Source organism: Triticum aestivum, chromosome 7D (assembly GCF_018294505.1).
Source record: "Triticum aestivum cultivar Chinese Spring chromosome 7D, IWGSC CS RefSeq v2.1, whole genome shotgun sequence".
Taxonomy (NCBI): Eukaryota; Viridiplantae; Streptophyta; class Magnoliopsida; order Poales; family Poaceae; genus Triticum; species Triticum aestivum.
The window spans coordinates 583512695-583584783 of NC_057814.1; the positions used below are offsets into that span (position 1 = coordinate 583512695).

General features: G+C 46.2%; 1 protein-coding gene across 1 annotated transcript; it reads left to right on the forward strand.

Annotated features, from left to right (window-relative positions):
• Positions 1-42997: 42997 nt before the first annotated feature.
• Positions 42998-44900, forward strand: LOC123170150 (F-box protein At5g07610-like). Its single transcript, XM_044587988.1, has 2 exons — positions 42998-43139; positions 43234-44900. Exons 1-2 carry the CDS (start codon positions 43090-43092, stop codon positions 44357-44359), a joined length of 1176 nt encoding a protein of 391 aa, XP_044443923.1. The 5' UTR covers positions 42998-43089; the 3' UTR covers positions 44360-44900.
• Positions 44901-72089: the final 27189 nt, after the last annotated feature.

The window sequence follows — 72089 nt, forward strand, 5'->3', positions numbered from 1 at the left end:
GCACGGCGACACTATGCCTGCGATACTATACTTGCTCTATGCTAGCAGCGGAACAACTCGTAGCAGCGGAATACTTCTAGCAGCGGAACAACGATGAAGGTGGTAACTCCACTCCGCAGGGACTCTGGCTGGGACACGATCTAGCTCGCACGAACAGAAACCACGACAAGCAATCAAGCAATCACGGCATCACCTGCAATCTGGCATGACACGCCTGGTCAGTACATTGAATGTACTTGCAAGCTCACAACAACCATAAGCATCTAGGCAAGACAATAACATAGCATCAATCAGGTTAATTAAAGTAATGGCTACCATGATGAAGCAACTACTAAGCATGGTATGAAACTGATACAATACTAATAAATAACCATCTCAGATCTTCATAACCATCTCCCTCTTGGCTAACAGGCCAAGCAATATACCATCTCGATCACCTCGTGATCAAAACCAAATGGTGATCTTTCCGGCGATCACTACCATGACCAACACTTGGCCTCAAACATCATCATCAACATCCTGCCAATCTGTACTGCTCAAAATATATACATATCACCTATAAGTCATTCCGTCATGTGAGTGTTGATCGAACGGTGGGACCTAGTACGAACCCATGCCCATGACCGAGGACGCGGCTATCGATAGATTTAATTACACACTCTGCAGAGGTAGCGCACTTTACCCACACCACAGAACCCATGGCCTCGTACTCCCATTCGGGTGGACCAACGACATTCCGACAAAACCGATCTACTGCCATGACACTCTCCCGGCCACTCCGACTCACTCCCCTTAGGGCTAGTCCTGGGTGGCCCCGTGTCTACCAAAGACACAACGACCACCGTCGTGGTCAAAACATAAACGTCCCAAACGGGGACAAAAAGGCGCCTAACAACTACGGGCACACAAGGTTATGTCCACCTACCTGATCAGGGTAGCGCGCACCCATAACCTACCCTCGTTGGAGGCACCGGGGAGAGGCACGGCAATAGACCGCATTAGGGCCTTCCCGTAAAGGCAAATGTGGTTGCACTGGAAAAGCCCGGTTCGGTGGCACCTGACCAACTTAATGACGGAAGTTATCCCCAAAAATATAACTATGATAACTGATACTCCGATATCAACTACCAAGCTATAATCCAAGTCATAGCAATATCCAACAAATAATCCAAGCATAATATCATCATCTCAAAATACTCCATGGGTAGCACAACACTACTGTCATGATGAATCCGAAACAATAATCCTACTACTCCAATAACAAGAATAAAACTATTCGGCTAAGATCCACATGTAAACATCATCCCCGAAAATAATACTCCAAGCAACAGAACATCAACTAGCATCATGAAAATAATCATACTAACCACTAATAATCCAAAGGCAGCATGATATCCAAAGTAATACTCCAGAATATAATAACAGATACCATCATGAAAATAATCATAATATCCATTAAGAATCCAAAGGCACATGTCATTCACATACTCATAAAAAATATAATCCTAGAACTCCAAGCAACATCATGGCAATATGAAGATCAAATCAATACTCCGGGAAATGCCATGAACAGATCACACATAGCTAAAGAAATATTTTAAACAAGTTCAAATAAACCATGTCACTGCATTGCAATCATGCAAATGAAGGGTGTGGCTTGCCTGGGGTGGAAGAAATCACCGGGAGAAAGTGCGAGAAACTCGCGGAAAGGATCGTCGGAAAACAGATCTCTCTCGGAGGGGGCTGATTAACGGCAAGGAAAAAATGGTCATTTTCAGAATGTTAACACATGGTGAAAATGATACCAACAGAACGGGCTCAATGAAACGAAGAAGTGGGCTTTGGAATCACCTCATTTGGAGTTAGGATCAAAAAGATACGATAGTTTTTCTGCCAGGGACCCATTTGTAAAAAAAACATCATAAACAGGCCCTCAGCTGGAAAAACAGAACGCGCAATCCAGAGAATACGCTTTCATTAAGTGAAAATGCATTTCTGACCGCAGAACACAAGGGTACGCTTTCATTGCAAGAAAACGTATTTCCTGAGTACCGCTTCCACTTATCCTCCTCAGCGGTGGTGGGGTCAGCGGGGGGTGCGGCTGACGGCTGGGACCGCGAGGCCCACCGGCCAGCTGGCAGCGAGGGTCGGGGCCTTCTTCTCCTTCCCGACGCCGCCCGCGATGCAGAGAGAGGAGCTCGACGCCGGCGATGGCCCGGGCAGCTCCGGCAGTCCCCGGCCAAGCCGAGGCCACCGACGGGCGCGGGAGGACCGGCCGCACCCGTTCCCAAGGTCAGCCGGCACCGGGGAGGGGCGGGACGACCGCGAGGAGAGGGGAACAGAGGCAGCTCCGGCGGCGGTTGAACTTGAAGACGGAGTCTTCTGCTACTCCGGCGAGGGGGTGAGGGGTGGAGGAGGTGCACCGAGGAGTGGGGAAGAGGATGGGGGAGGTGACCACGGCGGTGATGGGCAGCGAAGAGAGCTCTTTGAGCTCGGGAGAGTGATTGGGGATGGAGCTGGAGATGAGGTGAGGTCGATTGTGAGCTCGAGAGGCCTCGGGGGTGGCTTATATAGCCGAGGGGAGGGGGAGCCGTGCTTGTTGACGCATGCCTCGTGACCTGGTCACCCACGTCCTCTCTCTCACGTTCCCACGTTCTGCCACCACTGCATGCTCAACTGCTCGCACGAGTCTCTGCCACTATGGTGTGCACGATTGTACATGTAAAACTATATAAGCTGATCAATACGATGCCAAGCACTCAAGGTGCATTGCTCAATCTGTCTTCATGGTATCAGACGCTCATCGTTCCTGAGCCTCTCCAGTTCTTCCGCTGCCCCGCTCTGGTGAGCACGATGGCCACTCCTCCCCCAGGCTATGTTCGTGACCCGCCGGAGCCTTTGACCAGGCCGGTGCGCCTACCGCGGGTGCCGCTCCCGGCGTCAGCATCACCCCTGCTGCCCCCGTACCTGCCGCGCCTCCTGCACCTCCTGCGGCACCGGCGCCACCAGTGCCGGCCTCGACCGCGCTCTTCATCCCCCCTGCGCCTGTCTTCCCCTTTGCGACTGCCCCGGCTGCTCCCGTCCCTGCTCCATCGCCACTCAGCGCCGTCTACATCAACCAGCATGTGCCGGTCGTGCTCAGCCTCAACCCGTCGAACTACTCGCCGTGGCGCACCATGTTCGAGTTGGCCTTTGCCAAATTCGGCGTTCTGGATCACATCCTCGGCGCGCCGCGTCCCACTGACGCGCAGTGGGTGCAGGACGACGCGTTCATCACTTCATGGCTGCTGAACCGCGTGTCGCCGGAGATCCTCTCCCTCGTCCACCAGCGCCACCCCACTGCGGCGCACATTTGGAGCGCCATCGCGACGCTCTTCCTCGACAATGCGGAGACCCAGGCGGTGTTCATCGGCACCGACTTCCGTCGCCTGGAGCAAGGCGACATGACCATGCTGCGCTACTTCGCCCGGCTCAAGGAGTACGCCGATCAGCTGGCTGACCTCGGCTTCCCCGTTGACGACAAGGCGCAGGTGATGAACATGTTCCGTGGCCTCAACCCACGGTACTTCTACGCCATCCCGATCCTCACGATGCAGGTCCCCTTCCCATCGTTTCTGCGCTGCCGCGCGTTCCTGATCCTGGAGGAATCGCGCCTGAACATGGCGTCGCTCGCGCCAACTGACATGGCTCTGCATGCTGGCCGTGCACCCGCTGCTGCTGCACCGGCGCCGGCACCGGCGCCCCCAACCAACTCCACTCGCAACGGCAACCGGAACCGGAACAAGGGCAAGGGCAAGGCGGTCCAGCCGCCCGGCGACGCCGGCGGCTCATCCAGCGGCTCCTCGTCAACTAGCGGCCTGCCAGCAGGGCGCCTCGTCCAGCTTCCTGCACCCGCCACGAACCCATGGACGGGCATGGTTCACGCCTGGCCCATGCCGTGGCGTGCTCACGCTCCAGGAGCTGGCGTCCTCGGCCCGCGCCCTGGCGCTCCATCACCGTTCGCCGGACACGCCGCCCACTACGCGCCGCCGCCACCGCCCCCGGCTGCACCCACCTACCAAGGTGCGGCCTGGGACCAATCAGCGCTGGTTCAGGCCCTCAGCAACCTGTCGCTCCAACAGCAGCAGGCGCCGCCGCCGCCATCGAGTGAGTGGTACCTCGACACCGGCGCCACGTCGCACATGTCGTCCTCGTCAGGTATGCTCTCCGATCTCAGTCCCTCTTCTTCCCGTATAGTTTTTGGCAACGGCAACACGCTGCCAGCCCTGCACTCCGGCCACCTCGCAATACCAACATCTACCACACCCATCCACTTACACAACGTTCTTGTCTCTCCCTCATTAATCAAAAACCTCATATCTGTTAAAACTCTCTGTCGTGATAATCCTGTTAATGTCGAGTTTGATGATTTCGGTTTTTCTGTCAAGGACCGACGAACCCGGAGGGTGATCCTCCGATGTAACTCCACCGGCGACCTGTACCGCGTCAGCGTGCCCCCGCTCCACTGCAGCCTTCACGCCCACGCCTCCATCTCTGCCGATGTCTGGCACCGGCGACTCGGCCACCCAGGACGCACCACGCTTGCTCGGGCGCTTCGATCCATCGCCCCCGGCGCTCATGATGCACCAGCTCATACTTGTCATGCATGTCAATTAGGAAAAAATGTTAGATTTCCCTTTCCAGATTCACAGCATGTTTCCTATTTTCCATTTCAACTTGTACATTGCGATGTCTGGACATCGCCTATCTTAAGTGCATCAGGTTTCCGTTATTACTTGTTGCTTCTCGATGACTACAGCCACTTCTCCTGGACATTTCCCTTGCACTACAAATCAGATGCCTTTGCTGCTATCCAACGTTTTCGTGCGCTAGTTCAGACACACTTCAACCTGCCGATCCTTACTCTACAAGCTGACAACGGACGAGAATTCGACAGCCATGCCGCCCGCGCCTTCTTCGATACCTATGGCATCGCGTTTCGCATGTCTTGCCCTTACACGTCTGCGCAAAACAGGCGTGCCGAGCGCATGCTCCGCACCCTAAACGAGACTGTTCGTGCCCTGCTCACCCAAGCGTCCATGCCGCCCATGTTCTGGGCCGAAGCTCTCGCCACGGCCACCTTCCTTCACAATCGTCGCCCGTGCCGTGTTCGCCAGTACCTTACTCCTTTTGAGCTTTTGTACTGCGCCTCTCCCGATTACAGTGGCATCCGCGTCTTCGGATGCCTCTGCTACCCGAACACCAGCGCCACTACCGCCCACAAGCTTGCGCCGCGCTCTGTTGCCTGCGTATTCCTCGGCTACTCGTCGGAGCACAAGGGCTACCGGTGCCTCAACCGCGCCACCGGCCGCGTGCTCATCTCCCGCCATGTTTACTTCGACGAGGAACAATTCCCCTTCGCCTCCATTGACGCCACACCTCTGCCTACTTCGGTCGTCGAGGACTTCCAGCCCCCGCCCTCGCCTCCGCCTACCGGGACACCAAGTGTGCCCTCCACATGCCACCAGCAGCCTGCCGCAGCAGCGTCCATTCCCTGCCGCCACAGCACCCCCGTGCCAAGCGCGCCTACTCCTACACCTCCCTCAGCTCGGCCACCGTCACCGGCACGTCCTCCCTCCCCCCTTCCTCCTGCACCACGCCATCCTGCGCCTATGCCCACGCACACCATGGTTACGCGCGCACAGCGTGGTACCTTCAAGCCAAACCCAAAATACGCCCACCTCGCCACTGACGTATCACCCATCTCACCCATCCCAAAATCCGTAAGGGCTGCACTGCGTGATTCGTCGTGGCTAACAGCTATGCAGGAGGAGTACAGGGCACTGATGAGCAACCGAACGTGGGAGCTAGTTCCGCGGCCGCCCGGCGCGAACATCGTCAGCGGCAAATGGTTGTTTCGGCACAAGCTCCGCGCCGACGGCAGTCTAGAGCGCTACAAAGCGCGCTGGGTCGTGCGTGGCTTCTCGCAACGCCCCGGCGTCGACTTCTCGGAGACCTTCAGCCCGGTGGTGAAGTCCGCCACGGTGCGCGCCGTCCTCGCCATCGCCGCCTCCCGCGATTGGCCCGTACATCAAATGGACGTCAACAACGCCTTCTTGCAAGGGCACTTGCGCGAGCGTGTCTACTGCCAGCAGCCTGTGGGTTTCGTCGACGACAGCCGCCCCGAGCATGTCTGCCTGCTCGACAAATCCTTGTACGGCCTCAAGCAGGCGCCGCGTGCCTGGTACGAGCGGTTCGCGGAGTTTCTTCGGCGCATCGGGTTCACCTCTAGCAAATCCGACACCTCGTTGTTCATACTACGGCGGGGCAACGACATCGCCTACCTGCTACTATATGTCGACGACGTTGTCCTGACGGCCTCTTCCACGACACTACTCCGCCACTTGATCGACCAGCTGCTGAGTGAGTTCTCCATGAAGGATCTTGGGGCGCTCCACTTCTTCCTCGGTATCTGCGTCACGCGTACTGCCTCCGGGTTCTTCCTGTCACAGCAGAAGTATGCTGAGGAGCTCCTCGACCGTGCCAACATGGTGGACTGCCGTCCCGTGTCCACGCCAGTCGACACACATTCCAAACTCTCCGCCGACGCCGGCGGTCCAGTAGCTGATGCTTCCGAGTATCGCAGCCTCGTCGGCGGCCTTCAGTACCTGACCATGACGCGTCCCGACCTCAGCTATGCAGTACAACAGGCGTGCCTGCACATGCACGACCCGCGCGTGCACCATCTCGCCATGGTGAAGCGCGTCCTGCGCTACATCCGCGGTACCGACGACCACGGCCTCCACATCCATCGCTCACCGGCCTTGGACCTTGTTGGCTACTCTGACGCTGACTGGGCTGGCTGCCCGGACACGCGTCGCTCGACGTCCGGCTACGCGGTCTTCCTCGGCGACTCGCTGGTGTGCTGGTCGTCCAAGCGCCAGCCCACCGTCTCCCGGTCCAGTGCGGAGGCCGAGTACCGCGCCGTCGCCAATGTGGTTGCTGAGTGCTGCTGGCTCCGCCAGCTTCTCGGCGAGCTCCACGTGATCATCCCCAAGGCGACGGTGGTCTACTGCGACAACATCTCGGCCGTCTACATGGCGGCTAACCCGGTGCATCACCGCCGCACCAAACACATCGAGCTCGACATTCACTTCGTTCGTGAGAAGGTCGCGCTCGGACAGCTTCGCGTGCTACATGTACCTACTACACAGCAATTCGCTGACGTGATGACGAAAGGCCTGCCCACGGCAGCATTCCAGGAGTTCAGGTCCAGCTTGTGTGTCCGGCCTCCGGACACAGCAGCTGCGGCGGGGTGTTGACGCATGCCTCCTGACCTGGTCACCCACGTCCTCTCTCTCACGTTCCCACGTTCTGCCACCACTGCATGCTCAACTGCTCGCACGAGTCTCTGCCACTATGGTGTGCACGATTGTACATGTAAAACTATATAAGCTGATCAATACGATGCCAAGCACTCAAGGTGCATTGCTCAATCTGTCTTCAGTGCTGGCGCCGCCGCGGACGCGTGTCCGGCGCCGCGGACGCGTGTGCACGCGCATGAGCTCGGGGTTAGGCGACGAGGAGGAGCAGTGGAGGCTCTCACGGGGCAGAGGAGGCCAAGGGGGCGCAGGGAGGAAGAAGACGGCGACGAACCGAGCCAAAACGCCACTGTGCTCTCGTGGGCGTTCAGCGGTGAGCGTCGGTGAGGGGTTTTACTGAGAGGGAGAGAGGTCCAGGAGGACGGAGACGACACGGTAAATCTATTAGACATGCTCGTGCTCGCTAAGACGCCGAGCAAAGGAGGGGCCCGAGCAAGAAGCCATTCAGCTTGCGTCCATGGCATGCGAGAGAGGTGGTGACCGCGTGAGCTGGAGAGGAGAAGGTGCCAATGACTGTCTAGGGCGTATTAAATCCAGGGGAGGTTTCAACTACGGTGGTAGCTTGGTTAAAAGTGATCTGGTTAAACGGTAAGCAGTCTCTGAAGTTTACTGCCGTAAACGTGGGTGAGCACTAGTGATCAACAGGAAGGGTTTTGGATCCAATGGAGTTGTCTGCGAGGTTGAGGGAAAGAAGGAGTTTCGTCCTGGTAACTTTGAGTAAGTTTGGACCAAGATAAATCATAGTTGCTTTGCAACTGACCAAAATGGTCCAGAAACTTGATCAGGATGGTGTACTCACATGGAGTGTCAAATTGAGCTCAAATTGGGCAAGGCAGAGTCATTTGGTCCTACGAAGAGGCTCAAAAAGTCTCATACCAATTGGCCAAGCCAAACTGGTACTTGCTTCACAAACATCTCCTCTGGACAGAAACTTGCAAAAATTCTAGAGAAATAATGGCTTGATGAACCATGCCCAAAATGGGTGGAGGTAGGTTATATGGATAATAAAAGGCCTAGAAAAATTGGGAGCCATAATGGAGCAAGATAAAATATACTTGCTTCACAAACTGAAATTTTGGGCAGAATCAAAGAATTGTAGATGAGCTCACATGGAGGCATGACATGAGCTCTACTTTGGTGGAGAGCTATGATATGATGATATGAGGGATCACGAAAAATGGCAACTCATTTGGATATGCTTATCTTGCACCTCCTTCACAAAGCTTCTTTCTGGATAGAAACTTTGGAAAATCATAATTAAATAATTACTAGGCAAATGAGGTTGCATCTTGGCATGTGGCAATGATATGGACATAAAAAGGCGTCCAAGGAGTTTGAGGTAAATTGGGAAAAGGAAAATAGCACTTGCTTCACAATGTGCCATTTAGGGCAGAATAGGAAATGAATTATTTGAGCATGATGATAAACATGAAAAATGAAATATTTTTCCATGTTTGAGAAAGATATGACCCAAAAGATTTATGAGAATTATTTGGAAATTTTAGGAGTGATGGAAATAAAGGTTGCTTCACAACCTAGGGCAGACAGGGTTATTCCTTTAATAGAAAAAGGAATATTCTTGAGAAAAAGAAATTATGGTTTGGTCAAGCAGTGGAGTGACATGATCTTGGCAAGGTTTTGAGAATGATGAGCCACTTGGGAGGGGAAATGAGGATGATTTCCCAGGTGACAAGGCCACAGAACCACTCCAAAAAGAAAAACAGAGCAAAAACCAAATAAATTAAAAGAAAAAGAAAAGGGCCAAAATCCAGGCTGTTACATCTTGGGAGTCTGGGCAAAGCACCGTGAATACGCGAGGGAATACATCGCCAATTTCATGCTCGCCAATAAGGACAAGGAGGCGATTCTCGTGCCTTATCATCCCCTGTAAGTCATCCGAGCGGATATCCTTCCTTCGTTCAATCATTCATTTGCACGGTGGAGGCTAATTAATTTGAGGTGTACTTATTTTGCGCAGCGGCGGGCGCGCCGTCCTCATCATCCTCTACCCCCGATACTCCCACGCTCTTTACTTGGACTCATCAAAGAACATTAACAAAAAGGATTACACCCAAATCAAGTCTGTTCTCGACAGTGCTATGTTTTACTACGACGCACGGGGTGGAGAGGTCAAGGACAAGAAGAAAAGGGACGGCAGGCCCGCCTTCGTCCATAAGACCGATTTCTGCTGCATCAAGCAACCGAGTGATTCTCTTAATGATGGATTCTATGTCCTACACCACATGCCGGAGTACAGACGGGATCACTAGAACCTTCGCATGTCACCTAGATCCGGCGATGCCCATATTCTGCAATGGGCAAAGAACTTAGGAGATATCGAGGATCATCGACTTCGAGCTGAGTTCTGTCACATCCAGCGGGAACTTGCCCAAATCATCATGAAGGAGGTTATCGGAAAAACAAGGATGTTCTACGAAGAAGGACAAATGTCGCGGGAAGACGTCCGAACATGCGTAGCCGCTCAGCTTCTCGACCTGAAGCCTTTCACTAAGCTCGGGGACTATCTCCCTGACTTGGATGGATGGCACGACATGTTGGAGTGATTGTCGATATATGACAATGTGTCTGTTTAGTCCATACTATCTGTATGACGAAACTTTGAGTTATGCATGACGAAACTTTATTTGTGATGTAATTAAACCATCCTCCTCGACTAGCGAAGATCACTCTAGTTAGGGCATTTTGGGTACGATGAACTTTGTTATTTATGGTTATGATATGTTGCTTCTATTTTTGCCAAGTATGTCTCTTTCTGTTGCTCAACTATATATGTTGCATATCATCGACTCATGTGACGATGCAGGTGTATAGATCATCGATGGCGAAGAAGTGCTACGTCAGGAGTATACGACGAGTGGCCGGAATGTCAGGCCCAGGTGTACTGGTTTCTGGTTTCTGAGCGACAGCCAGTAGTTAGTTTAGGTTCACACTAATGCGAGAGAGGGATACGAACTCATGCACTGCATAGTTCCGCTCTCTCTCAAAGTGATAGCTCTTCTCATCTATATCATTGTTTAGATGGATGACGATGTATTTGCAAGTAATCGAGACTTGTATCGCTATTTTCGAGATGATGACGAGAGACCACTTTGTGTTGGATGATGATTATGATGATGCCATGATTTGTTGAGACTATTTGTATGTATATGCTATGACTACATTTGTATGTGTATGATATGCTAAAGATTATTGTATAAAGCCTGTTCAAATACAAAACAAATATGCAGAAAAAAACAGAAACTAATAAAACTAGCAGTAGCGAGGGGAACAAAGTTAGCAGTAGCGCCCCTTACCAGTAGCGCTTCCTGCTAAAAAGCGCTGCAGATATTAGCAGCAGCGCTCTGCACTAAAGCGCGCTACTGCTAGCCATGCATAGCAGTAGCGTGGGATGACAGGCGCTACTGCTACACGTTAGCTGTAGCGCCTTATCAGTAGCGCGTCGTCCCGCGCTACTGATAGGAAAAATACCCGCGCTACTGCTAGGGTTTTCCCTAGTAGTGGAAGATATTGCAGTAGTAGCAGCAATAGAACATTCAGCAACAGAGACAGCGTTATCATGCTCAAGACATTTTAGACATGGTGGTTCAAATCCTTCCTGAGCGGAACTGATCTGTTGAGCGCGAAGTGACTCATTCTCCTTTTGAAGATCTTCATCAGATGCTCTCAACTTCTCAAGTTCTTGCTTCCTTTGAAGATAATCGTAGGAAAGATTTTCATGAGTTGTTGAGAGCGTTTCATGACGACTTTCAAGTTCTTCGTACTTAACATGAGGATTTTTTATGTCTTCAATTAAGGACTGAGATCGGGTCATTTCAGCGTCCAACAGGTCATCGCTTTTGTCTAACAGTTTTTGAATATGTTCCATGGCATTCAGTTGTTCAGTTGCAATTTTAGCGAGTGTTTTGTAGCTAGGTTTAGTTTCACATTCAGAGTCATCTTCACTTGATGTTTGAAAGTAAGCATCGCGTGAGTTTACCTTGGCACCGCATGCCATGAAGCAGTAGGTGGGTGCAGAGTCATCCTCATCATTAGCATCAGCGTTGGTGACGAGGCCATTGTCTTCAGTGTTGAAGATGGACTTGGCGACGTATGCTGAAGCTAGAGCCAGGCTTGCAACGCCTGAATCAGATTCCTCTTCAGACTCCACCTCCACCTCCTATGATGCAGACTCCTCCTCCGAATCCATCTCCTTGCCAACAAACACACGAGCCTTGCCGGATGAGCTCTTCTTGTATGATGAAGACTTGGACGAAGACTTGGAAGAAGACTTTGAGGATTTCTTCTTCTTCTTGTCATCAGAATCATAATCCTTCTTCTTCTTCTTCTTCTTGGTCTCATTGTCCCACTGTGGACACTCAGAGATGTAGTGACCAGGTTTCTTGCATTTGTGGCATGTTCTCTTCTTGTGATCACGAGTGGAAGCTTCATCATTTCTTGAGCTGGATCTTGAAGACTTTCTGAAGCCTTTCTTCTTGGTGAACTTCTGGAACTTCTTCACAAGCATAGCAAGCTCCTTTCCAATGTCTTAAGGATCCTCAGAGCAGCTATCAGATTCTTCTTCAAAAGAGGAACCAACCTTTTCCTTCAAAGCTCGAGTTCGGCCATAGTTGGGGCCATAAATATCTCTTTTCTCGGATTGCTGGAACTCATGTGTGTTGAGCCTCTCAAGTATGTCAGACGGATCGAGAGTCTTGAATTCAGGGCGTTCTTGAATCATCGGGACCAAGGTGTCAAATGAGCTATCAAGCGATCTCAGAAGTGTCTTGACGGTTTCATGCTTGGTGATCTCAGTGGCGCCGAGTGCGTGAAGCTCATTTGTGATATGAGTGAGGCGATCAAATGTGAGCTGGACATTTTGATTGTCATTTCTCTTGAAGCGGTTGAAGAGGTTGTGAAGAACACTGATCCTTGAGTCTCTCTGGGTTGAGACGCCTTCGTTGACCTTGGAGAGCCAGTCACAGACTAGCTTCTAAGTTTCCAAAGCACTCACACGACCATACTGTCCTTTGGTCAGATGACCACAGATGATGTTCTTGGCAGTCGAATCCAGTTGAATGAACTTCTTGACATCAGCAGGGGTGACACCTTCACCGGCCTTGGGAACACTGTTCTTGACGACATACCAGAGGTCGACATCAATGGCTTCAAGATGCATACACATCTTATTCTTCCAATAGGGGTAATCAGTGCCATCGAAGACAGGGCACGCAGCGAAGACTTTGATTATCCCTGCAGTCGACATAATTAAAACTCCAGGTGGTTAAACTGAATCACACAGAACAAGGGAGCACCTTGCTCTGATACCAATTGAAAGTGCTAGTTATTGACTAGAGGGGGGGTGAATAGGCGATTTTTATGAAAGTCTTCAAAACATGGGAGTTTTGAAGACAGACAATAGAAACGAACCTATTGATATGCAGCGGAAGGTAGACTACACTAGACAAGCCATAGTCAAGTAAGCAATGAAGTGAAAGCACGAAGACTTTTAGCAGCTAGGTAGTATGGATTAGGATGGAAGATAGTATGAAGCCAATCAACAACAGTCTTCACACAGTGAAGCCAATCAGATCATGTAATAGGGCAATGACTTCACGAAGACAAACGGTAAGTAAAGAGAGGTAAGAGATAGAACCAGTTGCTTGATGAGGACAAGGATTTGTTGGACCAGTTCCAGTTGATGTGACAACTGTACGTCTGGTTAGGGAGGCTGAGATTCAACTCAGAAGACCGCGTCTTCACCTTATTCCCCTTGAGCTAAGGACACTTAGTCCTCGCTCAATCACTCAGGTAAGTCTTCAAGGTAGACCTCCAAACCTTCACAGACTTCGTTCACTGGCAATCCACAATGACTCTTGGATGCTCGGAACGCGACGCCTAACTGGCTGGAGGATTCACAGTCCTCAAGTGTAACCAGTCTTGAGGTCACGCGGACAGAAAGACTTCAGTGATGCCTAACACTCTTTTGGCTCTAGGTGTTTTGGGCTTTGTCCTCACAAGGATCTTTCTCTCAAATGCTTCGGAGGTGGGTTGCTCTCAAACGACAAAAGCCGTGCACTAACTCTGAACAGCCACCAATTTATGGTGTAGGGGGTGTGCTATTTATTGCCAGGAGGCAACCCAACCTGATTTGTCCGAAATGACCCTGGGTCACTAAGGAATTGCCACGTGTCCAACGGTCAGATTTCAAACACACGTGGCAGCTTGACTTGGGCTACAAGTAAAGCTGACTCATCCAGCTCTGGATAAGATGTGCTCTCATTGTCTTCGCTCGAAGACATAGGATTTGGTTGAGCATCACTTTAGGCACTCTGACTTTGTTCACTTGGACCCCACTTAACAGTGCGGTGGTTCCTATGACTCAACAAAGAAGAAAAGGAAACTACGAAACAACTATGTCTTCGCACTCCATAGTCTTCACGTGAATGTCTTCTCGAGTCATAATCTTCGTTGTGAATACCTTCACAGACCACCATTGTCTTCAATGTCTTCACACATTTTTAGGGGTCATCTCTGGCAGGAAAACCGAATCAATGAGGGACTACTACCTGTGTTATCCTGCAATTCTCACAAACACATTAGTCCCTTAACCAAGTTTGTCGTCAATACTCCAAAACCAACTAGGGGTGGCACTAGATGCACTTACACCGGTTTTGTTACAAACCGGGACTAAAGACCCTCCACGTGGCCGCTGTCTGGAGCTCCACCTTTAGTTCCGGTTGGTAACACCAACCGGGACTAAAGGAAATTTTATGATTTTTTTTAATTTTTTTCCCGATTTTCAAATTTCTGAATTATTTTACAATTTAATCTTTAATCACCCCTCATCACTGCTCAATTTAAACTCTAATCTCTAATCACCCCTCATCATTCCAAATCATCTAACTTCCAGCCGGCCACCCATCCTCTCACTACTCCAGCCTGAGCACAATTAACTTCCGGGTTCTATTCCCCCTCGTTTCCAAGTCTGCACTTGTTGTTTTCCTCACAATAGTAAGATGTCAATCCTATTAACCCTCAGGAGTTTAGCTTGAGCATGAAGTCACACGTTTCACTATTTGAGTTTGAAACTAGTATTCTAAAAAAACAATAATTATTTAGTAACACCAATATTTCTTGAATAAGTAGTTTGACCATTGTTTGACCAGATTTGACCAAAATTCAAAAAAACTGAAATAATTATTTAGTAACACTAATATTCTTGAATAATTATTTAGTAGCACTAATACTTCTTGAATAAGTAGTTTGACCAGATTTAACCAAAATTCAAAAAAACTGAAATTTGAGCATATCTTTTTTTTTTAGAATTTGAGGATTCTAAAAATTTGCAAAACGGCCTATGGCGGTCAAAATCGGATGCGGATTTTCGTGCTGAACATATTGATATATTATACGTTTTTTCCGACATCGTATGCGAAAGTTATAGTTGTTTTACTTTTTCATAACACTTTTTGCAAAACATGTCCAAATTTAAGTTTTTTTTAATTTTCCTAACTAGTAGGTGTAGTAATATAACTACATCTCGAAGGATTTTATTTTTTGAAGATTTTATCATTTTCTTTTTTTTTTCAAAACTGAAATGGCGATACAGGGATGGTGTAGTTTTAGTCTAGCAATAATGACTAATGTACTAGTTTTAGTTGAGGAGTACTGCAAATTCAAATAAATCCCAATAAATTCCAACAGATTCAAACAAGGTCAAATAAATTCACAACCAACAAATTCAAATGAATTCCAATAAATATTCAAAATAAATTCCATATTAATCCAAATTATCCACTTTCCTTTCCTTTCTCCTCTTTTCATTGTAATTTCAATACACAATGAGTACACAAGGCAGCCACTTCCCTTTCTTTTCACAGACACACATAATACATAGATCTTCCAAATCATTATAAACATACACAAGGATTTGATATACAAGGATTACACAAGACATGCAAGGACTTGGCATACTCCATTTCTTTCTTTTTCTTTCTCTATGCAATCCTTTCCTTTTCTTTATCCCCTCTATTGCCCTTCTCCTATAAGGGCCTTGGTCTCAACAACTAGCTGAGCGGCGCAATACAAAAATATTGCTGGCATTCCTTCATTCTGACGGCGGTCTTTAGGCAAATGCGGGAGTTTATACTGGTTTCCTCCTTTATTTTTCATAATCTCAACCATAACCGCCTGCCATGTCATAAAACTTCTAAAAAGCTTATTGACCTCGTCATTTTGGAACTCTTCATTCACACCTTCCACCAATTCCTTCATATTTCTAGGTGATCAGCAATCAGCCAAGGACTAAAGTGAACTGAAGAAGCAGAGGCCTAAAACTTTCATTTCAGGGTTGTTGGTTTATTGCAGCAACCGAATGTCAAGATCCGTCGGTGCTACGGCCTGTCAAAAACCCTCGTCACTAGGCAAAACATGTGGTTTTTGCAATATACCGTTGAATGAAGATGATTCTTCTAATATATTCATCGGGCCACTTCTCTTGGAAAGCAGGGATGACTTTGTTGCATAGATAATCCCTGATGAGAAAGGTCGGGTCACTCTCACTGATTTTAGTTCTTTAAATCATGTTGGGGATATAACTATTAGTATGACCCGCCCAGGAGGGGCCGGGTTATACCTGTGACGACTCATGAAGCCCAAGACGACTCTTGGAGATGGCGGGTTAGTTAAAGCCCCAAGGCCCAAAGGGCGACTTAAGGCCCGTAGAGACAAACCGCCATATGTAACTTGTATTATAAGGCAGGAATAGAGAGAAACCGAGCCGGACACTATTTATGAGCCGGCCGGGACTCTATGAGCCACTGGGCGTCGACCTCTGTATATAAAGGGACGACCCGGCGGCGGTTCAAGGCAAGTAACATCAAATCGAGAGCTAGGTCAAGCGGATTCGCTCCCTAGTTATCGAGACATAAGCAATCCCACTCAAAACTGGATCGTAGGCTTTTACCTTCACCATAAGGGGCCGAACCAGTATAAACCCCATGTCCTTTGTCTCGATTAACCCCTTCTTGCTTCCTAGTTGCGATGGCTCCACGACTAAGTCCTTTCGCTAGGACATCTTCCGTGACAATTCCACGACAGTTGGCGCCAACCGTGGGGCCAGCGCACGGTGGATTTGAGTTCTTGAAGGGCAGCTTCGAAGGGATCAAGGGATACGCTGTGGGCCGGATGTCCAAGAGTCGTCGCGGCAAGCTCTACATCGACGATGCAGGCTGGGGCCCCGACGCCGGCTCAATTGAGTACGGGTACTGGGTCCCCTTCGGCGGAATTCACGTCTTCATCGGCCCTGAGCCGGGCCCTGAGCCGGACATCTGCACCGACATCATCGAGACGTCTCACCATGCGAGACCCACCCGGGCTCCGCCCGCCATGGAGCGTGCCTTCATGGTATGCATCCATGGAGGGGAACTTACTGAAGGATCCATGTCTGGCGGTGAGACGGCCATCTATTCTGACAGTGAGTCGTCCATGGGTGAGACGGATTCGTTGTATCAACTACAAGACGGCGGGCTTGGGGGCTGTTCCGATGGCAGCAGTATTCCGGACCCCTTTGAGCCGCCGAGCAGAGTAGGGATCTTCATGGCTGGCACTCAACCCGGTCAAAACTCTGCAGCTACGGCAGCAATAACCTCCGGGTCAGCAGCAGCCGGGGCAGGAGGTCCTGTGTGCCCGCCGGCTCAGGTGCTGATAGATCTCACGGATAGGCTGACAACCCTGTTAACCACCGCGGTTAATCCGGTGGATCAGGCTGAACATGATGCAGAAGTGGTGCGGTTACGTGAGGAGATAGCACAAGCCAAGGAAAACCTAGCAGCTGAGGACACCAGACTGGCCACAGAGCGGGCGGCTTTGGATGCTCAAGCTCAGCAGCTTCAATCATAAGCGTTCTAGCTTATGATGGATTTAAATGCATCAAATGAGGTCATGAGGAGAAGACACCAGAAGTCTCAATCCCGTCTGCCATTGATTTATGATCCTAGAAACCTCTTCCGCACACCCGGTGCAGGCCCCAGTAATCCGCCGGAGGTAAACCCGGCTGCGACGCCCGGAGCTGGGACACCGGTTCAACCACGGGAGATGGAGCCTCCTCGAGTGAACACTTCTCTACCTCAGTATGTACCAACACCACTGGGTAATTATTCTAACCCGTTGGAGAACATGATCGCTGCGGCGACATGATTGGCGACTCTCGCGGTGGAGGGCGACTCTCCGACGATGATCGAAACACGAAGGGTCAGAGAACTTCTTCAGACGGCTCTGGCACAGCAGGAGGCATACTCTTATAGTCGAGACATGATTCATTCGACCCCTCGCCCAAGGCGGAGCCCGAGTTATAGCAGGCGTATGGATTCGGCAGCAGTTTCAAGCAACGCCCGGCGCCGTGACCAGCCATGCGGGCGAGACCTGGCGCGTGATGGGGCTCCTAGCTTGGTTGATCAGGACAGGATACGCCAGGAGGCTGAGCGGGCGGCTCAACAGGCGATTGAGCAGGTGATACGTCTCCGTCGTATCTACTTTTCCAAACACTTTTGCCCTTGTTTTGGACTCTAACTTGCATGATTTGAATGGAACTAACCCGGATTGACGCTGTTTTAAGCAGAATTGCCATGGTGTTATTTATGTGTAGAAACAAAAGTTCTTGGAATGACCTGAAACTCCACGGAACTTATTTTTGGAAAATATTAAAAATACTGGAAGAAGAATCCACGTCAGGGGGGCCTCCACCTGTCCACGAGGGTGGGGGGCGCGCCTGCCCCCCTGGGCGCGCCCCCTGCCTCGTGGGCCCCGTGACGCTCCACCGACATCAACTCCAACTCCATATATTCGTGCTCGGGGAGAAAAAACCAGAGAGAAGGATTCATCATGTTTTACGATACGGAGCCGCCGCCAAGCCCTAAAACCTCTCGAGAGGGCTGATCTGGAGTCCGTTCGGGGCTCTGGAGAGGGTAATCCGTCGCCGTCGTCATCATCAACCATCCTCCATCACCAATTTCATGATGCTCACCGCCGTGCGTGAGTAATTCCACCGTAGGCTTGTTTAGATTATAAGAGTATGGTAGCGCATGACTTTATTGTTAAGAATAGGGAAGGGGCGCTTAAATACAAATTGTTCTTTGATAAACATCACCCTGAGACTATTACCTTGCCTGCTCATTCCTTGTTTGATTTATCTGCAGGTCCGTATCTCGTTCAGCTGGCGGCCATTCATGCCTACCGGAACCCTACATCAGCCACGGAGCCGGAACCACAATTTGATCCTCCACGACAGTCTAATTACAAGTGGGATCCGGAGATGATTGCCAATCAGTGGCAATCAGGAGCTTCTTCATCTCAGTACGACCCCGGCTACAACTGTGGATATCCGCCAGGCCAGCCATGGCAATAAACCAACTTAGGCCAAAAGTCTAAGCTTGGGGGAGTACGTATTTCCCACCGACATTACATTTATGTTCACACACTCATTGCTAGATGTCGGTGCTCATACTTTTTCACTGTAATATCCATGCTAGTTTATTTTCTTTTTACGCTGCTTTCTTGTGTGTTTAATAAATCTTAAGAAAAAAAATTAGTTGTAGCTTTTAGTTAGTTTACTTTTCTTGCTGTAGTAATAATTGAAAAGAAAATCAAAAAAGATTTCCCGTTCTTCTTTTGCTTGTTGGGAGCTTTCCCGTGTAAATAGTTTTGTTTCTTTACTTTTCTTTGGGGGTCGATAGGAGAAGACCATGATTAAATTGTTGAAGTGGCTCTTATATGCATTGTTGTTGATTTAACCAAGAGCCCATATTGCCTTGTTTTCTCCTGTTTATTGAATGCTCGCAGATTCCAGCTTAGTCCAATGCACGCGCACTATTATTATTATTCACATCGTTCAGTCGTGCAAGTGAAGGGCAATTATGGCGATATATGATGGACTGATTGAGATGAGAGAAGCTAGTATGATCTCGACCTCTCTTGTTTTTGTAAATATGATTAGTTCATCGTTCCTGATTCAGCTTATTATGAATAAACATGTTTGCAATGACAATTAGAGATTATAGTTGCTCGTGCCATGCTTGATTAGCTATGAGTTATAATGGTTTACCTTGCGTGCCAACATGCTATTAAAATGGTTGTGATGTGGTATAGTGGGGTGGTATCCTCCTTTGAATGATTTAAGTGACTCGACTTGGCACATGTTCACGCATGTAGTTGAAACAAATCAACATAGCATTCACGATATTTATGTTCATGGTGGATTATATCCTACTCATGCTTGTACTCAGTGTTTATTAATTTTAATGCATGTTCATGACTGTTGTCGCTCTCTAGTTGGTCTCTTCCCAGTCTTTTGCTAGCCTTCACTTGTACTAAGCGGGAATACTGCTTGTGCATCCAATCCCTTAAACCCCAAAGTTATTCCATATGAGTCCACTATACCTTCCTATATGCGGTATCTACCTGCCGTTCCAAGTAAATTTGTATGTGCCAAACTCTAAACCTTCAAATGAAATTCTGTTTTGTATGCTCCAATAGCTCATGTATCAACTAGGGTTGTCCGTATCTTCCATGCTAGGCGGGTTATTCTCAAGAGGAGTGGACTCCGCTCCTCACTCACGAGAAAATGGCTAGTCACCGAGATGCCCAGTCCCATGCTTTATGCAAACTAAATCAAAATAGTTGCAAACAAAACTCCCCCTGGGACTGTTGCTAGTTGGAGGCACTCGTTGTTTCGAGCAAGCCATGGATTGATGCTTGTTGGTGGAAGGGGAGTAGAAACTTTACCATTCTGTTTGGGAACCGCCTATAATGTGTGTAGCATGGAAGATATCGCCATCTCTTGGTTGTTATGTTGACAATGAAAGTATGCCGCTCAAAATATTATTTATCTCTATTTCAAAATCGAGCTCTGGCACCTCTACAAATCCCTGCTTCCCTCTGCGAAGGGCCTATCTATTTACTTTCATGTTGAGTCATCACCCTCTTATTAAAAAGCACTAGCTGGAGAGCACTGCTGTCATTTGCATCCATTACTATTAATTTATATTGGGTATGACTATGACTGGATCTCTTTTACCATGAATTACAATGTCTAGTCAGTTCTTGATCTTTAAAGGTGCTCTGCATTTATGTTTTGCGGTCTCAGAAAGGGCTAGCGAGATACCATCTTGTTATATCATATCATGATTGTTTTGAGAAAGTGTTGTCATCCGAGATTTATTATTATTGCTCGCTAGTTGATTATGCCATTGACATGAGTAAACATGAGACCCATGTGTTATTGCGAATATGGTTAGTTATAATCTTTACTGAAAACTTGAATGATGGCTTTACATATTTACAACAACAAGAGCAAACAGAGTTTGTAAAAGTTTTTCTTTATCACTTTCAGTTTATCAACTGAATTGCTTGAGGACAAGCAAAGGTTTAAGCTTGGGGGAGTTGATACGTCTCCGTCGTATCTACTTTTCCAAACACTTTTGCCCTTGTTTTGGACTCTAACTTGCATGATTTGAATGGAACTAACCCGGACTGACGCTGTTTTCAGCAGAATTGCCATGGTGTTATTTATGTGCAGAAACAAAAGTTCTCGGAATGACCTGAAACTCCACGGAACTTATTGTTGGAAAATATTAAAAATACTGGAAGAAGAATCCACATCAGGGGGGTCTCCACGTGTCCACAAGGGTGGGGGGCGCGCCCCCTGCCTCGTGGGCCCCCTGACGCTCCACCGACCTCAACTCCAACTCCATATATTCGTGTTCGGGGAGAAAAAAATCACAGAGAAGGATTCATCGCCTTTTACGACACGGAGCCGCCGCCAAGCCCTAAAACCTCTCGGGAGGGCTGATCTGGAGTGCGTTCGGGCCTCCAGAGAGGGTAATCCGTCGCCGTCGTCATCATCAACCATCCTCCATCACCAACTTCATGATTATCACCGCCGTGCGTGAGTAATTCCATCGTAGGCTTGCTGGACGGTGATGGGTTGGATGAGATTTATCATGTAATCGAGTTAGTTTTGTTAGGGTTTGATCCCTAGTATCCACTATGTTCTGAGATTGATGTTGCTATGACTTTGCTATGCTTAATGCTTGTCACTAGGGCCCGAGTGCCATGATTTCAGATCTGAACCTATTATGTTTTCATGAATATATGTGAGTTCTTGATCCTATCTTGCAAGTCTATAGTCACCTACTATGTGTTATGATCCGGCAACCCCAAAGTGAAAATTAATCGGGACCACTCCCAGTGATGACCATAGTTTGAGGAGTTCATGTATTCACTATGTGTTAATGCTTTGTTCCGGTACTCTATTAAAAGGAGGCCTTAATATCCCTTAGTTTCCGCTAGGACCTCGCTGCCATGGGAGGTTAGGATAAAAGAGGTCATGCAAGTTCTTTTCCATAAGCACGTATGACTATATTTGGAATACATGCCTACATTACATTGATGAATTGGAGCTAGTTCTGTGTCACCCTATGTTATGATTGTTACATGATGAACTGCATCCGGCATAATTCTCCATCACTGATCCAATGCCTACGAGATTTTCATATATTGTTCTCTGCTTATTTACTTTTCCGTTGCTACTGTTACAATCACTACAAAACCCAAAAATATTACTTTTGCTACCGTTACCGTTACTTCCATATTACTTTGCTACTAAATACTTTGCTGCAGATACTAAGTTATCCAGGTGTGGTTGAATTGACAACTCACCTGCTAATACTTGAGAATATTCTTTGGCTCCCCTTGTGTCGAATCAATAAATTTGGGTTGAATACTCTATCCTCGAAAACTGTTGCGATCCCCTATACTTGTGGGTTATCAGCAGGCGGCTCAGCGGGTGGCTTACCAGTCTTTTCCGGTTTATCGGACGACTTCTATTGAGGCAGGTGCGACCATGAGAACGGGAGGTGTCCCTTGCTTAGTACCAGCACTGCGTAATGAGCGTTTGCCCAAGGATTTTAAGGGGCCTCGAAAGGTGCCTAATTACACGGCCGACTTACAGCCCGTGGCATGGATTGAAAGTTATGAGATGGCCATGGAACCACTGGAGGTCAGTGACGCGACAATGGCCAAGTACTTCACTATGATGTTGGATGGAACGGCCCGCACTTGGTCAAAGGGACTGCCACCTAATTCCATTGGTTCCTGGGCCGAGTTAAAAGCCCGGTTTATTCAGAACTTCAAAGACACATGCAAGCAGCCCATGTCGATTGTGGACTTGACTAATTGCAAGCAGGAGGAAGGTGAGTCCACGACCCATTGGGTGCGTCGGGTGAAGGCCATAATACATTCATCTGATAAAATGGATGCCGGCTCTGCGGTCTTAATGTTGGAGAAAAATTGCCGTTTTGAACCTCTGAAACAGAAGCTGGGGCGGCTCAAGCGCGATTGTAATGACATGGGCCAGCTGATGGCGGCTCTAGTCAAATACGCCGACTCTGATAGTACCAAGGATCCCACGTCTGATGAAGAGAAGACAGGGAAGGGAAAGAAGAACGGCAACGCTAAGGGTATTCACCATAACCTGGCGAATCAAGGAGGCAATAATAAACGTAAGGCTGATGGTAGTTTGGAGTTTGTGGCTAATGCGCAGGGCAACAATCAACGACGTAAAGGGAGGCGACCTCCTCGGTCTGGCGGGTCAGGTCCCACCCTTGAGCAGTTGCTGAATGAGCCCTGTCCAAGACACGACACCCGAGAGAAGCCGGCCACACACCTATGGAAAGACTGTACGATCATGAGGGCTTTCAAGAATTCTAACATGTTCGACGGCAGTCATGGAACCGGCGGCGGTTCAGGCGGTGGCGGTTTTCATGGCCCGGGTGGCGGCTCAAATTCCAACTTTCAAGGCCCTCAAGGTAACCAAGGTGGTTATAATCAACAATCTGGCCAAGGAGGTCAGCAGCAGCAACAATCAGGGTATCAGAGTAACCCGAAGCAGCTGAATAGTGGGCAGTATCATGTGTTCACCACCAGTTTATGCAAAAGGGACCAGAAACTTCATAACATGGCTGTGAACGCTGTTGAACCGGCGGTTCCTCGTTATCTGAGATGGTTTGAGCAGCCTATTCTATGGAGTAGGGAGGATCATCCTCCACGAGTTGACAATCCGGGTCACTTGGCCTTAGTGGTGGCACCTCAAGTTGGTGGATATAAATTCACAAAAGTGCTCATGGATGGAGGCAGCAGCATCAACATCCTCTATTATGAGACCTTTCGTCGCATGGGATTGACTGGTAAAAATCTCAAGACGTCCAACACTGTTTTTCATGGAGTAGTGCCTGGTAAGTCGGCGTACCCAGTGGGTAAGATTGAGCTGAAAGTAGCCTTTGGGGATGAGCATGATTCCAGGGCTGAGAAGTTAACTTTTGAGGTGGTCAAAATCCGGAGCCCATATCACGCACTGTTTGGACGGCCGGCTTATGCAAAGTTCATGGCATGGCCGTGTTATGTTTACCTGCAGCTCAAGATGCCGGGTCACAAGGGCACCATCACAGTGCATGGGAGTCGGAAGATAGCTTTGGAATGTGAGGAAGGCGATGCTGCTTATGCTGAATCTGTTTGTGCAACAGAGGAGTTGAAGTTCTACAAGGACAATGTTGACCCGGCGGACATGGCGTCTTTGAAGAAGCCAACCACGGAACACGAGCCGGTGATGAAATTTAAGTCGGCCGATGACACCAAGCTTGTTGATTTCGTTCCAGGCGACTCATCTAAGCAGTTCAGTATCAGTGCCAATCTGGATCCCAAATAGGAAAGCGCGCTCATTGAGTTCATCCGTGAGAACCGGGACATCTTTGCATGGAAACCTTCTGACATGCCGGGTGTACCGAGAGAACTCGCTAAGCACACTCTTAATATTGATCCAAAATTTAAGCCGGTCAGGCAGTTTCTTCGGCGGTTTAATGAGGAGAGGCGTAAAGCTATTGGTGAGGAGGTGGCACGGCTCTTGGCGGCCGGGTTTATTGTTGAAGTTTTTCACCAAGAGTGGTTGGCTAACCCGGTGCTTGTACTAAAAAAGAATGGCACCTGGCGTATGTGTGTGGATTACACGGATTTAAACAAAGCATGCCCGACTGATCCTTTCGCTCTCCCTCGTATTGATCAAATCATTGATGCTACGGCGGGTTGTGAGCGTTTGAGCTTTTTGGATGCTTATTCTGGTTATCATCAGATCAAGATGGCAGTTAAGGACCAGGAGAAGACGTCTTTCATTACTCCGTTTGGAGCCTTCTGCTATGTGTCTATGCCTTTTGGGCTTAAAAGTGCCCAGGCGACTTATCAGGGATGTGTGCAGAACTGTCTCCACAGTCAGATGGGGCGCAAGGTTCATGCTTATGTGGACGACATTGTGGTGAAGTCCAGAGAGAAGGAGACCTTGATAGATGATCTGAAGGAAACCTTTGATAATCTCCGGGTCTACAAGATGATGCTTAACCCGGCCAAGTGCGTTTTTGGAGTGCCAGCAGGCAAGCTTTTGGGTTTTCTGGTTTCTAACAGAGGCATTGAGGCTAACCCGGAGAAGATCAAGGCAATCACCTCTTTGGCTAAGCCGGCGTGTATCAATGATGTTCAGCGTCTGGAGGGTCGTATTGCTGCCTTAAGCCGGTTCATAAGCCACTTAGGCGAGAAGGCCATACCACTGTATCAGATGATGAAGAAGATGGACGACTTTGTCTGGAGTGATGCTGCTAACGCTGCCTTTGAAGATTTGAAGAGACAGTTATCTGAGCCGCCGGTCCTTGCTGCTCCCATTGATAAGGAGCTCTTATTGCTATATGTGGCTGCTAACACACGTGTCGTCAGTGTTGCCATTGTGGTGGAGCGCAAGGAGGTCGGCAAGGAACATCTGGTTCAACGACCGGTTTACTACATCAATGAGGTGCTTATTGAGTCCAAACAAAGATATCCACATTGGCAAAAGCTCGTTTATGGGGTGTTCATGGCAAGCCGGAAGCTTAAGTAATACTTCCAGGGTCACCCCATCACTGTGGTTAGTTCTGCTCCTTTGGGAGATATCATTCAAAATAGAGAAGCCACAGGACGAGTCACCAAGTGGGCCATTGAACTTGGGCCTCATGGCTTAAAGTATGTGCCGCGCACTGCTATTAAGTCTCAAGCACTGGTGGACTTCATCAACGATTGGACAGAGCTGCAGATGCCTGAAGAAAAGGCGGACAACACATATTGGACTATTCATTTTGATGGGTCCAGGCAATTGGAAGGCTCGGGGGCTGGAATTGTCTTAGCTTCCCCTCGAGGTGAAATTTTTTGTTATGTACTCCGGTTGATGTTTCCCTGTACTAACAATGTAGCTGAGTATGAGGCCTTGCTCCATGGTCTTCGGATGGCTAAGGAGACGAACTTAAGCCGGGTCAGGTGCTTTGGCGACTCAGGTTTGGTGGCTCAACAAGTATCAGGCAAGTGGATTCCAAGGATCCTCTCATGGCGGCTTATCGCCGTGAAGTTGATGCCATTGCTGGACACTTCAGGGGTTACCAAGTGGAGCACATTGATCGAAGAAAGAATGAGGCGGCTGATGCTTTAAGCCGGCTGGGGTCTCAGCATAAGCCGGTGCCACCTAACACTTTCTTGGATGTTCTGCATAACCCTTCTGTCACGTTGCCCACAGAAGAAGACTTGGCTGTTCCTGTTGAGGAATGTAGTAATTTCAAAAATTTCCTACGCACACGCAAGATCATGGTGATGCATAGCAACGAGAGGGGAGAGTGTTGTCCACGTACCCTCGTAGACCGACAGCGGAAGCGTTATCACAACGCGGTTGATGTAGTCGTACGTCTTCCCGATCCGACCGATCAAGTACCGAACGCACGGCACCTCTGAAGTTCTACACACGTTCAGCTCGATGACGTTCCTCGAACTCCGATCCAGCCGAGTGTTGAGGGAGAGTTTCGTCAGCACGACGGCGTGGTGACGATGATGATGTTCCACCGACGCAGGGCTTCGCCTAAGCTCCGCGACGGTATTATCGAGGTGTAATCTGGTGGAGAGGGGCACCGCACACGGCTAAAATATCGTATATCAAGTGTCTCCATGGGGCGCCCCCTGCCCCTGTATATAAAGGAGCAAGGGAGGAGGAGGCCGGCCCTAGGAGGGGGCGCACCAAGTGTGGAGTCCTACTAGGACTCCCTAGTCCTAGTAGGATTCCACCTCCCATATGGAATAGGAAAAGAGGAAGGGAAAAAGAGAAGGAAGGAAGGGGGCGCCCCCCTTCCCTAGTCCAATTCGGACCAGACCAAGGGGAGGGGTGCGGCCACCCTTGAGGCCCTTTTCCTTCTTTCCCGTATGGCCCAATAAGGCCCAATACGTATTCCCGTAACCCTCCGGTACTCCGAAAAATACCCGAATCATTCGGAACCTTTCCGAAGTCCGAATATAGTCGTCCAATATATCGATCTTTACGTCTCGACCATTTCGAGACTCCTCGTCATGTCCCCGATCTCATCCGGGACTCCGAACTCTTTCGGTACATCAACATACATAAACTCATAATAAAACTGTCATCGTAACTTTAAGCGTGCGGACCCTTTGGGTTCGAGAACTATGTAGACATGACCGAGACACCTCTCCGGTCAATAACCAATAGCGGGACCTGGATGCCCATATTGGCTCCCACATATTCTACGAAGATCTTTATCGGTCAGACCGCATAACAACATACGTTGTTCCCTTTGTCATCGGTATGTTACTTGCCCGAGATTCAATCGTCGATATCTCGATACCTAGTTCAATCTCGTTACCGGCAAGTCTCTTTACTCGTTCCGTAATACATCATCCCGCAACTAACTCATTAGTCACAATGCTTGCAAGGCTTATAGTGATGTGCATTACTGAGTGGGCCCAGAGATACCTCTCCGACAATCGGAGTGACAAATCCTAATCTCGAAATACGCCAACCCAACAAGTACCTTTGGAGACACCTGTAGAGAACCTTTATAATCACCCAGTTACGTTGTGACGTTTGGTAGCACACAAAGTGTTCCTCCGGTAAACGGGAGTTGCATAATCTCATAGTCATAGGAACATGTATAAGTCATGAAGAAAGTAATAGCAACATACTAAACGATCGGATGCTAAGCTAACGGAATGGGTCAAGTCAATCACGTCATTCTCCTAATGACGTGATCCCGTTAATCAAATGACAACTCATGTCTATGGCTAGAAAACATAACCATCTTTGATTAACGAGCTAGTCAAGTAGAGGCATACTAGTGACACTCTGTTTGTCTATGTATTCACACATGTATTATGTTTCCGGTTAATACAATTCTAGCATGAATAATAAACATTTATCATGATATAAGGAAATATATAACACTTTATTATTGCCTCTAGGGCATATTTCCTTCAGTTCCTGACCCGGAAGCACAATTGGTGGCGGCTCTTCACATCATCCCAGATTGGACAGTGCCATATTTGGCTTACGTGACCCGGGGCGAGTTGCCTGAGGACGAAACCTTGGCTAGGCAGATAACCCGACGGTCTAAGTCAATGACGATTGCCAATGGGGAGTTACATCATCGCAGTGTCACTGGGCATTTCAACGTTGTGTCTCTCCTGACGAGGGTCAAGAAATTCTTCGTGAGATTCATGAAGGAGATTGTGGCCATCACGCCGGTTCAAAATCCCTTGTGGCCAAGGCTTTTCGTCATGGATTTTATTGGCTGACGGCTCATGCTGACGTGGAAGATCTGGTCAGTAAATGTGACGGTTGTCAGAAATTCTCAAGACGGGCTCACGTACCGGCTCAAGAATTGAGGATGATTCCAATTACTTGGCCGTTTGCAGTCTGGGGACTCGACATTGTTGGGCCTTTCAAAAGGTCCAAAGATAAAAAGACCCACCTCTTGGTGGCGGTTGACAAATTCACAAAGTGGGTTGAGGCAGAGCCAATCAGTAAGTGTGATGCAGCCACGGCGGTTCAATTCATGAAAAAGGTGATCTTTCGCTTTGGTTTTCCACACAGCATTATAACTGACAATGGTACTAATATTTCCAAGGGTGCTATGAAGGAGTTCTGTCAACGTGAGCATATCCGGCTTGATGTTTCCTCATTAGCTCACCCCCAATCCAATGGGCAAGCTGAAAGAGCCAATCAGGAAATCTTGAAAGGCATCAGGCCCCGGCTTATGGTTCCTTTGCAACGGACGCCGGGTTGTTGGGTAGAAGAGTTACCTTCTGTGATATGGAGCATCAATACTACCCCCAACAGGTCTACGGGTTACACGCCTTTCTTCATGGTTTACGACGCAGAGGCGGTTCTACCTAGTGACATCCGTCATGACTCGCCCTGCGTGGCGTCTTATGTTGAAGCTAATAATGAACAAGCCCGTCAGGATGCACTCGACTTGTTAGATGAGAAGCGCGACTTAGCAGCAGCCCGCTCGGCGATTTACCAACAGAACCTGCGCCGTTATCACAGCCGCCGGGTTAAGTCCAGAACCTTTCAAGAAGGTGACTTGGTGCTCCGGCTCATCCAGGACCAGTCCGATGCGCACAAGCTATCCCCACCTTGGGAAGGACTCTTTGTGGTCAGCAAAAACTTGAACAACGGGTCATACTACCTTATCGATGTTCGAGAGCACAAAGACTCACGTAAGTCGGAGGAGGAGGCCCGCCGGCCGTGGAATATTGCTCATCTTCGGCCTTACTACACTTAAGCCACCGGCTCGCATGATGTACATATTTTGACGATGTATATATTATGATAAGTAATAAAGCAGGACCTCTGTCCTTTTCATCCTCAACGATCATGTGTCTTTATCTATTATATATAAAAAGTACTTTACGGGCTAACCAGAAAAAGGTAATTATGCTAGAAATTACCAAAAAAATTAGAAACATCTGGCCATTTATTTAATAGGCTAAAAAATTACAGTCGTCCGATCTAAGCAAAGGAAAATTAATTACCCACCTTTGCCATTACATATATCCTAGCAATTCGCTAAAAAACTGTTCCAACAAAAAACAATCACGTCCATATCCCTTCAAATAAAAGCAAAAAATAGGGTTAGGTTATTGGCCTCTCGACCCCTTCCCTTCCCTTCGTCCTAGTAAGCTGCCACAAAATTCACATGGTGGGATTCGGCCATTGCTATAAGCCGATTGTGAAATCAGATTAGACTGGCTCATGTCCGGCTGAATCTCCATTATGCCATGCCCCTGCGCACTTTCCTCTACAACTCTCAAGATCCAGATGTCCCCCTTATCCTGTTATGGAATCCAATGAAGGGAGGCAATAAGAATGAAGTGGCCAAGAAGACATGTGTGGAAAGACACCAACGAGCCACTAGCTGATGGCTCCTATGACGACGTACATAGTGCCACCCGCTCCCGAGCACAGATTTAGCCCCCAGCACATGTAAGTAGCTAGTGTCCATCTAATTTTCCTGATTTATTAGATTGACTCTCGCGTGTGTCTTCCATGTGGTAATTTGTGTTTCCGGCCGGCCGCATATCGATTAACTAGCACGTCGCTTTCATTGCTGTATACGTGGGTGTGTTGCTAATCGATCAATATAGATCAAGCTAGCTCTGTACGTGGTAGTGTTTCTAATCGGGCAGTATGAGCTCTTTTTGTGAAGCCTGCAAATCGTGTCAGCTTGCTTCGTCTCGCTTATCAGAAGTATTCTGTTATCTGGGTCTTGTGCCAAATATTATTCAGGCAGGAATATAGGTTGTTTAAAAAGGGTAGGAATATTATAGTTCTGGATGCATGGGTGCAATTGGTAAATATGCGTGGTAGATCCTTACCCGTGACATCGACTTCTCTCCAAAAATTCTCTAGGATCTCACATAAGTATGGCTGCAGGACCTTTGTTCTATTCTTTAATTATTAAGAGCACATGTAACAGTAGACATTAATAATTTAATGCGCTAAAGTAATTGGATTATAGGTTTATGCATTCCGCCATATATAGGAGCATAAATATTTACGCCACCATATATTTTTCAGTCACATATAGCCAGAGAATAAACATTAAAGGAGGAAAGGCATGAACCAGTGATCATTGATTTGCGATCAGAATTTTGATGCGACTTCTCGGTTCATAGAATTTTGTTGTCGAGACGTTTATTCTGATTAATCTCACTGGCTTTTTTTCTCTTGCAGTCTTGGAGATCTATGGTGCTTTATTTCGAAGAGATGTATATCAATTAGGAAATATCAATGTAACTATACCATGTACCATTGCTTAATGTCATCTCCCACGAATAGTTATGGACACGTCCCTTGCACAATACACCAGTACCTAGCACTTATCTAAAATACCAACCTAAATCGTGCATGATCTCATTCACACTTCTACCATTCTACGAGCTTTCTGTATTCTGTAAATATGGTAAATGAAGTTCTTCATCATAAGGAGAGGGAGTAGGGGACGCAATAATTAATACGAAGAGAGAGGAGAAGAATAACAGAGGAAACCTGTGACTAAAGATCTAGCTGGATTTCCTTCTAGGCGCCCCTTTCTAAACGGTGAAGTTTTCACATGGCTGGATGTTGTCCAAGGCACTTGGAGTGAGTAGTCGGCATAGCGTGTATCGGAGAGGCGTGCACATGTGAGAGAATATGGTAGAGATAAGTTAGTGTGTTTTCTGTGTTCAAGTTCTTCATCACGTTGATCTTTGTAACTCTTATTATCTAGGGTTTATATATTCTTTTAAATTGATTCAGGTTGTTCACCTCCTTAAGTTATATGCAGTGTTCCATGGTAATTTGTCAATTATTTTTAAAATTTATGAGTTTTCCAATTGTGTCCGGAATCATTTTTTTGATTGAGATAGATCAATGTTGACATTGGAGTAACCGAAGTTGCGCAATATGTAGTCTTCATGAAATCAGGGGAGTACATGTTGATTGATCTCATAGGCACTGAACTTAAGGGACTATTGTCTGAGCTGTGTATGAAGTGTGCGATCCGGAGTGCGACAATTTTACCGATTTTTTTTGCCATAACGTCTTATTGCATAGAAAATGTGTTCATATAGCAAGGAGAATTTGTGAACATATCAAAATTGTTTGCTATTTATTTCAATCGAGGTTTTTATTTGCGTAAATTAAGTTGATCGTAATGTTAGTACTCCATCAGAACTTACTTTACCACTTATGCACTGGTTATCTCACCCCACCGGTTGTACTCTGGCTATTTACTTTGGGTATTATCCACAAGAGAACACATTATTAGTAAATGCCTGAATGCCGATTCTTATTGATGTCTTGTCGAAGATAAGTGCTATATTTGGTTGGATTGGTTGCTCCACATGAATTTTTGGGCTTTACCTCTGTCGATTTCTGTCTGAAATCATACCATTATTTAGTGTTTCCACCTAATACCAAAAGTATAACGATAAATGCATATACACAACTTATATATATTTCATTTGTTATTTCCATGATGTAGGTGAGAGTTCCTACCGGATAATGGGTTTGTGACGATATTGTAGCATAAGTTTGTCAAATGTTGTAAAACCTTCATATCTTGCTCAATTCTTCAAAGAATCATTTCATTTAATATATGGGTCTCTGTTAATTAAAAACTGCCAATATCAATGTTTAAGTAAACAGATCCGCAACAAAAAAACTCATACATTAAGGAGCTTTTCATTGTGTATTTACCAATCTACCATGTGGTTTTGGAAAGTTTCGGCCAATTATATGTATGTTCTCTATATTTCTTCTTTCTCATCTCTAACTTTTTGTTCTTACTCAACAGAATGTGTATAACGTATTCAAGTATGTAGTTACTGCTATTTTTACTATCAATTTGGGCACGATCTCCAGTTTTTTTTTACTATTTTGACTATTGTTTTACAAGTTGAACCTTTCATACTGTTTTTTGTCCTATCTTATGGTAGTGCATTTGTGGAAATAAAAGAAAATCATGTGTTTGGTTGATAAATGTTGCAAAATTACCCCATTAATAGAAAGAAAATTAATACTTTTGTTTACAAATCACATACCATGTCACTTATACAAGCCATTTGCTGGGTCTTCCGTTACACATATCTAATAATATTGACTAAGTATATGATTGTTCACCTTGAGTAATTACATGTTAGTGACAAAAATATGTGTACCTTATAGTGGAAGAGAAACATGGAAGTGTCCATCGAGTGCATTATGTAGGTTATGGCAATTCTACAAAACAATATAGATTCATATTTGTTTTATAAGGACGAATCAATTTACTGGACAAAACAGTGATACACATCCGACACAAGGATAGTCACAAGGGAAAAATAAGAAAACAACCTCTAGAATTACTTCTAAGTGCATAGAGCTATATTGATTGAAGGAGGTGGGATGCTTATTCGAATTGTAGTCCACTGCGTGTATGTGGGGTTAAAATCAACATGGGTAGCATCTTGGTGCTATAAAGTGGTGTAGCGCTAATTGGTGTCATGGCAAGTAGAGGAGATTGGCAAAATGGTATTTCCTTATGGATATAACTTGAACTTCTGATTTTCTCAGGAACAAATAGAGGTAGCTGCCTGTAAAAGTGGACATATACACTGAAAGACAATTGAATGATAAGATTGGTGATACCATACACCATTTTTTATTTCATTTATTCCAAGGATCTCCATTAGATATAATATTTATTTGGCCAGGTGTGTGTTTCTTCATCAATAGTGCACATATTTGTAAATGACATCATATATGGTTTTATTTTTTAGATAAACCAAATACTATTGTCTTATTATGAAACTTATAAAAGTCTAGCCCGCGCATCGAGCAGGCCACTTTGCTAGTTATTCTAATTATAAAACGACCAATTGGGGGCTGATCGTATTCGAATCTAGCTTAACCCTCTCGGTCCGGCTCATGACCGTATCCGAACCTAGCCGTTAAACCTCATGATCATTAGGGGGCTTCCTGTTCAAACATAGGTCGTATTCGAACCAAAGAGAACATAGCTGTCGGTACCTTTTGATCGGCACACTGCCAAACTCACTAGGGGGCTTCTTGATCGTATTCGAATCATAGATTAACCCCTTTGAGTCCGAAGTTGATCGTATTCGAATCAGCGTCGTTAAAAAACTCTCAAGATCATCAGGGGGCTTCCTGTTCAAACATAGGTCGTATTCGAACCAAAGAGAACATAGATGTCGGTACCCTTTTGATCGGCGCAACGCCAAAGCCACTGGGGGCTACATGATCGTATTCGAATCCTAGCTTAACCCCTTTGGAACGGTTTACTGATCGTATTTGAATCAGAAGCCTTGATTTTATTCTTGTTTGGCTTAAGTTTTTGAACACACTCTTTGATTTTTATCTTCAGACTTTTTTTTGGTTCAGATATAAGTATAAGTGTGGCTTAAATTTAGCCCAGCTTAGTTTTGGACGATAAGTCGCCAACAGACAACAAGCGTCAGACATTTGGAAGTAAGCAGCTTCTAAAGATTGGGTTATCACCCTTACTGTTCGGGTCACATAAACCGGCAGTACAAATTAAAGGATCACAGGTATGATATTATAGTTGTGTTTCAAAGCTATAATTGATAACAGGCTTATCTATGACTCTTTTTCATGTTCCGGGTTTTATGTCAGATATATGACCCGCCCTGCGGTAAGCCACCAAGGGTCTTGTGATTTATTTCTGTATGCAGGACAGTTCAAAAACTTTCTTAAGCATAAAGAAAACAGATGATAAGTGTAATACGGGTGAATATAAGATGGCGGCTTAACAGTGTGGAGTGCCAAAACGTGCACGATGGCACGACAAAGCAAAGTCATTACTACCCTATTACATGACTTGCCGAGTCCACATGATTAAATAAGTTTCCCAGCAAGGTACAAATATGAGCCGCCCGACGGATCAATTGTTTTGTTGGCCTGAAGCTTCCGGATCATCCCTTTCCGCTCCTCCATCTTGTTCCCTGTCCTGGAAGGTTGATGATGACCAGTCAATGCCACTCAAAGCTTCAAATTCAGCTTCATCATCAATTAATCCGGCCGGGTCAACTTCAGGGGCGAAGGTATGCTTACGAATTGGAGGGATCAGGCTGGTCACTTCATAATGCTGCGTTGGAATCCTCCGATTCTATGCGTCATAACCCGACTGATACTTGGTAAGATCCGTGTCATCAGCAATCAGGGTGGCCACAGGGCGTATTTCCTTCACACAAGCGGTGAAATCCTCCTGTTCAAATGATGTGCCGTCTTCCTTCAGGCTTGGATATCCAATGGCGATGTCGGCCGGGTCTAGCTCCGGTAGCCACGCCTTGGCCCGGCTTAATGCAGCTACGGCTCCGGCTCTCGCAGAAGATCGCCTTAATTCATTGAACCGCGGAGGTAGCACAGCAAGCCGCTTTAGTACATCCGCCAGAAGGGTGGGGACTTCGTTTGACAGGGCAACTGCGGCCAAGGCACGCGGAGATCCGTATACAATTGTTCCACGAGTGTGTAAACCGCCTTCAGCTTCACCAGCATGTTCTGGTTAAGGTTCGAGCTCCTGGGGCCTGTATAGCAATATCAGGTGAGTTAATTCCAAATTCATATGATCATTAGAAACATTCAATACTTAACACTTGCAGGGCGACTTACCAAAGATTGCGGAGACCATCTGAGATACACGGTGTTTTAAGCCGGATAATCAGTGGTTACCTCTTCAAGAGTTTTTTCCGCTGCTTCGGCTCGTTGGGTTAAGGCAATTTTTTCGTTAGCCCAGGCCTTATTTTGAACTTCAAATTCGGATTTCAGTTTCTCTTGTTCAGATATACTGAATTCAAATTTGGAGTTAGCCTTCTGAGTTTCAGTCTCTTTGGCCTCCAGGCGGCTCTTCAGTTTAGACAGTTCTGATTGAAGTTGAGCAGTCGTGGCCTGCACAAATATCGGGTCAAAAATCATGAATATTAGCATACAGTATTAAGTCCCAAGTCTTTTGCAAGCAACAACACTTGGCACTTGGGGGCTAATGTCTAATGAATGTTTTATCTAACTGGCGGTTTATGAGACTAAGTCCCAAGCACTTTGCAAGCAAGAATACTTGGCACTTGGGGGCTAATGCATATTGCTGTTCAATCTACACAAGGATTATATTCTGCATAAGCATGGGAAAGACCGGTTCATTCATATTGATTAAACTGGCCTTTGGGGGCTACAGGATAAGCCGGATTTTTTACAGTTGTGATCAAAGGATATTACTAATGTTTACACGTTCGTTTTAAGTCTACAACATATTCATCATAAGCAATAGACTTGGGGGCTGGCATAGTAAGGATAAATCAGTGAAGGGAAAGAGTTTATACCTCAAATTTCTAATGCATTTGTTTCACCATATCAACTTCAAGGTCACGGCTGCTGTGCACTTGGCTAAGATATCCAGAAAGAACTTCCCCAATACTCATGTGAGTATAATTAGCAATGTCAAATCTGACCTTACGGCGTTCCAGGTGTTCTTCTTTGGCAGACACTTGGCTAGCGCAGTAGGTCTCCCCGACTCAGTATAGCCAGTTTTAGTGATCTCCACATCATCATCTTTGGGGTCGTCTGTTTTAGCCGGGCTAGAGATATCAAGATTTTCAGAGACCTCGGCGGCTTGATCGGCAGGCGGCTCAGTACTTGATGTTGGCATGTCATGCGCCGGTTCAAGTGGCGGCTCAGGAACAGAGACCTCAGGTGCGGTTGTTTGGAGTCCTGGCTCTTTGAAGAATGGCTCTTCGGTCGGCTTACTCTTCTTCGCCTTCTTGCTGGGTTTTGCTTTTCCACTGCATAAAGATTAAAATATCAGTACAAATATAAAGAATTGAAATGAATACAGGATAAGTAAATTGTCCTTACCCTGGAGCGGTCTTAAAAGCCTGCATATTGGACTGGAGTGAGTCGCCGGAGGAAGGTGAAGTTTCCTGGTAATTCAAGTCAGAAGAGTTGAGTGGTGGACGAATCACACCTGCCAAAGGATAAAAAGGAATTAAGTCGGAAGTGACCTCGTTCCGGCGCTTCTTTGGTGTATTAGGTAAGCCGGAGGAGAGTTCTGCGTCCTTGCTGGTCCTGGTCTACCTCCGGTTCTCATGAATCTGTCGCTTCAAAAGAAATTGAGGATCTTGATAAGCTAAAGGGTGTGAAAATCTTACTTTCCGGGTTACTCTTCGGATTTTTTGTCTTGGCAAAGGCTCGGAGTCAGAGGAAATAATAGTTACCTCTTCATCTACTCTGTGACTCGTTCCTGTGTCCTCCTGATGATAATCGGTGTCAATAAGGTGGTTCAAAAAGGAGCCTAGGGAGTCAAGGGCTACCTCCGACTCAGAGGTATCTTCTAAATGAAGCAAATCCGAGGCGCTGGTCTTGTTCCCTTTCTTCTTGGCAGCGGCTTTCCTGGCGGCTTTCTTGGCTTTCCTGGCTTTCTTTGCAGCCTCATGGTCATACTTTGCTTTCCAAAATTGATCATTAGCCTGTGAAAAATAGCGAGAATCTGAGTAAAAGACAAAATCTTAAGGGCGAAAGTAAGAATACTCAAGTTTGGCGGTTTACCGCTAGAGCCGGGTTAGCTTTGCAGAAAGGACTTAAGCAAAACTTGCCACAATCTGCTAGGCTCTCGTTCAAGAGCGACTTTGTCATATCATCAATGACATCTTCAGGTAAATCGACAGAACTGTGCCGCAGAGAATCATCTTTCTCGCCTGTATAGGTGCACATCAAACCGGAACGACGTCTCAATGGAATGATCCGCCAAGCAACCCAGACCCGAACCAAATCGATACCACTCAAACCATTCCGCAAAGGAGCCTTGACTTTGGTCATGGTGGGGGTAAGTTTCTGGCGATCAGCAGCAGATAGCTTGTCTGGCAAAGGATGAGTAGACTCGAGGCGCGAGGCGCGAAAACCGGGCAAAGGGTTCTCATTAGCCGGAGAAGTATCTTGGCAGTTGAACCACGTTTGGTTCCAGTCTTTGGGGTGACTCGGTGGATTGCATAAGGGAAAATGGCGTCTCTCCGCCGTTGGATTGAGACCCCACCAAGTTCCAAGCTGGGCCCGTTGGCGCGTTCATTCTGGCGGTTTAGGTAAAACAACTCTCTAAAGAGTAGCAAGCTGGGTTCTTCTCCAAGATACACCTCACATAACACTTGAAAGTTGCAAATATTAGACATGGAGTTGGGTCCGATGTCTTGAGGACGGAGGTCAAAAAAGTGAAGAAGGTCTCTAAAAAACTTTGAGCCAGGTGGGGAAAAACCCCGGTTCATGTGGTCTGTGAAGACAATGTCTTCCCCCTCTTTGGGTTGAGGCTTTTCCTCGGTTGGATCAGGCGCACGGTAGGACATGATTTCCTTCTTTGGCAGATAGCCAGTCTTCACAAAATCGTCAAGTGTGCTATCTGTGACGATGGACTTGACCCAAGTGCATGTAACGGGTGTTTTAGGCGGCATTATGAAGATGGAAGCCTAGCAAAAGAGTAAAATTACCGGTTCAAATTTAAGCCGGAGAAGAAAAATATTACAGTGCGTACTCAAAATGGCGGCTTATGAAGGGGTCTAATGGTATATGACTAATTATGTTAGGTTGTTTAAACCACCATGAGCAGTCAAGTTACTTAAGCCGCCATGTGTGGTGGATGTTATCTATTGAGCATTGCAATTTAAGTCAGTGATTAGAGCTGCCAGGGCTAGGTGGATCTATCAAAAAACACAGATATTTGGCTAAGTGTCATAAAAACAAGTTTCACAGATCGCTATCATTATTTTGGATCAAACAGTTGCTCAGAAAGGAAAATATTCTGGACCTAAATATGAAGTACAGAGGAGTTCATCAGTTCTAAAGAGGCCTTTGTACAAGAAAAGGGGATCTACTAGCATCTGAAATGGATGCGAAACAGCTACCGCATGAATTGCATACCTCTTTTAGATCAAAAGAGGCTGCGGTGGAGAAACTACGAAGAATCCGTGATGAATAGCGAAGAACACAGAAAGAACTCGCAAACCCTAATGTGGATCTAAGGTGCAGAAAAGCAAAGACTTCCAGACGCAGATCTGCTGCGGAGGGTCGCCGCCGTTCTCTGGACAAGCTCAGGTCGATGCAGCGGCCAGGGTCGAGGAAGACGAAGTGCGCTGCGGTGGCGGCGGAGCTCGAGCAGCAGTAGGGTCGCGAGAGGAAGAAGACGATGGAAAGGGGGAGAATGAAGAAAGACCAGTCGTGCCTATTTATAAGGGAAAGACTGATAGAGTGGGCACGAAAAACGTGGAGGCCGAAAAATATGGGAATCCAGCTTGTCAGGACGCCTCGATTCTCGGGATGGTTATTAAAGATAAGGATCCGTCGGGATATATTGGACAAAATATGAATTAATGACAGACGACATCATGGCGGGTTATTACAAATCCAGAAGATGACGTCATGGCGGGTTACAAATTGCCGTGCAATAAAGGGCAAAAGATTTTTTCTAAGTGTTGAAGATTGACATGAACCAGTTCAAATCAATCTGGGGCCTAATGTTGGGGATATAACTATTAGTATGACCCGCCCAGGAGGGGCCGGGTTATACCTGTGACGACTCATGAAGCCCAAGATGACTCTTGGAGATGGCGGGTTAGTTAAGGGCCCAAGGCCCAAAGGGCGAATTAAGGCCCGTAGAGACAAACCGCCATATGTGTGTAACTTGTATTATAAGGCAGAAATAGAGAGAAACCGAGCCGGACATTATGAGCCACTGGGCGTCGACCTCTGTGTATAAAGGGACGACCCGACGGTGGTTCAAGGCAAGTAACATCAAATCGAGAGTTAGGTCAAGCGGATTCGCTCCCTAGTTATTGAGACATAAGCAATCCCACTCAGAACTAGACCGTAGGCTTTTGCCTTCACCGTAAGGGGCCGAACCAGTATAAACCCCGTGTCCTTTGTCCCGATTAACCCCTTCTTGCTTCCTAGTTGCGATGGCTCCACAACTAAGTCCTTTCGCTAGGACATCTGTCGTGACAATTCCACGACAAATCCCCTTCTCTGTTTTGACTCATTATAACAACCAGAGCCTCTTGGACGAAGGCCCAAGTGTCGATCTTGCCATCAAATGTGATATCTCCATCGCCATTGCATCTTGGCTTGGCCACATTAGTGAGAAACATGACTTTCCAAATGCTATTCTTATTTTGCATGGTGCACACGGGTTTAGGTTCTTCTAGTAGTAAATAGTAGGTCTTCTCTCTTGTCATATCATACCACTTCTCATCGATATAGACCATGTATGTCATTGTATTGAAAAGAGGATAGGGAGTTGAGATCTAATGCTCATTGAGCATGGAGATGCAGAACTTTAATCTTGCAATTTTATCATCTGTCTTGAGGAAAGGTTTCACGGTACTAGTGATGCGCTTCATCTCACCCAACTGGAATCTCCTATGTAGGGTCGAGCAGGGAACACCCAGAGACCTTGCTAGAGCTCGAATTGCCCTCCTTTTGTTGAGTGGGACTGTCAATATCCTCGATAAATCCAGATCTTTCCTCTTTTGTCCACTTTTACCCTTCTTTTTGTTTGAGGCATATGCTTCTTGGCCTTCTACAAGCTATTGAGTTGCTTCTAACCGTATTAATTCAATAATTCATACGCTTGTATTCAACAGGCTTGCAATGAGCTGCTTGTCCTCTGGGCAAATATCTCCATGTCTGTTCTTGATTACTCTCAAAGCAAAATAAACACCAAACCTTTGCTCATTTGTCAGGTTTACTGCATTTCTTCTTATTGCTTCCCCTTGATCAACTACTTCCTCCTGATGAATTGCTTCTTGATGATCTCTTGGAGGACTGAAGTTGAGATCCTAGAACATCTCCTCTCTTGTTGAAAAGGAGCAAGAAGTCAACTAGCTATTACAAGTAGTACTAGCTCATGAAAATGAAAATGCAAACTTTGTCAAACACTTAAAATACTTAAGACTTTGAAATTTCGATTTGATGCATGAGAACATTGATGAATTTAAATGTTCTACTCCTGAAAAATGAATATTCCCTATACTGCAAGTTTAGTTGAATTTGACTAAATACAAGATCATTTAGGAGTACAAGAACATTTCTAATTGAATTTGTTATAATTTTGTTTAAGAGTAAAAGTGGCAATGTTTGATTAGCAAGTTTCCTGATTAGGCTATTATGGAAGTATCTTAATATGCATGGTCCAAAACATGAGAAAGAAAAGGGAGAAAACTTAGGAAATTCACAAAATATGTTTTGAAGTGAAACCCCTAAAAGCTCAAATTCCTTTGTTTGTTTAGGGCTTTGGTGATATATGCTACACTGTTGAAGTATACATGTATAAACCAGTTTTATTCCATCACACATGCATTGTAATTATTGGACGTGTATGCATGACTAAGATTCCAACCATAATATCATTGACTCACATTCAACAAGACATGTTTGATTAGCAAGATAGGAAAATGGCAATGAATTTAGGAGTACAAAAACATTTTTAATTTATTCTTTTCAGAATTCATGATGCATTCCAACCAAAAAATCAGTTTGCAAACTTAATTGAATTGACTAAGTTGCCGACAAACTATACATTGGATTCGCTAGACTGAATTTGACAACATTGAATTCAGTGTCAAGTGTCTAACAACAACACTTGACGGAACATATGGAAAGTAAGTGTTTAACAAAAACATTTGAATTTAGTGTCAAGTGTTTAAATTCAGTTTGCAGCAATGAATAAAAAATATCAAGTATCTAATTTAGTGCCAAGTGTCTAAATAGCAAGTGTCAACTGCACTTGACATATGAATTCAGTTTGTAGCAACACTTGACTCAATTCAGTTTGTAGCAATGCTTCATTTGTAACAACACTGAGTCAAGTTAAATTTAGTTAATTCAGTGGCAAGTTAAATTCAGTGGCAATCCTCTTCTTAGTTTTGGATTAAAATTATGTTATATTCAGTGGCAAGTTAAATTTTGAAGTAAAATTCGGTGTCAAGAATTCTTGAGTAAAATTTTGTGTACATAATTGTTTTCATGGCAAGTGGCAAGTTAAATTCCGGAGTAAAATTAGGTTAAATTACATGTTGCCTGGTCATCTTCTTGGTTTTGCAGATCTTCATGATTTTGCCAATCCTCCTCCTCCTGCAAATGAGTCAAATTCAAATTGGGCATCTCTTTGAGCTGCAACTTGGGGGTAGAGACTCGCGCTGGAAAGGAGGAGCAGTGCCCAGGCGGAGGAGCTGGAGCATGCCGGAGCTGATGTGTGCCAAGCCAGAAGGAGCCGGAGCGTGCCCAGGCAGAGGAGGAGCGTGACTAAGCAACAGATCTACTGTGAGGGCGTGTTGGAGGAGTTATGGTGGCCGTTGGGAGGGCGCCCTGAGCTATGGGGAGGAGCCCGAGCTCGCTGGGAGGGCGTCACCCTGAGCTGCGGAATGCTGTGGGGATGGACCCGAGCTGGGGGATGGGCAATCTGATTGAGATTTTAAATTAAAAGGGTTTGATTATAAAATGCATGTTTAGTATGTTGTTCCCTTAAGACAGATATTTCAGGACGGAGGGAGTACGATGGATCAAGAATATCTTTGTCGCTGGTTCTCTTGATCCTATCTGTCTCGCAGTGCGAGGCGACATCACAACGCCACGCGGAAGCCTTTCCCTTTCTAGCTTACGTGCTTCCCCGGCCTCCGTCATGCTCACCACAGACAAGCTCCACCTCGATAGTCTACTCTACCCGTTGGTGAGATATGGCCCCCAGCCACCGGAGTGGACAACACCACTAATGCCTCGTAAGGGTTATTCCTAGCTTTTGTAATCGTAGTATATTTTTGGATAGTATTTTTTTATTTTGTTTTATGTTTTAGGAGATTTTTAGGATGGTACATTCGTGGAATTGTGACACTTTCAGTTTAGAGCCACTCTAGTAGATCCTACAAAAACGTGTCATCTGGAAACATTATACAACTACCGCAAAGCACCAGGCAGAGCAGATCCCGTAAACCCGTACTGTAAAAGTTTTTTTCTTCTTTTTGTCCTCATGCTTCTTCTTCCTTGGGACGCATGCATGGTCAAACTCAAACTCCAGCCGGCCAGAACGGTGCCGCTCCGGCCTGCTGCCTGCTCCGGTCCGCCGCTGGCGCTCCGGCCCGCCAAGTGCTCTGTTGATGCTCTGGCTGGCCAGGAACGGAGCTGCTTTGGTAAGCATTGGGGTCAACTCACCCCAATGAAATTAGGCAATCTTTCATTAGTTTAGTACTAATGAATATTCATTTATGGAAGATGACTCCACTGTCAAAGACATGACCTCATTAAACTTTTTTTCTAGCTTCGTCCCGGCGACCGGCTGCTACCGAGCTCCACCGCCTGCTCGCTGCTCGTGCGCGGTGTCCTAGGCCCCCTGCTCCGGCGATGCTTCGGCCGGCCGCTACCGAGCTCCTCTGCTTGCTCGCTGCTCGTGCGCGGTGTCACCAGGCCCCCTGCTCCGGCGTTGACCGCTTTACAGGTTCCCTCAAGAACGACTCGGAAACTCCAAATATGAGGCATGGTTGCTCTAATATACGAAATCTGTAAAAAAAAGGAGCTGCCATTTCGAGGATCTGTTCGGTGCGTTCTGTGCAAATTTAAAGGTTTGACCGGGATATGATGCTCTTAGCCCAGTGCACTACAAATGTATCGACGGCCCATTCGCCAAAAAAGAAGTGGCAGTCCCGTGGGTTTCAATCCCCTCCCCGGCCCATTCGCCATCACTCCCCCGTCCCCTCCCCCGTGCTCGACGGCGCCGCCGGAGCTTTCTTCTGCCGCCGCGCCATGTCCACCCCAGCTGCTCGATCTCGCCCATCGGAGGACGGACGCATCTGGTACGTAGAGTACGCATCGCCATGAATCATCGCGACCTTCCTCTCCCTTCTTCACCCGATCCCCTAACCTTATTCCCCATCGTTGTGTGTGCAGGTCCTCCTCTTCTCCTCCCAGCGGCAGCGAGATGGCGGCCGAGAGACTCACCGACGACCTCCTCGTGGAGATCCTCTCGCGCGTGCCCGCCAAGTCGCTCTGCCGCTTCAAGTGCGTCTCCAAGCACTGGCTCGGCCTCACCAACGACCGCAACTACCGCCGGAAGCTCCCCCAGACCCTGACCGGCTTCTACCAGGGGAATCAATTGGTAGATTCAGCTCTCCCCTTCACCAATGTCTCGGGGAGCCGCCATCTCACATATCCCGCCTTCCTGCCCAACCGCCGGCGGGTCAAGGTCATAGACTGCTGCAACGGCCTCCTTCTCTGCTCCTCATACGTTGCCGGCGACCATGGCGACGAGTTCCGGTACCTTGTGTGCAATCCCGCCACAGAGGAATGGGCTGAGTTGCCGCATTCCGGCTATTCCGGCCTCGTGGCTGCTAGACGCTTGTGTTTTGATCCAGCCGTGTCCCCTCATTTCCATGTGTTTTTGTTGCCGGTGGCGGATATGGACGACCAACATGGCTACTGTCTTACCGGAGTGCATGTCTATTCATCTGAAACCGGGAGTTGGGTTCATAAGGAGAAGAGATGGTGCGGCACTATTGATGTCGCTAATGACCGGTCAACTGTTTATCTTAATGGTTATCTGCATTTCTGCGCCATTGTTGATGGTTCTGCCGGTCGTCTAGCTGCGGTGGACAAGGAGGGGGAAGCAAGGACTAACTTTCGTGTTCCTGACGGTCTGGATGTTGGTTTTATTCAGCTGTCACAGGGCTGCCTGCATTATGCTGGTTTTGACACAGATGATGATAATGTCGTTCGACTGCTAGTTTATGTTCTTAAAGACTATGACCGCAAAGAATGGATACTGAAGCATAGCGTCGAAACTTCGCATTTGCTTGGAGGGCGACACATAGAATACCTTGATGAGGACTTCGATTGGATTGCAATTCATCCAGAATGTGACATGATCTTGTTTGCTGTGGCCCAGGAGGATATCACATTCATGTGCTATGATATGGATAGTGGACAAGTTAATGTGATCTGCAATCTTGAAGATAGCCAGCAGGCATATTTTCCGTATGTGCCACTATATGAAGAGTTGCAATCGTTGCACAAGTGACGTCTTATTCGTGCTATGATATGGATAATGGACAAGTTAAAGTGATCTGCTATCTTGAAGAAGGCAAGCCGCCATATTTTCCATATGTGCCGCTATATGAAGAGCTAGAATCGTTGCACAAGTGATGTCTTATTCATGCTTGAATTTGGTCCTGCTTTCTCTGATGTATGCATGTTTTTAAGTTTGGAGCAATGCTGGTTTTGTTCTGGGGGCATTGCGGCTGATTTCGCTCTTGGACTAGTTATTCAAAGTTTCAATGCACCTTCTGTTGTGTGTACTTGTTTTGTCTTGGTATACCAATGGTTCTGGACAACGGGAGATTGTGATACACTTTGGATGGTTACATTATCACTTCTTTTGGTGCTATGTTTTTTCTGTCTTTTAAATAGGTTATTTTATTAGCAGAACTTCACAGCCACAATGATGCTGTTGATAGGAAATGTCATAATGTTCATCCTGCTGTTAGATTACTTTTGACAGAGAATTGCTTCAGAAGACTAGAAAGACATCCTCTTATTTGTTGGTTTTGTTCGCATAGGTAGGTTTAAAGAGTTTAAAATAAGCGACACCGGGCACTTCCCATGTTAGTCTTGCCTATAATGGTGTTGCTGTGTTAATAAGAGGTAATTTGACTTATCACTGAAAGGTTTGCCTACCAGGATGATGTTCAACTCTTTCTGGTGATTGATGCTGAGAAGGTCATTATTGAAACTAATTTCTTTAGCTCGTCAACCTATGTACGGCTAGTATTTTGAGCAGAGCTGCAATCTTGTTCTTATGCACATTCAGGAGCTTAGTAGGGTCTTCTTTTTTTGATTTAGTTCATGCAAAACAAAAAGCCAATGTGGCAGCCTACCAAACCGCTAAATAATCTTTTCATACTGGTCCTTTGTGTGTCCTGATCTCCCAGGTCCTAGTCTTCCTTGCACCCTGTATTCAACAAGATTGTAACCTTGTACTTATTGGGATTGCACGGGATTGAAAGCTAATTTCAGACATTGTTCTGTGGAAAGTTAGAGCAAATCAAAGCCACTGCTGTATAGGATTGTATCAAGTTCCTGCGCTAATGATATGCGTTCCATACTTTTTAGTTGTCAGCTAGCCCAGGTAAAGCAACTGGTACGGTTAGACCACCCATGGTGAAAAATTACTTGCAATACAAGTTCTTTCTGTTATCAACACATATAGTCCATGGTTATGAATAGGCTGACATTGAAGAAGAAAAGAAGCACATAGTTTCTCTGATCCAAATTCTGGTCAACAAAAGAAACAATTTTAGAGCTAGAAACCCAACTGGTTTCAGTTTGAGAAAAGGACCTTTAAATGACTATAGATATTGTTCTAAAAAATTGCAATCTCACTGTTATGGCGCTGTTAGAAGGAGGGCGTGAGAGGGCCGGCCGGGGGCCTTGTTGCCCACGGCCGGGCAAGAGGGAAGGGGATTTCCTTCTTAATTCTTGCTTGATTAGATTGATACATCTCCTCTCTTTATATAGAGAGGTTTAATTGACTCCCAAGCAAGGCTTACTTGACCCCTAAGCAAGCGACCCTTATCTTTAATTAACCCTAAGACTAACGGGCTATACCGCTAGCCCAGGCCATTAGGCCCATTACATACTCTAACACTACACCCCACCTGGACATGCAGCTTGTCCTCGAGCTGCAGCCTAACCAACTTATAACCATGACTCGACGCAACACAAATCTAACACCTAAAAACAAGCCTTTTACATCTCGTCTTGTTTTATTACTCTCAACCCGAAATGGACTAGGACAATTTATTTTGGACCCCTTAACAAAAAGTGGACACCATCCGCATGTCGAACGTGCACGTGTACAGCCACCTGGATCCCATGGACACCACCTGGACAAAAGGAGTGCATGTGTATGGCCGTTGGTCTGCACTGCACAGGGAAGAGTGGAGGGTTTGCGATGGAGAATGACGAGGAGGGGTGCGCCCCCCCAACCGCCAATGTCGCAGACTTTGAGGTCGCTGCCCGCGGGGAAAACAGCATGCCCAAGGTCCCCGACGCAGCGGACGAGATCGAGGTCCTTTGTGCGGCGAAACGCAGCTGGGAGGAGCGGCAGTTGCAGACCACGCATCTCCCGCACACGCCGACGCGCTAGGAGGCCGCGCGCAGCAGCCTGCAGCCTCACCGTCGCCGACATGTGGCTGGTAGAGTGGTAGTGATCCAAGCAGGAAGCGGTGACGGCGACGGCGGGAACTTGATCTGCTGGATGGGGACGCCCTGGAGAAGCGGTAATGGCGACGGCGGGAACTTGATCTGGTGGATCGGGACTCCCGCCGGCGCGGTCGATGCGGGGCCGGAGCTGACCGGCGGTGGCTGCTGCATCGGAGCGCCGGGTGCGGCGGTGGCCGCCAGGAGCGGCGGCTGCCACTGTAGTCAGGGCGGGGCGGTGGTGGCAGTGGATGGCAGCTGCAGCGGCCCGGCGAGCGCGGCGGGGATGCCCTGGGGCAGCGGCAGCGGCTGATGCGACGGAGCACCGGGCGCGGCGGAGGCCGCCAGGAGCGATGGCTGCCACTGCAGCCAGGGCGGGGCGGTGGATGGCAGCTGCAGCGGCTGCTGCAGCCGCCCGGCGAGCGCGACGGAGGCCGCTTGGTGCAGCGGCTGCCACGGCGGCGCGGTGGCGGCGATGGGCGGTGCAGCCGGGTGCGGCCCGTAGGAACCCGGCCAAGAACAGGTGGATCTCCTGGACCGCCTGGGTTAGGTCCCGCAGCACCCCGGACACCTCCTCCGGGGTGAGGACGGTGGGGACGGGCGCGACGTAGGATCCCGGCAGCGGAAGAGACGGGTTGGGCGGCGGTGACGACATGATCGAACCGAAGCTAGCTGATACCAAATTGTTATGGCGCTGCTAGAAGGAAGGCGCAAGAGGCCGGCCGGGGCACTTATTGCCCACGGCCGGGCAAGAGGGAAGGGGATTTCCTTCTTAATTCTTGTTTGATTAGATTGATACATCTCCTCTCTTTATATAGAGAGGTTTACTTGACTCCCAAACAAGGCTTACTTGACCTCTAAACAAGCGACCCTTATATCTAATTTACTCTAAGACTAACGGGCTATACCGCCAGCCCAAGCCATTAGGCCCATTACATACTCTAACACCCACACTACTTTTGTATGCATGTTGTCAGTGGTGCTCAAACCAAATAGGGGGCCTCTGCTGTTTTGTTTGTTGCGTCTGGTCCATGCTAAGGGTATTTTTTGATATATTACCGTGTACCTTTTGCTCTGGAGTTTATGAATAAATCAAATAGCTCACGCGCCACCCTATCAACATGGATTAGTGACCCATGTCTTTGATAAATACTCCGTCTGTCCCGTAATATAGGAACTTTTTGAAGAGAACGGACGTTTGACTCTCGGCCTCCATGAAGGCTTTTTTTTTTGAAATTTTCAAAATTCAAACTTTTTGGTTTTGAAAAAAATCTGAAAATGCTGTGCAGGTAATCATGGATGTTATGTGTATGTACGTAAAATTTCAGGATGAAATACGTTCAAATGCGACCTGCACAAAAAAGAAAAATTCATGGCCTGAGAGGATGAATATTATCATGTGTTAAAAAACCCCAGATTTGTCTTTTTTGCACAACCCTCATTTCAACGTATTTTGCTCTGAAAATTTACACACATGTGTGTTATGCCTCCATGTATATCTGTATTATTTTTCTACAATTTTTTTAAACATAGAAAATATGAAATTTGACAAATTTTGAATTTTTGAAAACCGAGCTCCATGGACCCTTACCATGTTAGTCTTCCCTATAATGGTGCACATACACTCCAGTCCAACACAATTTTGCTGTGTTAATAAGAGGTAATTTGACTTACCACTGAAGGGTTTGCCTAGCGGGACTATGTTCAAGTCTTTCGGATGATTGATGCTGAGAAGGTCATTATCGTAACTAATTTCTTTAGCTGGTCAACCTATGTACGGCTAGTATTTCGAGCAGAGCTGCAATCTTGTTCTTATGCACATTCAGGAGCTTAGTAGGGTCTTTTCTTTTTTTGATTTAGTTCATGTAAAAACTAAAAGCCAATGTGTCAGCCCACCAAACCGCAAAATAATCTTTTTATACTTGTCCTTTGTGTGTCCTGATCTCCCAGGTTCTGGTCTTCCTTGGACCCTGTATTCAGCAAGATTGTAACCTTGCCAACTTATCAACATAAACTTGGTTCTAGAAAATTAGGAAATAAGATTGCACGGGATTGAAAGCTAATTTCAGACATTGTTCTGTTGAAAGTTAGAGCAAATCAAAGCTACTGCTGTAATAGGATTGTATCAGGTTGTTACGCTAATGATATGTGTTCCGTACTTTTTAGTTGTCAGCTAGCCCAGGTAAAGCAATTGGTACGGTTAGAGAATTAATGGTGAAACGTTACTTGCAATACAAGTTCTTTCTGTTATCGACACATATAGTCCATGGTTATGAATAGGCTGACATTGAAGAAGAAAAGAAGCACATAGATGTACATAGTTTCTCTGATCCAAATTCTGGTCAACAAACAAACAATTTTAGAGCTAGAACCCAACTGGTTTCAGTTCGAGAAAAGGACATTGAAATGACTAGAGATATTGTTCTAAAATATTGCAGCCTCACCCTACTTTTGTATGCATGTTGTCAGTGGTGCTCAAACCAAATAGGGGGCCTCTGCTGTTTTGTTATGTTGCGTCTGGTCCATGCTAAGGGGTATTTTTTGATATATTACTGTATATCTTTTCTCTGGAGTTTATGAATAAATCAAATAACACACGCGCCACCCATATCAACATGTATTACTGACCCATGTCTTTGTTAAACTAAATGATACCCCGGAAGTTGCTGCGGGAATATATTGCAACATATCTCAATGTGATTCGTTGGATGAAACATGAACATTTGAAGTAATAATATAAAAGGTTAAAACTAAAAATACCTATAATTTATTTTCTTGAGTACTATATAGTTGTAAAATGTTTATTAAACTAGACGATTCTCCGCGCGTTGCTGCTGGATTTCTAAAGGACATCTTGAGATATTGTAGTATTATCTACGAAGAAAATTAAAATCCAGCACCATATGAAAAATATACAACAATGACACAATAGTTGAGATACATATATGTCTCATATTCATTGAATATCACTTGAAAGTAGTATCGCCTAAGACACCATGAAAGTAATACGCTACGTATCTTTACATCAAAGGTCATTGATGTTCAAATAAAAATATAGTACTCGAACAAAATTGTTAAGTTTGTAGCTTAAATAAATAAATATTATTGATCGAATGGCTACATCACATGGTTATTCGTGATAACAATGTAGGAGTATAAAATTGATAAATGGGTAGCATGTAATGGATAGAGGAAGAAATAATAGATTATGTGTTTTTTGTACATGGACAGATGAACTGGTTGAAAGTGGTAGTACTGAAAAAGGAATAACAATAGTCTGGTCCGATGTAGCTGCAGGTTGCCCTATTTGAGTATTTGTCCACATAGGAGTATATTGCTTACCAATCTAGGGAACGGAGTTATTTTGTTAATTATTCTGGGATGGAGCTGACATTACTAATACCCTCCTCACAAAAAAAAGTACTACTACCCAATTAGAAGCACAAATGAAAATTAAAATAACGTGTATATTTATATTTTCAGAGTAACCATCTCACTCAGGTAGATCAGTTCTAAAATGACACCCAATGTGTGTGGCCCAACAACATATGACTTCAAGAATCTACTGCTAGTCTGTAGCAAGATTGTAAGAGCATCTCTAGCAGACCCCGTATAATGCCGACCCGTATAAGGCATTTACAGATCGACAAAGATATGTTTTGCGGGTCAAAATCATGCGCGGTAGAGTAGACCCCGTATATAAAATTGTATAATTTTAAAAAAAACTTCCACCGGAGAAATTGCAACCACACTAGTTCATCACATACTACATGATCACACACTAGTTCATCACATACTACATGATCATACATACTGCATTCTACTGCTACTACTAGAGAGGGGTGGGGAATCTCGCGGCGGCAAGGCCGAGGATGATGTACCAAAAAGGAAGAGCTCGCAGACGAGGACGACGCGGTGGAGGAGCTCGGTCCTCCTCGTCGGAGCTGACGAGATCGATGAACTTCTGCCTCTGCTCCTTCGCGGCAAGGTTGGCCACGGCCTTCTGCTTGAGCATGAGGTCTTCGAGCTCCTCATCGTGGCGCCGGCGCCCCGCCTCCTCGCGCAAGCTCCGTTTGTCAATGGCGGCCGTGACCGCGTCGACATCGGCCACGAAATCTTCGGGCCCAACGACACCTTGGCGCTCGATCTCCTCCGCCTCCTGCTTGACGGCGACGAGCTCGCGGTTCTTCGGCTCCTCCGACCACTCCCTCTTCACGGGGAGAAGCGCCGCGCCGGAAGGGCCCCTCGTGGCGGAGGAAGAGCCCGCGGCCGAGGAGGGCGACCGCTCGTGCCGGCGGTCGTACTCATCCGTCTCGCAATGGAGGAGTCTTGACGGCGGCTCGAGGCCCTGGTTTGTCCACTTCCTCGCCGCACGCTTCCTCGCGCCGTCCGCGCGGACACACCGCTCGTGCTCGGGGTTGCCGCTGCCGCCGGAGCTGCGGCTGGAGTTCCACATACGGCCCCACATGGCGTTTGGAGGCTGAAGAGAGCTCACCAGCGGCGAGAAATGCGGGGGAGTGAGTGGGAAATCGCGGGGAAACACGGCGGCATGCGGATAGGGTTTCGACCCGTATTTGCCCCCGTAAACCCGTTGATATACGGCTTCGAAGGGGGGGGGGGGGTTGCAGGCTTACGGGCCGGACGAGTATACTGTTGGGGTACGTAGTAATTTAAAAAAAAATTCTACGCACACGCAAGATCATGGTGATGCATAGCAACCAGAGGGGGGAGTGTTGTCCACGTACCCTCGTAGACCGACAGCGGAAGCGTTATTACAACACGGTTGATGTAGTCCTACGTCTTCACGATCTGACCGATCAAGTACCGAACGCACGACACCTCCGTGTTCAGCACACGTTCAGCTCGATGACGTCCCTCGAACTCCGATCCAGCCGAGTGTTGAGGGAGAGTTTCGTCAGCACGACGGCGTGGTGACGATGATGATGTTCCACCGACGCAGGGCTTCGCCTAAGCTCTGCAACGGTATTATCGAGGTGTAATCTGGTGGAGGGGGGCACCGCACACGGCTAAAATATCGTATATCAAGTGTGTTTAGAGGTGCCCCCTGCCCCCGTATATAAAGGAGCAAGGGGGAGGCCGGCTGCCCTAGGCGCGCCAAGGAGAGGGGGGAGTCCTCCTCCTAGTAGGAGTAGGACTCCCCTTTCCTAGTCCAACTAGGAAAAACGGGGGGTGGGGGGGGGGGAAGGAAAGAGAGGGAGAGGGAAAGGGGGCTGCGCTCCCCTCTCCTAGTCCAACTAGGATTCCTCCTGGGGGGGGGGGCGCCACCTCCTGGCTGCTGCCCTCTCTCCCCCCTCTAGGCCCACTAAGGCCCAATACTTCCCCGGGGGGTTCCGGTAACCCTCCGGCACTCCGGTTAAATCCGAAAATTCTCCGGAACACTTCCGGTGTCCGAATATAGTTGTCCAATATATCAATCTTTATGTCTCGACCATTTCGAGACTCCTCGTCATGTCCGTGATCACATCCGGGACTCCGAACAACCTTCGGTACATCAAAACATATAAACTCATAATATAACTGTCATCGTAACTTTAAGCGTGCGGACCCTACGGGTTCGAGAACTATGTAGACATGACCGAGACACCTCTCCGGTCAATAACCAATAGCGGAACCTGGATGCTCATATTGGTTCCTACATATTCTACGAAGATCTTTATCGGTCAGACCGCATAACAACATACGTTGTTCCCTTTGTCATCGGTATGTTACTTGCCCGAGATTCGATCGTCGGTATCTCGATACCTAGTTCAATCTCGTTACCGGCAAGTCTCTTTACTCGTTTCGTAATACACCATCCCGCAACTAACTCATTAGTCACAATACTTGCAAGGCTTATAGTGATGTGCATTACTGAGTGGGCCCAGAGATACCTCTCCGACAATCGGAGTGACAAATCCTAATCTCGAAATACGCCAACCCAACAAGTACCTTTGGAGACACCTGTAGAGCACCTTTATAATCACCCATTTACGTTGTGATGTTTGGTAGCACACAAAGTGTTCCTCCGGTAAACGGGAGTTGCATAATCTCATAGTCATAGGAACATGTATAAGTCATGAAGAAAGCAATAGCAACATACTAAAAGATCGGGTGCTAAGCTAACGGAATGGGTCAAGTCAATCACGTCATTGTCCTAATGAGGTGATCCCGTTAATCAAATGACAACTCATGTCTATGGCTAGGAAACATAACCATCTTTGATTAACGAGCTAGTCAAGTAGAGGCATACTAGTGACACTTTGTTTGTCTATGTATTCACACATGTATTATGTTTCCGGTTAATACAATTCTAGCATGAATAATAAACATTTATCATGATATAAGGAAATAAATAATACTTTATTATTGCCTCTAGGGCATATTTCCTTCAGTCTCCCACTGGCACTAGAGTCAATAATCTAGATTACACTGTAATGATTCTCACACCCATGGAGTCTTGGTGCTGATCATGTTTTGCTCGTGGAAGAGGCTTAGTCAACGGGTCTGCAACATTCAGATCCGTATGTATCTTGCAAATTTCTATGTCTCCCACCCTAAATCCCGGATGGAATTGAAGCGTCTTTTGATGTGCTTGGTTCTCTTGTGAGATCTGGATTCCTTTGCTAAGGCAATTGCACCAGTATTGTCACAAAAGATTTTCATTGGTCCCGATGCACTAGGTATGACACCTAGATCGGATATGAACTCCTTCATCCAGACTCCTTCATTTGCTGCTTCCGAAGCAGCTATGTACTCCGCTTCACACGTAGATCCCGCCACGACACTTTGCTTAGAACTGCACCAACTGACAGCTCCACCGTTCAATGTAAACACGTATCCGGTTTGCGATTTAGAATCGTCCGGATCAGTGTCAAAGCTTGCATCAACGTAACCACTTACGATGAGCTCTTTGTCACCTCCATAAACGAGAAACATATCCTTAGTCCTTTTTAGGTATTTCAGGATGTTCTTGACCGCTGTCCAGTGATCCACTCCTGGATTACTTTGGTACCTCCCTGCTAAACTTATAGCAAGGCACACATCAGGTCTGGTACACAGCATTGCATACATGATAGAGCCTATGGTTGAAGCATAGGGAACATCTTTCATCTTCTCTCTATCTTCTGCAGTGGTCGGGCATTGAGTCTTACTCAATCTCACACCTTGTAGTACAGGCAAGAACCCTTTCTTTGCTTGATCCATTTTGAACTTCTTCAAAACTTTGTCAAGGTATGTGCTTTGTGAAAGTCCAATTAAGCGTCTTGATCTATCTCTATAGATCTTAATGCCTAATATATATGCAGCTTCACCGAGGTCTTTCATTGAAAAACTCTTATTCAAGTATCCCTTTATGCTATCCAGAAATTCTATATCATTTCCAATCAGCAATATGTCATCCACATATAATATCAGAAATGCTATCGAGCTCCCACTCACTTTCTTGTAAATACAGGCTTCTCCAAAAGTCTGTATAAAACCAAATGCTTTGATCACACTATCAAAGCGTTTATTCCAACTCCGAGAGGCTTGCACCAGTCCATAAATGGATCGCCGGAGCTTGCACACTTTGTTAGTTCCCTTTGGATCGACAAAACCTTCCGGTTGCATCATATACAACTCTTCTTCCAGAAATCCATTCAGGAATGCAGTTTTGACATCCATTTGCCAAATTTCACAATCATAAAATGCAGCAATAGCTAACATGATTCGGACAGACTTAAGCATCGCTACGGGTGAGAAGGTCTCATCGTAGTCAATCCCTTGAACTTGTCGAAAACCTTTCGCAACAAGTCGAGCTTTATAGACAGTAATATTACCATCAGCGTCAGTCTTCTTCTTGAAGATCCATTTATTTTCAATGGCTTGCCGACCATTGGGCAAGTCAACCAAAGTCCATACTTTGTTCTCATACATGGATCCCATCTCGGATTTCATGGCTTCAAGCCATTTTGCGGAATCTGGGCTCACCATCGCTTCTTCATAGTTCGTAGGTTCATCATGGTCTAGTAACATGACCTCCAGAACAGGATTACCGTACCACTCTGGTGCGGATCTTGATCTAGTTGACCTACGAGGTTCAGTAATAACTTGATCTGAAGTTTCATGATCATTATCATTAACTTCCTCACTAATTGGTGTAGGTGTCGCAGAAACTGATTTCTGCGATGATCTACTTTCCAATAAGGGAGCAGGTACAGTTACCTCATCAAGTTCTACTTTCCTCCCACTCACATCTTTCGAGAGAAACTCCTTCTCTAGAAAGGATCCATTCCTAGCAACGAATATCTTGCCTTCGGATCTGTGATAGAAGGTGTACCCAGCAGTCTCTTTTGGGTATCCTATGAAGACACATTTCTCCGATTTAGGTTCGAGCTTATCAGGTTGAAGTTTCTTCACATAAGCATCGCAACCCCAAACTTTAAGATACGACAACTTTGGTTTCTTACCAAACCATAGTTCATAAGGCGTCGTCTCAACGGATTTTGATGGTGTCCTATTTAGAGTGAATGCAGCCGTCTCTAAAGCATAACCCAAAAATGATAGCGGTAAATCAGTAAGAGACATCATAGATCATACCATATCTAATAAAGTACGATTACGACGTTCGGACACACCATTATGCTGTGGTGTTCCGGGTGGCGTGAGTTGCGAAACTATTCCGCATTATTTCAAATGTAGGCCAAACTCGAACTCAAATATTCTCCTCCACGATCAGATCGTAGGAATTTTATTTTCTTGTTACGATGATTTTCAACTTCACTCTGAAATTCTTTGAACTTTTCAAATGTTTCAGACTTATGTTTCATCAAGTAGATATACCCATATCTGCTCAAATCATCTGTGAAGGTGAGAAAATAACGATATCCGCCACGAGCGTCAATATTCATCGGACCACATACATCTGTATGTATGATTTCCAACAAATCTGTTGCTCTCTCCATAGTTCCGGAGAACGGTGTTTTTGTCATCTTGCCCATGAGGCACGGTTCGCAAGTACCAAGTGATTCAAAATCAAGTGATTCCAAAATTCCATCAGTATGGAGTTTCTTCATGCGCTTTACACCGATATGACCCAAACGGCAGTGCCACAAATAAGTTGCACTGTCATTATTAACTCTGCATCTTTTGGCTTCGACATTATGAATATGTGTATCACTACTATCGAGATTCACTAAAAATAGACCACTCTTCAAGGGTACATGACCATAAAAGATATTATTCATATAAATAGAACAACCATTATTCTCTGATTTAAATGAATAACCGTCTCGCATTAAACAAGATCTAGATATAATATTCATGCTCAACGCTGGCACCAAATAACAATTATTTAGGTCTAAAACTAATCCCGAAGGTAGATGTAGAGGTAGCGTGCCGACGGCGATCACATCGACTTTGGAACCATTTCCCACGCGCATCGTCACCTCGTCCTTAGCCAATCTTCGCTTAATCCGTAGCCCCTGTTTCGAGTTGCAAATATTAGCGACAGAACCAGTATCAAATACCCAGGTGCTACTGCGAGTATTAGTAAGGTACACATCAATAACATGTATATCACATATACCTTTGTTAACCTTGCTATCCTTCTTATCCGCCAAATACTTGGGGCAGTTCCGCTTCCAATGACCAGTCTGCTTACAGTAGAAGCACTCAGTTTCAGGCTTAGGTCCAGACTTGGATTTCTTCTCCTGAACAGCAACTTGCTTACTGTTCTTCTTGAAGTTCCCTTTCTTCTTTCCTTTGCCCTTTTTCTTGAAACTAGTGGTTTTACTGACCTCAACACTTGATGCTCCTTTTTGATTTCTACCTCCGGTGCCTTTAGCATTGCGAAGAGCTCGGGAATTGTCTTATCCATCCCTTGCATGTTATAGTTCATCACGAAGCTCTTGTAGCTTGGTGGCAGTGATTGAAGAATTCTGTCAATGACGCAATCATCCGGAAGTTGAACTCCCAGTTGAATCAAGTGATTATTATACCCAGACATTCTGAGTATATGCTCACTGACAGAACTATTCTCTTCCATCTTGCAGCTATAGAACTTATTGGAGACTTCATATCTCTCAATCCGGGCATTTGCTTGAAATATTAACTTCAACTCCTGGAACATCTCATATGCTCCATGACGTTCAAAACGTCGTTGAAGACCCGGTTCTAAGCCGTAAAGCATGGCACACTGAACTATTGAGTAGTCATCAGCTTTGCTCTGCTAGACGTTCATAACTTCTGGCGTCGCTCTTGCAGGAGGCCTGGCACCTAGCGGTGCTTCTAGGACGTAATTCTTCTGTGCAGCAATGAGGATAATCCTCAAGTTACGGACCCAGTCCGTGTAATTGCTACCATCATCTTTCAACTTAGCTTTCTCAAGGAACGCATTAAAATTCAACGGAACAACAGCACGGGCCATTTATCTACAATTAACATAGACAAGCAAGATACTATCAGGTACTAAGTTCATGATAAATTTAAGTTCAATTAATCATATTACTTAAGAACTCCCACTTAGATAGACATCCCTCTAATCATCTAAGTGATTACGTGATCCAAATCAACTAAACCATGTCCGATTAACACGTGAGATGGAGTAGTTTCAATGGTGAACATCACTATGTTGATCATATCTACTATATGATTCACGCTCGACCTTTCGGTCTCTGTGTTCCGAGGCCATATCTGTATATGCTAGGCTCATCAAGTTTAACCTGAGTATTCCGCGTGTGCAACTGTTTTGCACCCGTTGTATTTGAACGTAGAGCCTATCACACCCGATTAACACGTGGTGTCTCAGCACGAAGAACTTTCGCAACGGTGCATACTCAGGGAGAACACTTTATCTTGAAATTTTAGTGAGAGATCATCTTATAATGCTACCGTCAATCAAAGCAAGATAAGATGCATAAAGGATTAACATCACATGCAATCAATATAAGTGATATGATATGGCCATCATTATCTTGTGCTTGTGATCTCCATCTCCGAAGCACCGTGCTCGTGATCTCCATCTCCGAAGCACCATGCTCATGATCTCCATCTCCGAAGCACCGTCATGATCACCATCGTCATCGGCGCGACACCTTGATCTCCATCGTAGTATCGTTGTCGTCTCGCCAACTAATTGCTTTTACAACTATCGCTACTGCTTAGTGATAAAGTAAAACTATTACATGGCGATTGCATTTCATACAATAAAGCGACAACCATATGGCTCCTGCCAGTTGCCAATAACTCGGTTACAAAACATGATCATCTCACACAACAAATTATATCACATCATGTCTTGACCATATCACATCACAACATGCCCTGCAAAAACAAGTTAGACGTCCTCTACTTTGTTGTTGCAAGTTTTACGTGGCTGCTACGGGCTTAGCAAGAACCGTTCTTACCTACGCATCAAAACCACAACGATAGTTTGTCAAGTTGGTGCTGTTTTAACCTTTGCAAGGACCGGGCGTAGCCACACTCGGTTCAACTAAAGTGAGAGAGACAGACACCCGCCGGTCACCTTTAAGCAACGAGTGCTCGCAACGGTGAAACCAGTCTCGCGTAAGCGTACGCGTAATGTCGGTCCGGGCCGCTTCATCTCACAATACCGCTGAACCAAAGTATGACATGCTGGTAAGCAGCATGACTTATATCGCCCACAACTCACTTGTGTTCTACTCGTGCATAGCATCAACGCATAAAACCAGGCTCGGATGCCACTGTTGGGGAACGTAGTAATTTCAACAGTTTTCCTACGCACACGCAAGATCATGGTGATGCATAGCAACGAGAGGGGGGAGTGTTGTCCACGTACCCTCGTAGACCGATAGCGGAAGCGTTATTACAACGCGGTTGATGTAGTCGTACGTCTTCACGATCCGACCGATCAAGTACCGAACGCACGGCACCTCCGAGTTCAGCACACGTTCAGCTCGATGACGTCCCTCGAACTCCGATCCAGCCGAGTGTTGAGGGAGAGTTTCGTCAGCACGACGGCGTGGTGACGATGATGATGTTCCACCGACGCAGGGCTTCGCCTAAGCTCCGCAACGGTATTATCGAGGTGTAATCTGGTGGAGGGGGGCACCGCACACGGCTAAAATATCGTATATCAAGTGTGTTTAGAGGTGCCCCCTGCCCCCGTATATAAAGGAGCAAGCGGGAGGCCGACTGCCCTAGGCGCGCCAAGGAGAGGGGGGGAGTCCTCCTCCTAGTAGGAGTAGGACTCCCCTTTCCTAGTCCAACTAGGAAAAAAAAGGGGGGGGGAAGGAAAGAGAGCGAGAGGGAGAGGGAAAGGGGGCTGCGCCCCCCTCTCCTAGTCCAACTAGGATTCCTCCTGGGGGGGCGCCACCTCCTGGCTGCTGCCCTCTCTCTCCCCTCTAGGCCCACTAAGGCCCAATACTTCCCCGGGGGGTTCCGGTAACCCTCCGGCACTCCGGTTAAATCCGAAAATTCTCCGGAACACTTCCGGTGTCCGAATATAGTTGTCCAATATATCAATCTTTATGTCTCGACCATTTCGAGACTCCTCGTCATGTCCGTGATCACATCCGGGACTCCGAACAACCTTCGGTACATCAAAACATATAAACTCATAATATAACTGTCATCGTAACTTTAAGCGTGCGGACCCTACGGGTTCGAGAACTATGTAGACATGACCGAGACACCTCTCCGGTCAATAACCAATAGCGGAACCTGGATGCTCATATTGGTTCCTACATATTCTACGAAGATCTTTATCGGTCAGACCGCATAACAACATACGTTGTTCCCTTTGTCATCGGTATGTTACTTGCCCGAGATTCGATCATCGGTATCTCGATACCTAGTTCAATCTCGTTACCGGCAAGTCTCTTTACTCGTTTCGTAATACACCATCCCGCAACTAACTCATTAGTCACAATGCTTGCAAGGCTTATAGTGATGTGCATTACTGAGTGGGCCCAGAGATACCTCTCCGACAACCCAACAAGTACCTTTGGAGACACCTGTAGAGCACCTTTATAATCACCCATTTACGTTGTGACGTTTGGTAGCACACAAAGTGTTCCTCCGGTAAACGGGAGTTGCATAATCTCATAGTCATAGTAACATGTATAAGTCATGAAGAAAGCAATAGCAACATACTAAACGATCGGGTGCTAAGTTAACGGAATGGGTCAAGTCAATCACGTCATTGTCCTAATGAGGTGATCCCGTTAATCAAATGACAACTCATGACTATGGCTAGGAAACATAACCATCTTTGATTAACGAGCTAGTCAAGTAGAGGCATACTAGTGACACTTTGTTTGTCTATGTATTCACACATGTATTATGTTTCCGGTTAATACAATTCTAGCATGAATAATAAACATTTATCATGATATAAGGAAATAAATAATACTTTATTATTGCCTCTAGGGCATATTTCCTTCATATACAGGCTCTGTTCTGGCCAGAAAATAGGCTGAGCCCGTATACTCGCCGGAATTATGTGGGTTCGCGAGATATACGGGGTCTGCTAGAGTTGCTCTAAAATTATATCAAAAGACTAATTAGACAGTAGCTAGACTTCATCACCTCTCCAAAGTTGGCCCATATACTGGTTCAGTATAGATAAGAAAACACTCGAACTGAAAGAAAATAAATGGGAAATAAAAAAAAAGCTTTTGGCCCATGTATGAGAAAGGCAAGCGGAAGCCATTGTCATCAACACTAAAGAGTTTCACCTAAAAATGCAAGCAAGAGTTTTGCAAGTCATAATCGTTCAACAAAGGATGGAGAAAAAAAAGTAGCTTGTAGTATGACAGATGAGGGACGCCTTTGGGCTGACCGGAGCTATTATGGCAGGTGCTTCACTCGGGGTTGGGGAGTTGCCGGCGCATCCATACGCGAGCAGCAAATATTTGATAGCGTTAAGCCATGTTTCAGGATGAAATGACATGCTTGCATGTTGAGAGACATATGATAGTGGGGTAGGCCTTTTCTCATGCATGTTTTGATGTGGCATGCTTGCATTTTGAGAGAAATAGTTAATGGACGCTAGCTATTTAGGTACAGAAGATACTCGCTCCGACTTATAATATATGAATGTTATTCCAGCTATGTTAGCTTGAAAAACGTTTCTATATTATGGGACGGAGAGAGTATATTACTGTATGTATTTCGCATAATCATATTTCAATGGTATATTTTGAATCGAACTCAAATAATTTGGATCTTTAGTTTGAGGGAGTCGGCGTCCTATGTCTCTATTGCTCGAACATATTTATTTAGCTTGTTTCCGGCATACAACGTTTTAAAGAAAATCAAAAGAATGGGACTGACAAGTTAAAGCAAATAAAGTAATCAAACGTATTTATTTAGCTTGTTTCCTGCATACAGAGTTTAGTTTAAAGAAAATTTAAAGAATTGGACCGACAAGTTAAAGCAAATAAAGCAAATAGGCCGGTCCGCCCCATCTCCGATGGCCTCTAGGCCATGCAGGTGCGGAGGATATCGGCCCTTCGCCGGCGGGAGGGACTCTGTTCTCGTTCTTGTTAGGTTCAAGGTCTTGGTTGGGGCTATGTGGTGGCGGCAATGCCCCTTAGTAGGAATGATGTCTCCCACGTTCTACCCCCGTCTGGATGGTGCGTCTAGCATCGTTGGAGGGCGTGTGGAGGTGTGTCTATGCGGATCTCACGGGATTTGATCGGTGCTGGTCTTCGGTGGATCTATTTGGATCTGGTCTTCGTCTTTGTCTGGGTGTTTACATGTTTGATTTTTCTGATCTATGACTTTCTTCATCATCGATGGTTGCTACTCTGATGCGCTGGTCATATGGGGCATTAGCACGAGTGCACGACGACTTCCCAACTGTTTACTACAACAAGGTTTGCCTAGCTCCGCTGAAGGAGGAGCGAATGACGGTGGCGCGCCTTCGGCTCTCTCCAATGCTTGTAGTCATCGCTAAGTGGTCCACGGATATGACTGAAATTTTTATTACCTCTGTTGTTCTTTGTACTGCCATGATTAAAGATAAATAGAGTGGAAGTTTCTCGCAAAATAAAAGTTAAAGCAAATAGTACAAAACAGAAATAGTAGGGTGATCACATGACGTGTGGTTCCTAGTTTTGTAAAAAAGAGAGCTTATTTACGATTCTTAAGGAAAAGTTGAAAGAAGGAAAGAATTGCAAGTTAAAAGGAGAATATGTTGGCAAATAGTGAAACAGAAGCACCTTGTTATGCTAATCATACCAATTTTAGCAAGGAAGGGAAGCTAAAATATTCTTGTTCAACAAAAAACACAATAACCAAAATTAATAATTGTTTCATGTCTGAGTATAACCTCTCGCAAATCTATTTGCTTGGCTACATGCCCACAGAAAAAGGAAGGATCTTTTGTACCGGTTCATGGGAGGAGATCTTCGCCGGTTTCTAAACCGTTGAGGACTCATATTGACAATTCAGATTGTACACAAAAAGATCACTGATAATCAATGTATTTTTATGATAATCAATGTTTCTTAAACTTTTTTGAACTCCAGCCTATTTTTGCGTTCAGTATGCATCATTCAAAGCGACGTCATCAATTTCCAACACGTTCTTAGATCATTTGCTGTTTTTCAGTTATTTACCGATTTGTTTAGAGAGCTAAATGATGGTGAAATTCAAAATCACTACAAAATGAACTCTGAAAATGTTGGAACTTGGCATGGTATTATCATTTCACCCGCATAGCATGCGCAAAAGAGTAGAGAGGGTCACGGCGAAAACTGGACGCACCTCGTGTACAAACTGGACAATCTCTTTCGGAGTATGAGGGTTTCGGACGAGAACTCATCTGTTACACGGGCACTTCAATGTTTTTAAATTTTTTTTGAACTCCAGCCTATTTTTGCGTTCAGTATGCATCATTCAAAGCGACGTCATCAATTTTCAACACGTTCTGACATCATTTGCTATTTTTCAGTCATTTACCGATTTGTTTAGAGAGCTAAATGACGGTGAAATTGAAAATCACTACAAAATGAACTCTGAAAATGTTGGAACTTGGCATGGTATCATCATTTCACCCGCATAGCATGTGCAAAAGAGTAGAGAGGGTCACGGCGAAAACTGGACGCACCTCGTGTACAAACTGGACAATCTCTTTCGGAGTATCAGGGTTTCGGACAAGAACTCATCTGTTACACAGGCACTTCAATGTTTTTTAAACTTTTTTGAACTCCAGCCTATTTTTGCGTTCAGTATGCATCATTCAAAGCGACGTCATCAATTTCAACACGTTCTGACATCATTTGCCGTTTTTCAGTCATTTACCGATTTGTTTAGAGAGCTAAATGACGGTGAAATTGAAAATCACTACAAAATGAACTCTGAAAATGTTGGAACTTGGCATGGTATCATCATTTCACCCGCATAGCATGTGCAAAAGAGTAGACAGGGTCACAGCGAAAACTGGACGCACCTCGTGTACAAACTGGACAATCTCTTTCGGAGTATGAGGGTTTCGGACGAGAACTCATCTGTTACACGGGCACTTCAATGTTTTTTAAACTTTTTCGAACTCCAGCCTATATTTGCGTTCAGTATGCATCATTCAAAGCGACGTCATCAATTTCCAACACGTTCTGACATCGTTTGCTGTTTTTCAGTCATTTACCGATTTGTTTAGAGAGGTAAATGATGGTGAAATTGAAAATCACTACAAAATGAACTCTGAAAATGTTGGAACTTGGCATGGTATCATCATTTCACCCGCATAGCATGTGCAAAAGAGTAGAGAGGGTCACGGCAAAAACTGGACGCACCTCGTGTACAAACTGGACAATCTCTTTCAGAGTATGAGGGTTTCGGACGAGAACTCATCTGTTACACGGGCACTTCAACGTTTTTTAAACTCCAGCCTATTTTTGCGTTCAGTATGCATCATAATAAAACAAAAAATAAATAAAACAGAAAAGATAAAAACTATATAAAAAAATTACTCAAAAATAAATAGCAGAAAATAAATAATGCAGAAAAGAAAAAAACTATATAAAAAATTGTTATATTCATAAAGAAACTAAATACAGCCAAAAAAAGTACTCAGAAATAAATAGAAGAAAATTATATAAAAAATTGTTGGGGCGCTGCCCAGTGGGCCTGCCAGACCTAGGGTTTGCAAATACAGGCCCAGAAGGGCCAGCGGGCTCAAAGGGCAGCGCGCCGAAGTTAGGCCCAGAAGCCTGCTATATAGAGAAGTTCGAAGGAGCAGCCGCAGCTGGGTTTATAAACCAGTGCGGCTGCCCTTCGCTCGGTGAGGTGGGACTAAACATTGTGCACTGCTGGTGGCAGCGCACAACCATTAGTACCGGTTGGTGGCTCCAACCGGTACTAATGCGTGGGCCTTTAGTACCGGTTCAAGCCACGAACCGGTACTAAAGGGGGCTGTTTCCCGCCGCTTGACCTGGCGAAAATTGGCCTAGTACCGGTTGGTGGCTCCAACCGGTACTAAAGGCCCCTCATATATATATGGCACTTACGAAAAAATCAGTTTCGTCGACCCACTTCTTCTCCAACTTCTTCGCGCGACATCGCCGCCGCCGCGCCGTCGCCCATCGCGCGCCACCCTCGCCGGCCCCGCCTCCCTCGCCGCCCCCGCCGCGTGCCGTCCCCCCGCCGCCCGTCGTCGTCGTCACCGCCGTCGGCCCCACCGCCCGTCGTACGCCGTCACCGCCGTCGCCCCCGCCGCCCGTCGCCACCGCCCCATACTACGTCGCCGTCTTGATCGCGCCGTCGCCCCCGGCCCGCCGCCCGTTGTCGCGCCGTCCCGTCGCATCGCCGTCTCGCGCCGCCGCCCGTACGCCCCCCCCCCCGCGCGTACACACACACACATACACACACACACATATTTTTTTTACTTATTTTCTGTTTTCTGTTGTTTTGATTAATGTTAGATGAATTACGTAGATAAGAATGTTAGAATGTTAATGTTAGATGAATTATATGGAAAAAATGTTACATATTAATGTCAATTTTAGATGAATTAGCTAGATATTAATTAGGTATATATATGACATTTGAACTAGTTGAATTAATATAACTAGTTTTATTTTTAGTATGAAAATTAATAGAACAAGTTTATTTTTAGTAAGAAAATTTAGGGATATGAGATTATTTGAACTAGTTGAATTAATATAACTAGTTTATTTTTAGTAAATGCTTAGTTGAACTAGTTGAATTAGTAGAACTAGTTTATTTTTAGTAAGAAAATTTAGGTATATGAGATTTGATGATCTAATTAAAATATTACTATATATAGCTACTTTATATATTTTAGTAAGAAAATTAATAGAACTAGTTTATTTTTAGTAAATTCTTAGTTGAGTTAGTTGAATTAATAGAACTAGTCTATTTTTAGTAAGAAAATTTAGATATCTGAGATTTGATTATCTAATTAAAATATTACTATATAGAACTAGCTACTTTATTTTAGTAAGAAAATTAATAGAACAAGTTTATTTTTATTAAATGCTTAGCTGAATTAGTTGAATTAATAGAACTAGTTGAACTAATAGAAGTAGTTGAATTAGTTGAATTAATAGAACTAGTAAGTGTTTAATGTTTCACCTATATGAACATAGGAAATGTCGTCTGACGATGAAAAAGATTTCATTAAGTGCGAATACTGTGAAGACCAGCGCGGCCTGTGCGACAGAAATTTCCTTGTTGATGATAGGCGCTTCAGCATCAAGCTGGATGAGACCTTCGAAGTGGATACAGTAAGTCACAACGACAAGTCTTTTTTCGTAATTAAGCATGACTTATATATGCTTCATTTGCTTCAACTTATAATTTTAAATTTTCACTATTCTACTAGCGCATCCCCTGCCATGCAAGAATTTTTGTCTTGGATAAGATAGGTTTCAGTGCTATGGAAACTATGAAGGTAAAGAGAGTTTACCTGAAGACCGAGCATGGTTATACTTTCAACGTCAAATTATACAATGTAGACACGTACACCTATTTTGAATGCAAAACTTGGCAAGCACTATGCAAGGCTTATGCATTTGAGCCTGATATGGTTATCACCTTTGATATTCGTCCGGAAGATGATATTGAAGGTAATAGAGACATCTGGGTCGATGTGCAGACGCCTCCAGTTCTACCATTGTGTGAGTTTCTCAACCATATTTATGTCTTTGATATTGTTTATTCAAAAATAGTTGACAACTAATTTCTATTGACAGCTTATTTCCATTCAAGCAAACATGTCCGGCGCTTGGTAGACAGGACCTACTACTGTCCCGGAGCTGAACTAAACTGCGAGGAGATAAGTCATTATGTTTCATGGCTTGAGGATCTTCATACTGTTAAGACAAATTTTCTTCCTGCACTTAGAAATGTTAGTACTCAAAACGTGCGACCAATAGTGATCGTATTGAACTACGGTCACATCTATTTATGAAAGATGGTAAGATTTTTACTATTTGTCCTCAGTGCATCTTTTGCATACATTATTTTTTTGCTAAACTTTCATTGCTAAGTATATTAATTACTATATGATGTTCTTCAACAGGGACTCCCGATAACAGTTGTGCCTCAGTGGATCGAGACTAAAGGTCACATGTCAATGGTTAGCTTACGGCCAAGATATCCTACATTGCACATGAGTGCATTCAGGATTTCTAAAAGCAATGAATGCTTAATAGTGAAAGATTGGAGCAAAATTGTTAACGATCCCAGAGAAGTACTAGGGGGCAGCAATGAGAAGCGCAGCCCATGATTAGGAGACAGGTTCATCTGCATGCTCCAGTATGATGAATCAGGAGAGGTATACATGTTCTAAGCTATTTTACCTGAGAGAGAGAGAGAGAGAGAGCAGCAGGAGTGATTTAGCTAGTTCATGCTCTTAGTACTTTTGTCCTCTCATGTCCGTGTTCTTCGTCCTGAACTTAATCTCAAAGGGTGATTTGCTTTTGTGGTGTTATGAACGCTTATAATATGATGACCATGTTGAACTCGATGATATCTTTGCTTCTGGTACAAGTGAATGTTTTTTCTTTAAGCTAGTGTTGGTGCTGATTAGATAGCGGTAATGACTATGATGATTAAACAATGGTAATGACGACTATGATGACTTTTAGCTAGCTAGTTTACTGTTGTTGATGATATGATGCAAGAGTTTTTATATTAATATGATGATGATGATGATGATGAGTTATTATATCATTTATAAAAGAAACCGCAGATTAGTTTCAGCTGGATGGATCCTAGCTAAGTGATCAAGTATATGCCATATCCATATTATACTTGATCACTTAATTATAGGTGATCAAGTATAATATGGATATGGCATATACTTGATCACTTAGCTAGGATCCACATGCATCCAGTCGAAACTAATCTGCGGTACTTTCACCTAATGATTTAACAACTAAAATAATCACTAAATTAAATTGAAAACACAAAATTAAAGGAAAAATAAAAAAATAATACCAAAACACCCCCAAACATTTAGTACCGGTTACCAACCGGTACTAATGTCCTGCACGCACCCGAGCCTGGCTCGTGCCACGTGGTGGCACTTTAGCGCCAGTTCGTGATGAACCGGTACTAAAGGGGGGGACCTTTAGTCCCCACTCTTTAGTGCCGGTTGTGGAACCGGCACTAAAAGCCCTTACGAACCGGCGCTAAAACCCGGTTCTGCACTAGTGGGTGCACATCAAGTAGAAGCAGAGCCTGTTGCAATCCATCGATTCGTGTTGCGCCTCTGCCATTCTTGCCGAGAGACTCCGCCGAGAGAGTCGATTCATCTAATCGATCAGCCCATGTCAAGTTCACGTGCAGGTGTAGATACGTGTGCTGGTGCTTGTTACAATGCAACTTGTATCACTAGGAGGTCAAAGCCACCATATATATGATGTACATGAGGATGCCAAAAGTCCAGAATATGCTGAAGACGCTGTAGGAGACAACATCACAGAGAGACGAACACCAAGCACCGAGCGACGGCGCATGTGCGAGACGGGATCAATATAGGGAACACTGTCAGAAGTCAGCGAGCAGCGACACAGATGCAGGGACGGAAACCTCATATCCATTTTTATCTCTCTATTTTTTTACACTCAGAAACAACCAGTGGAATCAACCCAAAACAGCGGAATCAATAGGCCGAACGAAGTATTAGCCCTCACGCGCAAGGCAGATAGCCAGCGGGCTGACTCCAAAAGCAGGAGCGATGACCAGGGCGCTCGATCCATAGGACGAGAACAGCACCGCCTCGATCGAGGGCGGCCGAATCGTGAGCGGGTCCCAATCTGGGCGTGCAAGGGCGGCCGGGTGTCCAGAGGACGCCCATGACTGGAGCTGCCGGCGGGGTGTGGAGAGGGCGCCCTCGCCTGGAGCCAGAGGTGGCCGCGGCGGGAGGTGGGCACGGCGGCCTCAGTGAGAGGGGGAGGCGCCACGACCATGGCGGGAGGTGGAGGCGGCGACCTCGGCGGGGGGTGGAGGTGCGGCGGCTGCGGCGGGAGGTGGAGGCGGCGTCCTCGGCGGGAGGTGGGCACGGCAGCCTCGGCGAGAGGTGGTGGCGTGGCAGACGTGGCGGGAGGTGAAGGCGGCAACGTCGACGGGAGGTGGAGGAGTGGACCTAGGGCAGATCGGCGAGAGAGCCGCCGGATCGGACTGGTCTAGAGCAGAGAAAAACCGCAACCACCGGCAAAAAAAGCGACGGCAACGTGCGAGGTTGGATCAGGAGGCGAGTTACAACGCAAAAAAAAACTCTGAACCTAGGCTCGATACCATGTTATAATGCAACTTGTATTACTAGGAGGTCAAAGCCACCATATATATGATGTACATGAGGATGCCAAAAGTTAAGAATACGCTGAAGACGCTGTAGGAGACAACGTCACAGAGAGACGAGCACCAAGCACCGAGCGATGACACATGTGCGAGACGGGATCAATATAGGGAACACTGCCAGAAGTCAGCGGCGGCGACACAGGGACGGAAACCTCATATCCATTTCTACTCTATTTTTTTTACACTCAGAAACAACCAGTGGAATCGACCCAAAATAACGGAATCAATAGGCCGAATGAAGTATTAGCGCTCACACGCGAGGCAGATAGCTAGCGGGCTGACTCCAAAAGGAGGAGCGGAGACCAGGGCGCTCGATCCATAGGACGAGAACGGCACCGCCTCGATCGAGGGCGGCCGAATCGCGAGCGGGTCCCGATCTGGGCGTGCAAGGGTGGCCGGGTGTCCAAAGGGCGCCCTCGCCTGGACCCGGTGGTGGCCGCGACGGGAGGTGGGCACGGCGGCCTCGATGAGAGGTGGAGGCACGGTGGCCGCGACGGGAGGTGGAGGCGGCGACCTCGGCGGGAGGTGGAGGCGCGGCTGCCGTGGCGGGAGGTGGAGGCGGCGACTTCGGCAGAAGGTGGGCACGGCGGCCTCGACGAGAGGTGGCGACGTGGCGGGAGGTAAAGGCGGCAACCTCGACGGGAGGTGGGAGGTGGAGGCGCGGACCTAGGGCAGATCGGCGAGAGAGCCGCCGGATCGAACTGGTCTGGAGCAGAGAAAGACATCAACCATCAGCAAAAAAAGTGACAATTGGATCAGGAGGCGAGTTACAATGCAAAAAAAAAAAACTCTGAACCTAGGCTCGATACCATATTATAATGCAACTTGTATTACTAGGAGGTCAAAGCCACCATATATATGTTGTACACGAGGATGCCAAAAGTCAAGAATACAAAAGGCCAAAGGCCACCATCAATCTTTCCTTAATATTAAAGCGCTTGTCGTCAGCCTTTTTGCAAAATAGTCCCCTCATTTCTGAGAAATTAATCCTTAGTCCTACTTAGTGGTTGTTTGGATAGAAAGAATTACATATGAGATTTTAGAAAACTGGTTTTTGGAGGATTTTTAGGAAAACCAGTTTTAGTTGGTTTTTCTGTTGAGATAAGCACATCTAAATCCTTGTTTGGATGGGATAAACACGATCGTGCAGTTTTTTGTTTCTCGTGAAAAACAATCCATACAGATGAGGTGTTCCGGCTCGCATCCCGGCGGCTTGATGCAATCTTTGCATCACACGACAACATGGCAGCAGCAGCGAGCCTGCCCCTCGCCGCCCAACTCGAAGACTCGGCCCAGCGCCCTGGACTGCCGAGCTTCCCGTGGCGGCGCTGCTCAAGTACTGGCTCCGGCCATGCCAACGAGTCGACGACTCAGGCGAGATAGCCATGACTATTGGGGCGCTCCTGCCGCTCTCTCTCATTGTGCCTATCATCGCTTTGTTCGCCGGTGCCCAAGCCGAACGACGGGAACAAGACGCCATGCCGACGAGGTCACGACGCAGGCGACGATGTACAAGGCAGAACTGGAGGACGGGACGACGACGGTGGTTGTGAAGCAAACGAGGAACGTAGCGACAGTCTGCTTGTCACCGCAGGATGGAGACGTTGATCTCAATCTCATACTGTATATAGAAAACAGGTTTTTAGAAAAACGTTTATTAGTCGTTTTTCCATAAACTGGGTTTATTAGTCGTTTATTAATCTCATACATATCCACGTTTTACCCAGATAACCCAAACAGGTTTTTTGGTGGTAATAACAGAAACTGCGTTTACGGAAATCTGGTTCTCTACAAACTTCTTATCCAAACAACCCCTTAAAGTGTGTTACTGATGGATAGCGTTTCGTTTTTTTCCAAAAAAAAACCCTGCCACCACCGGCCACCTCCACCATTTATCCATTGCTTGCCTCCACTGGACCGCCGGGCATGCCCTGCCGCTTGCCACTGGCGTCAACGCTGCAGGAGCCAAGGCAGGGGATGCGTCGCAGCGGGTGTCCGCGCCGCTCGAGCCCGGGAATGGGGCAAGGCGTTGTAGAGCGCGGCAGACCGAGGCGTCGCGGTGGGCGTTGTAGAGCGCGGCAGACCGAGGCGTCGCGGTGGGCATTGGAGGGCGCGGCGGACTGAGGCGTCGCCCGATTCCTGGTGCACCATCAATATAACTCTAACTGTGCTATTATAGATCAATCCAGGTGCTTATGTGCTAGCTCTTGCGCGTACGTACATACAGCTCATGTGGTGATTTGATCTAGTGGTCTAAAAATCAACAAGGAGAAGAGACGAGCGCGTCCGTGTGTGTGTGGAACCTGGGAGGGAGGAGTTTATTCTTGAGTTGGGCCGATGCTTAGTGGTAAATTTACTTTTTCAGTATTGGCGGCGGGGGGGGGGGGGGGGGGGGGGGGGGGGGGGGGTCGTGGCCCCCTCTGGCCTCCATGAGCCTCCGCTAGTGATGAAGGCCACATTCTAAGTTTTCACCCTGAAAATCAAGTCAAAGCAACTTTAAGCAATGCATTAAAAAATGTAACGACAAATGACCCAAGAACACTGTCATTGCTAGGTATAGCCCACTAGAGTTAGACCTAGGGTTTTCACCTCGAAACTCGAGATTAGGTACTCGAGAAGCATCACTAAATTGAAGACATCCTATTTTTTCACCACAACTTGCCATGATCCTAGTAACTATACACATGCACAATTTTAACGAGTGAAGCCACACAAATAATGACCATGCCCGCACAAGCAGGCAGTCAAACTGTGACAGGAGTTAGTTGCCACCAAAGGCTCAGAATGGCGAAGGAAACTATCATACATACAATAAAGATTGATGAGGGAGGAAGGTCACCGACACTGCCAAACTTCCACTTTGGGATGCTCCGACATCCCCGAACCTTCCTCATGAATGACATTCGGTGGCAGATCCACATAGCACCATTAAATTAGATGGAGCTACAACGCTGTTCACATCACATTTATCAGAGCCTCACATTAGCTATCATATAAACATTTTTTTTACCAACCATGCCATTAAAGAATGTATGAACATTCCACCTTGACAAACAATGACTCCAACAAATGTGCACACAATAGATTCGTAAGCCTAGAGAAAGTATGGAAGGAATAAATGTCCAACAGTTAAACATATGGAATCCAACATTAAAGATTATGCTATATAATTCTTAATGGAAAAGGGCAGAAGGAGGCCACATCTTCCTTTGAGGTAGATTCTCTTGCAATAAGATTAATGCAGCCGTTTGTAGCATATTGCTTACTGAACCGCCAACCTCTACCATCCTACTTGTTGAGGTCGCATGAAGGCAAGAGGAATTGGGGACACACAACTAACATACCCTATGCAAGATGATGTAGAGAGGAGCGAGAGAGGATGGCCGCGAGCCATATCGGCTGGAGGATATGCACGAGGATGATATGGTGATGCAAGGGAGAGAGGCAGCACATGAGAAGCAAGAGAGGAAGGAGCTAGGTTTTGTTGATGAGTTGGTAGTTGGTAAACTATGATTTAATTGTCATTGAGACGCAATCATATCCCCTATTTGCATCTCATAAACAGATCCAACTAAGAGGAAAAGGGCCATTGACATAGAGTCGTTTGGTAGCCTGCACAGTGGTAGATGGACTGCATATAGAAGGAATCTTTTGCTTCAAGCGGTGTTTAAATGCTCGAATTGCATTAGATTCTTGTACCACACGTTGTTTCAAGCACTTCCCGGGCAGGAGGAAAGACCGAATCAGTCGTTTCC

Excerpts from the sequence above, each read along its gene's own strand:
- LOC123170150 (XM_044587988.1), top strand. The coding sequence starts at position 43,090 with ATGTCCACCCCAGCTGCTCGATCTCGCCCATCGGAGGACGGACGCATC. Across the intron at positions 43,140-43,233 it reads TCGGAGGACGGACGCATCTG|GTCCTCCTCTTCTCCTCCCA; the intron begins GTACGTAGAGTA and ends TTGTGTGTGCAG.